This window comes from Coffea arabica, chromosome 10e, assembly GCF_036785885.1.
Source record: "Coffea arabica cultivar ET-39 chromosome 10e, Coffea Arabica ET-39 HiFi, whole genome shotgun sequence".
Lineage (NCBI taxonomy): Eukaryota > Viridiplantae > Streptophyta > Magnoliopsida > Gentianales > Rubiaceae > Coffea > Coffea arabica.
The window spans coordinates 7,221,900-7,293,988 of record NC_092328.1 but is presented as its reverse complement, the minus strand read 5'-3'; the positions used below and the strand labels follow the sequence as shown (position 1 = coordinate 7,293,988).

The following is a 72,089-nucleotide window of genomic DNA, read 5'->3' as shown; positions in this document are numbered from 1 at the left end:
TCTCTTGTTCAAGGTATACATATCCATGTCAGATTAGAAAAACATGACAATGTGCTTACGGTAGACTGAGGGATTTGCAATTTACAATTTTCATGACTAATCAAATGTGAGAGGAAAGATGGAACCTAGCTATTTATCTCGCTCAAGCACCTAGAATAAAAGCTTAAAATGGTTAATTAAACTTGAAACATTTAATCCGGAGAAATTCTAAGTGGAACCTCCCAAGAAGCAGCACCACCCACATTCAAGAATCAAAACATTAATAAATTCGAGTATTCAACTACGAAGGACGAGAATTCAGACAAAGAGATCGGGGGTGTAGACAATCATGTAAATTGGCTGCAAGCCTTCCAAAATTAAGACAAAAAAAATGATATTAGCATTAAAAAAAAAAAATCTCTAACACTCCATCCTCCCTTTGAAAGTATAAAAAGGGATGGAGTGTTAGACATTTTTAGAATTGCTAGTAACATTTCCCAAAAGGAATATAGAATAGTTCTCTGTTAGTTTATAGCCTGATGAATATCGAAATAAAACACTGAGTTTTGGTTCAGTAATCACTAAAAAGGGACTAAATCCCTTTTTGAACTACATGGGTTTGAACCCCATTTGCCTTACCTACAGTGAAAAAAATTTAAACGATATGCTAGAACATCCTTTCCTATTACCCTTATATACAGTCTCTTTAGACTCCCTTCTCGATAAATTAGGATATATTAAATTATAAAAATATTATTGTTACCCTAAAAAAAAAAAAAGAATACCAAAATAGGCTCCATAAAATCCACAAACTGATCTAGTAAATTCAATTGGGCTTTGTGTTGTCGGTCTGTAAAGGATAGGTAATTGGGCTTGGTTACAACAAAGTAGACCATCGTCGTAGAGGCTTCTGGACTTTGGCATGTAAATCTTCCGCGCATTTGTCCACAAAAGATAGTTTTCGCATATTTATATTTAGAGTTAGAAAAATCGTTCAAAACATTCGTGCATTATTTTTATCCATTATTTTTAAAATACTATTGTACATCACTTTAAAAATCAATTGAGTCAAATTTGTCGTTAACCTAGGTTTTCGATCATTTTTTAGCCTGAATCTATCATATGATCCGGATGTAATCATTTTTTTAGGTGTAAAAAGATCAAATCTTAGTATTTTAAGAGTAAAAATGATTGTGGGTCGGGTCATTTGTTTATCCACAAACATGAAAAGGAATATGAGGTGGGTAATTTGTATAACAAAATATGGGATTGAATGTTTTTACACTTAAAAAATGATTATGTGCCTGTTATGCATTGGATTCAGACTAAAAAATAGTCAAAAATTTAGATTTGAATCAAATTTTACAACTTGATTTAGATAAGGACATAAGATCAGTTTTTTAAAAGTAAATGACGAAAATATTCATTTGACAAAACGTGAAGTACGTTGTAAACAATTTTACAAAAAAGCAACTTTAAAAAATATGATATGCCTAGGAAATGAGCCATCATTGATTAAATGTTTTACATGTAAGTCGTATATCGTTTAGAAAAGGATTTTCCTTGTATATTTGTTATGAAAATTATATAGTTGTCTTTTCATCATCACAGGTTTAGCCAAAGTATTAATACATTTTATCAAGGCACATATGTTATTTTCGTGCAAATGTGCAACACATCCATCTGAAATGATGACTAGATTGTACTTTTCATAGTTGATCAGCATCGAATTGGGTAAAGCTGCAAAGTTTGACAGCTGAAAATTAACCTAACCAGACCAAGAGGAGTAGGGGAAAGTGAGAAACATGTAATATTTGGGGGTGCATTTTTATTATATTCATTTGAGGGTGCAGTTTGTTCAACGTACCTTCTTTTCTTTTTGTAAAAAATACCTATAAATCTGTACCATATATATATATATATATATATATATATATATATACATATATATATAATTCCAGCAACTCAGCTTTGGCTCTTTCATATTCGCAACAGTTGCAATTTTGGTAAAGCAGTTGCACCAGTCATCAATTCACAACCCAATAAAAGAAGTTTCGTTCATTAAAATCTGATGTAATTATTTTGCGAGTCCTGGCTGCTCTGAGACTCTGGTTTCGGATAAATGGCAGATGCAACGTCTTACCAAACCAAACACGTGAAAATTAGTTCTACTTATACGTTTGGGACTCTTTTTCTTCTCTGTTCCTCGTTTTTGTTCTTTTCCCCTTTTCTTCCTTCTTGTTTGTTTTCTGCTTTTTACTCTTTCGCACAAGAGATTCTTCTTCCTTAATTGAACTGTTTCTGGAAAGGGAAAATCGTCTAAAACGTCCATCATATTTTATAAAATGATTTTTTTTATCCCTTATTTTTAAAAGTGTAATTTTATATCCTTTACATATTCACATCGATCAAATTTAGTCCCTAACTAGGTTTCCGATCATTTTTTGGCCGGAATCCATTACGTGCAAGGCACGTGATTATTTTTGAAGGATAAATTTATCAAATTATGTTTTACATAATCTCATCTATAGTTCTCCACATTTTATAAAACAAATTTTTTCGTCCCTCACATTTTATAAAATAATTTTTTCATCCCTCACATTTCACAAAATGAATTTCTCCATCCCTCACATTTCTAAAAATGAATTTTTCATTTCAAAATGAATTAGTGAGGGATTTAAATATTCATTTTTTGAAATGTGAGGGATGGAGAAATTCATTTTGTGAAATGTGAGGGATGAAAAAAATCATTTTATAAAATGTGAGGGTATTTTATAAAATGTGGAGGACTATAAATCAGATTATGTAAAATATAATTTGACAAATTTACCCTTCAAAAATGATCACGTGCCTTGCACATAATGGATTCCGGCCAAAAAATGATCGGAAACCTAATTAGGGACTAAATTTGACCGATGTAAATATGTAAATGACATAAAATTACACTTTTAAAAGTGAGGGACGAAAAAAATTATTTTATAAAATGTGAGAGATGTTTTGGACGATTTTCCCTCCTAGAAAATAATTATACGACTACTTGTGTTTCTGCGGTCTTTGATATGCCTAATGCCACATGATGCAAGGACAGGATGTGTACTCTTAAGTCTTTAATTATTAGTTAACCTTGACCTCTAATACTTCACAATTCTAATTAACTTTGAATTGATGTCACATATCATTCCTTTTTTGCAGAAGTTTCCTTCTCTAACAAGTCACAGCCTTTTTTTTTATTATTATTATTATTTAAGTTCTTTGAAATTTGACTTTGATTAGGGGAATTTATTACTGTTGATGATAGTTTGCTTTTTCCAGCCATTATCATGATGGACAACTACTTTCTGAATCATGGTACCCACCACAGGTTGTTAGGTGATGTTTCGATTAAGACCTTAGTTTTGTGGCCTTCATTATCAGACAAGTACTATTGTGACTTGTAACTTCCTCATAAACATGATATTAATATCATGTAATAATAGCTAAATCCATGTACATCTGAAAGACAAATTACGAAATCTATATAAAAGGCCATCAAGATTCAACCTAACTATTAAAAACATTAGTCAAGTGATCATGATACCTAGGGGTGGCAATTTTCGACACGACTTGAAAACACGACACGAACCTAACATGAAATTAATGGGTTTGAGTTGAGGTTTCGGGAATTTGGGTCAGAATCGGGTTGAACCCGATGAACCCGAAAAGAAAACAGGTCAATTTCGGGTCAATTCGTGGTGACCTGATATGACCCGATATGACCCGTTTATAAATTAAAAAAATTTAATAAACATAAAAATAATTTTATCTAACTAAACTAAGTTATTCTTTTTTTCAAAGGCATTAATTATTTAATCGTAAATGAATTTATTTAATTTGTGTGAAGTTGAAATTATTATATTTGGACAAATAATATATTATATTATTTTTTACTTTTATACTGTTTTAATTTATTTTATATTTTGTTTGGGATAAAACACTTTTACGGTGTTTAATTTATTTTAGATTTGGTTTGGAATTATTTATTTAAATTTTTATTACTTGATTATGTAATTAGTTTTGTGAGAAATTAATTTTATTAGAAATTACAGTGATAAATTAATAAATTAAAATTAAATTTCGGGTCGACCCGCCAACCTGAAATTTTCGGGTTCGGATCAATATACCTGACCTGTCACGGGTTGACGGGTCAGGTTCGGGTCAATAAATTTTCTGACGGGTCGGGTCAGACCCGATTCCCCAACCTGATTTGGACCCGAATTGCCGCCCCTAGCACGATACCTGTGATTCGACTATCAAATTCTCTCACATTTTTTGTTTGGAGCGTCCCTTTGAACCAAAAAAAAAGGAAAAATCTATCTAAAGGAAAAAACAAATTTAGAAGTTGAAAAGAACAAAAGGCCATTTAGGAAAAAAAAAAAAACAAGATCCTAGCTTTAGAATCTAGTTAGCTATTTCCCAAAAAAGAATCTAGTCATTTAATTGTACAATAGGTAAATATTTCTATTTAAGAAAATGTTTCTAGTGCTTGTTTCTCTTTAAGAACATGTTTCTAGTGCTTGTTTAGTGTAATATACCTCATTAATTAAATAATTCAATTATTGGGATTGGAATTCTTGGCATTTATTTAGCACAAGGTTTACCTTTATTTATTTTTTCTTTTTTACGGAAACTTGCCACTAATTAAATGATAGTAGAGATTACAGCCAAAACTCCCCTCTTGTAAACATTGGGACTCCCAATTCCGAAAATATTCTGTGCAAAACTGCTGCTCGAAGTCTTCACTATGGACAGCTACTACGCTCTGCTCAGTTCAATCCACTCTAACGTCAGCAATTTCCGGCAGATGTTGTCCAACTTCGGCGTTTCCCTATACCTGCAGACGATCTTTATTTGGTCCATCCCCTTCATCTTCTTCCTTCTAGCTGCCACGGCACCCGTGTGGCTTCTTTTTTCTAACAAAAATGTGCAGAAGAAGAAGACAATCAAGAAGGTCCCTGCTGGAGACCCCTCGGAAACTTTGCACCGGAAATATAATGGGAACCATGTGTTTGATGGTATCATTTAATTTGTTCTTCTGTTTTGGGACTTAAGTGATACTTTTAATTCATTCTTGAAAAATTAAAACACAAAAATGGATTTTTTTTTTTTAAATTTCTGTGCTTATTCCCATGGTTTGTAGGTGAATTTGGTTGTTGATGGTACAATTTCGCAGCTTCAATTTTTTTCCCTTTTCTTTGTTATTTCCTGTTATGATCTTTATATGTTCTGTTCTTGGTAATTTTTGTACTATCTAGAACAAAGTACTGCCTTGCAGCAAAACTTGTCAGTGGGGATGTACTTTTGCAGTTTTGTTTTGCTAGCTACAAATTTTTTGTCTTAGAATCACAGTCTGTTTAAAGGACATGACCGAGATTAAGTACCGTGACGTGAGCTGTATTTTCAAAAGGATGAAGGCTTTGAACAACTTTTAGTACTACAATGCAGTAAAATGAAATGCTCGCTATTCTAGGATACTTATGATTTGATAACGTTATTTGTGCTTTTGGTGGTGGTGGTGGGGGGTGGTGGAGGGTGAGGATGATGGATCACAAACAGGAATTTGCAATTTTATGAACCAGAGCTACAATCACCTATTAAAATCCTGCTTGCAAGTGTTTGCTCAAAAACCAATTCAGGGAGCCAATTTTTTTTCTTTGCCTCATCAGCCAGCTTCAGCTTTCACTATAATCAGCTCCCTCATTAAAAATGCCTCGATGGAGGAAGTTTAAATTTAGCTTGTTGAATTTGAAGGTTATGCCTTTGATTTAGTCTTTTTATGAAATTTCAGCTGCATCTACATTTGCCTTCAGTGGTTATGGTTTGTCCATGTAATGAGAGGCAGAAACAATGTCAGGTTTATTGCCGTATGCAAAACTGCAATCTCCTGTATCAGATGCTTTTTAATGTTGTTTGCAAAGTGTTACTTGTTGTTGGTTCTTATGCACAAAAGCTTACCACTCCACCAGCCTTTTGTTGCTTTCTTTCTCTTCAATTGAAATGACAGGAAGATAGTGAAAGGATAAGCTGAGAAAGGAACAATATTTTTTCTGCAAGCAATTTAGTTTCTGTTATTTGATTCTTTGACTTGTTTTCGGTTGTATGGTAGAAAAAAATGGTGGGTTTTCATTTTTCAGATTCCAAGTACTCGATGGAATTGCAGATCCAGGAAGTTTTGCTAGCCTCTCTCTCTTCTGATACTGCAAGTACTGCATCTTCATCTAGCCAAGGAAGGATAGAAGACGTGGATTCAAGGCAAGTCAAGATTGATAATGATGTGGATAATGCATCCCAAATCTTCTGTGGAATATGTATGGAAGCTAAAGAAAGTTGGGAGATGTTCAGAAATGATACTTGTGACCATTCGTTTTGTTATGAATGCACAAGTCAGCATATTGTGGCAAAGATCCAAGACAACTTGAAAATCATTAGTTGTCCAGGAGCAGATTGCAAGGCAACATTAGATTTTAACATATGTAGGCTGATGATCCCGAAAGATGTCCTGGTTAAGTGGGATGAGTTCCTATGTCAGTCATTGATCCCCAACTCTCAGAAATTGTTCTGTCCTTTCCGTGATTGTTCAGCCATGTTGATACACGATTCTGGGGAAGTCATAAAGGAGATAAAGTGTCCTGCATGCCGGAGATCATTCTGTGCACAATGTCATGTGCCATGGCATTCAGAATTTAAATGCAAGGAGTTCCAGAAGCTGAATGCCAAGAAGGGAGGAAAGGATGATGGTCTGTTCAAGCTACTCGCTAAGAAGAAAAGCTGGCAGAAATGTCCTAGTTGCAAAATGCACGTGGAAAAAATCGAGGGTTGTATTCACATCACTTGTCGCTGCAGCTATGAATTCTGCTACAGATGTGGATCAAAATGGACTTCATCTCATGTCTGCAAAAAGTCGTAAACTGCTAGAAGAGCTTGAGGCTGGAGATGCATAAGGGCTAAGAATAGTCGTGAATTGTTAGGATGACGGATCAATTTTCGTTTTCTTTTTTTGGTTAATTTTCACTAAGTTATGTTGAAAGGGACACTGTACAGAGTTAACAGATCAATATGAATTCAGGACTACAGAGCCTGTACAGGTAGGTTTACTCTTGAGTTAATAACAGATCCGGATATTGGAGAATAGGTGTTGGAACAACAACAAAGAGAATACTATAAAATGACTGCAAAACTAATGAGAAGTCTTCAAATCAAGGCGTCATTACAACTCACTTTCCTTAAGGTTTTATTATTCCACTATAATGTGTAAGAGATTAAGGGTGAATATCTTTTAGAATAAGATGAACTTTGATTGCAAAATTCTGCACTAAATTGTTACAATCCTCAAAGAACAAAGAAGAGGTGAGCAGAAATTTTTATAGAATTTGTAAATCTTTTTGTCTATAACTAAAAGATCACAAATTGATCTGCATAAATAACGTTTCATATCCCCTAAATAGTTATTATTCGTTAGAAACATGTTTAGAGTTGCATCTTTTTAAATGACGGTTGAAACTTGAAAGGTTACGAATGAAATGTAAAAAGCTACTTTTAGAATTCTGCCCGGATTTTCAATATTTAAAAATATTCTAACAATCTCCCACCATTTTTAACATATTGAAAATTTTTTTACGAATAACTAAAAAATTCTAATAATCTATGCATAAACAATGGTATCTTTCAATTGAACCACCATCTCAGTGTTTATTGATTATAACTTGTTAATACTTCTTGGTAGATAAGTTTCGAACAAAAAATATATGCAACAAGTCACATAAATGAATACATACAAATTCACTTCTGTTCAATTTGTGTATACAAGTGATACATTAGGCTTTGTATCCCTATCTTTTTATGAATGTGTTCAAAGTTAAGTCCAAAATTTTTTGGATGCCATCAATCCAACATTCATATAAGCAAACTCTTAATGCCCCGTCATTTGTAGCATTTTACAAGACTTGTTAAGAATTCTAAATGCACCTTCCAATTTCAAACGGAAAAAATCACACTACACCTTTCAGCATCTTTTGTAGTGTTCAAACCACTATATCAATATACTTTCACTCGTTGAATTCAAGGTTTGTTATTATAACTAGTGTTGAATTAAGATTCCATTGTTAGTGATTCTTGGATTGGATTTCAATCCCATCCCTTTGGATATTTTAATCACCACTTCTTTTGTTCTCTTACATTCTAAACTCTTCCTCAACACGAAAAGTGTTAGCAAGACTTTCATGAACGATCTCTCCTTTTTAATGTTTGAGATTTCTCTTGAAATCCTTCCAAGAGGGTGGTAGTTTATCAATTATGGAACTAACAACAATTGTTTCATCCATAAACGTATTGTGTTGAGAAAAATGATTAAACATCTTTTCAAGTTCAACAAATTGATCCATAACAGGCCTCTTGTCTATCATTTTGTAGTTAAAGAAATAAGAGACAAAAATTTTTTTATTTGTTGTATCCTCTCTCGTGTACCATGCTTCTAACTTGCTTCAAAGTTCCTTGACTGTTATCACCGAATGATACACATCAAAAAGTTCGATACTCATTGCATTGAAAATGTGTCCCCTCACATATCTCATCATTCGTGTACCATTTTCGCTTATTGCAGATGTCATCCAACGTCTCTTCTTCATCATTTGTTGCAGGCCTTGAAATAGTTAGAACGTACACCACTATGAGGGTCACAAGAAGGAAATGCACTTGTTCTAACGAATGAAATTTCCTCCATCTAAACGGTTGAGTTTAACAATATTAGAAACTAAATCATTTATAGTACTTACTATTTCAAAGGAGGAATAAAACTTTAAGATTGTTGGAATAACAACAAAGAGAATACTATAAAATAGTCCTAAAACTAACAAGAAAATGTTTCAAATCGTGATTACAAATCACTTTCCTTAAAACTTTCTTTGTCCACTACCATGTGTAAAAGATCAAGGACGAATATTCTCTAAGATAAGATGAAATTTGGTTGCAAAACTCTGCATTAAGATGTTACAATCTCCGAAAAACAAAGAAGAGAATAGCAAAAATTTTTTTAGAGTTTGTAAATCTTTTTGTTTGCAACCAAAAGACCACAAATTGATCGACATGAATAAGGTTTCATGTCCCCTAAATAGTTATTAACCATTAGAAATATGTTTATAGTTGTATCTCTTTAAATGGGCTAATTCCTTCATTTATTGCTCAAAAAAAGTCGTGCAAGTATTGATATGACAAACGGAAGGCATCAAACTATGCCTGCCGGGCTTAATAAGTCCGACAGGCTACGAAATTTTTTCAAAAAATTGTTGGGTTGTTGGGCTGCCACTTGGAATTTTTTTTTTAAAAAAAATTGATGACTACTGGGTTGACACAGCCTGGTAACCATCATCAAAAGGAAAGAAAAAAACATCAGTGGTCATGACAAGATTCTACAGATATTATCGTATGTTTTATCTTTTAATATATTGTTATCATGCTTTTTGACAAAATTCTGCAAATATTATGGCCATTGGAGCTTATCATTTGGTGGTTCATTTCATGCATCTTTGATATACTATTTGTTTCTGTCTACATCCTCGACAAGTTTGAATACTTGGTGTTGCCCAAAATTCTACAAAAAAAAAAAAAAAAATATCAATGTAGTTGATATTGCTTCTTTACCAATTGGGATAATTTCAGAAACCTTTCTTGAGATTTTTTTTAGTATCACTTGACACTCTTGAAGTTTTTAAAATATCACTTACCTTCTCTAATAATTGTAAAAAAAAATTATATTAATTCTTACTTGACACTTAAATTCACATATCAAATAAATAAAGTTCAAAAATTTTTTAAAAAAGAAACGAAAGTCACATGCTTCTCTTTCCTTTTTCTCCATCATTCTCTCTTACTCATTGTTTGGATTCATATGTAATATTTTATTTGTAAATTATAATAAATTAAATTTTATTTATCTTTTATGTTTTATGATTGTGATAAAGTGGGGTATAATTTATTTGCTTATTTTGTGTTAAGTTTTATAATAATTGATACAATTTAATAGTTTGCACAAGGATTGAGAAGATATTGAAAACAATGTAAATCAATTTTAAGCATATAGAGTTAAATTGGTGAAAACCTATTTCTTTTCAAATATCTTTTTTATTTTTAAAATTTATATTTTTATGAAGTATAGCATTATGATGTGGTAATACTACAAAAGATTAATTTTTAGGTGACGATTTTCTTGAATGAACAAAGGTTTAGGAGTATTTTTATTTAGCAAGTGAATGGGTAGTTTAGAGCTTTTAAAAATTTTGTTACACAAATAACAAAAATAAGGAAAGTAAGTGATATTTTAAAACCTTAGAAGTGCCAGGTGATATTAAAAAAAATCTCAAAGGAGGTTTCTGATATTATCCCTTACCAATTATAATTCTGCTCTCCTTCAATGCTTTGCCTAACCATTCTGCCAAGGAATGTATTGATACCGAACAACTATATCTTGAGGAAAAGTTTCAATACCAGCCAGAACACCTAGTCATGACCGCTGACATTTTTTTTTTCACTTTTGGTGATGGCAATTGGGGTGACACAGCCGTTAGCTATCAAGTTTTTAAAAAAAATTTAAGTGGCTGTTGCCCAGCAAACCAGCAATTTTTTTTAAAAAAATCCATAGGCTTAAGCCCGACAGGCATAGTTTAATACCTTCTTCACGTCAAATTAATATTTGCACAATTTTTTTTGAGCAATAAATGAAGGAATTAGCCTTTCAAATGACAGATGAAACCTGAAAAGTTACGAATGAAACGCAGAAAGCTACTTCTAGAATTCTGTCCAAACTTTCAATATTTTAAAATATTCTAACAATAGGAGTATCACCTATTAGCGGACAAGCAAAGACTTTACCATGCACTTGTCCGTCTCATTCAGTTCTAGATTATTATGCCCAGGAATTTGCATTCTGTTAAACGAATTTCATGAGGTTAAATTTTAATTTTATGAAGGCATGCTTGATTCTGTCATCATATTTCAGTTAAGTCAACCTCAATTGACCAAAAAAAGTTGCCTTGTCTGTCTCCTTGAGAGTACTTTCTCTCTTTGGAGAATTTTCTCCCCCGTAGTAGGTGTTTACTCGTTTTCAAAATTACCGCCATTTCTCCAAACTACTTCCACATTCATAATCGAAATTTGCATCCAAATTTCCCCAAAATAGACGGGTCCATAAACCGAATCTATGTAAGGAGTTTCTAATTGGGAGCCTAGAGTTGATCTCTAAGCTAGATCTGACGTTAAACAGGAACTAGAATGCATTCAAAAACCCAAATTGGATTCTGTTATTTTCTTAACATGTCGATTTTAGTGTCTGTTTTCTTTAGCTTATCTCTGCTTGTTTGTGGTTTAGGTAACTGGTAATGAAGCATAGAAGGTACAGCTTCTTCCTGCTTAGTCAAGGTGAGGCAGCTGAACTCGAATCAGGGGAGGATTGTGGTTCCGTGAAGGATGGAGGAGCTGGAGGAGGTGATAAGGAAATTTACTCTGTCAAGTACAGAGCAAGATGGCGTGTGGCTGGAGGAAGAGGAATTCACGAAGGGAATCAAGGAGTGTAGTATGAGTCTGTTGGGAAAGGTCTAGGGAGACAAGATAGCGAATATGAATGGGATCAGAAGCTTTGCAGAAAATATGTGGCTTCATCCAAAAAACTTGAAGGTGACAGAGATCCGTGCTAATATGTTTCAATTTATGTTTGCGCAGAGATCAGATCTGGAATAAGCATTGAATGGTAGGCCATGGATTTATGACGGCCAAACGTTGATACTTTTGAAATGAAGGGAGGGAATTGAAGATGAACATTATGCTTTTAACAAGTGCAAAATATGGGTCCAGGTATGGAATCAGCCTCTACACTGGGTTACCAGAGAGATGGGGAAGAAGATTGGAGAAATATTCAATGAAGTGATCGGGGTAATCAGCCTCCTAGGAGGGGGTAAAGAAGGTAGACATATGCAGTTGCTAGTTGAATTTGATCTTACTAAACCTCTTCCTAGGGGTACTACGATTAAATGTAATGGTAATTGGTAAGATGAGATGGGTAGAATTTAGATATGAAAAATGCCCGAATTTTTGTTTTTGTTGTGGAATCATTGGTCATAATGAGAAGAATTGTGGATCTAAAGGTTTTGATATGAAATAGGAATAGCAATATGGAAACTGGCTAAGAACTAGCTTTTCTAGAAGCCCGAATAGGAAGGCCAATAACAGATATGAAGGGAGTGAGAAAGTGCGAATGACAGAGAATAACAATTCTAAGGAGTATCATATACAACAAAAAAATTCTGACAGTAGAGCTAAGAACTTACTTCTGACATATATAGAGGAATTCCATAAAAAGAAAGGAAAAGACTTAGAAAGAGAAATAGGAACTGGCGAGGCTAAGGGGGTTAGAAGGGGCGAGGAGAATCAGCAGGTTAAGAAGATTGGTAAGGTTTGGGAAAAGCAGATGGAACAGGGTAGAATAGGAAGGGGAATAGTGGAGCAAGATAAGAGGAGAGAAAGGGAAATTAATACAAATGGGAAGAGTTAGAGAGTTGGGAGGAGAGAGGTAAAGGAGATAGGAGTGGATCAGTCAAAAGAGAAAGTGAAGTATGATCAGGTGTGGATGGATTGTGATATTGACAAAGGAATGGACCAACTTATCTCTGTTGAAGTAAAAGAGGTCTGTCTAGAGGTCAAAGACAAAAGGGCTAGCAGTAATCCTAGAAAGAAGAGTAAAGGAAGGAACTGCAAGAGCTGGAAGAGGTTAGCGCAGGAAGTAGGGAGAAGGAAACCTCTTAGTGACATATCAAACAGAAGTAGTGAGACTGAATCAGGAAAGAGGAAGATTCCTAGTGTTGAAGTGGGGATGAACAGTGGTACTGAGAGTAGTCATGGTCGGAAAAAGAACAAGAAGACTGATCAGGAGGAGTGTTATATGGATGTGTCTGAGGTGGTGGAACCCTCCCTTAATAGGACTTTCAAGTCCCTATGAGAGCTCTGGTGTGGAACTGTTGAGGTATTGGAAGCCTCTTGACAGTTCCTCAATTCAAGGAGGCTGTGGTACTCCACTCCCCTTCTTTAATTTTTTTTTCTGAAACAAAAAATAAAAAAGTGTTTTGAATAGTGTTAAGCAAAAAATAAGGTTTGATAATCTCTTTGTTGTAGACCCTGTTGGTCTGGCTGGGGTTTGGCAGTGATATGGAAGAATGAGATTAATGTTAAGCAGGTTTTGTTCACTAGCTTTACTATCGAATTGCTGATGATGATAAGGATACAAAGTTGGAGTGGTGGTATGTGTGCATCTATGCCAGTCCAGACGCTAATATTAGGAAAGAATAATGGAATGTGGTGTCTGGGAGAAAATAGGTCTGAGGGAAGCGTTGGGTAATCATAGGGGACATGAATCATATAGTATCTAAGGGAGAGATATGGGGTGGTAGGGATAGAGTAAAAAGCAGTTTTAAAAACTCCAGAGACTTCATTGATAACAATGATCCAGTGGATATAGGATATGAGGGGAAACCTTGGACATGATGTAACAGGTGGGATCCAGGGTGGAAACCAGAGAAATGTTAGACAGAGTACTAGGACCTAGGAGCTGGTGCAATAGTTACAGGTATGCTAGATGCAGTCATTTGGAGAAAGAAGCCTCTGACCACTATATGTTACTTTTGGACACAAAACCAGATAGGAAGAGATGAAAAAAGAGATTTGTGTTTGACAAGAACTGGCTCTAGTACAAGAAGGTGGGGAATTTAGTAAAATCTGCATGGAGCACAACTTGCAAAAGGTCTAGATTCTTCAGGATGCAGAATAAAATCAGACAATGCAGAGTGGCCTTATTTAGATGGAACAAGCAAAAAAGAAGTAATTTTGGAAGAATCATTACTTAAAAAAAAAGATATTAAGGACATAAGGGACAACAGTGTAGGTAGGAATAGAGCTAAATTGGCAGCTTTGAAGAAGGAATTGGCAGAAGCCTATAAGAAGGATGAGATATATTTGAGTCAAAAGGCAAGACATGAATGATTGGAGGAAGGAGACAAGAATACCAACTACTTTCATGCATGCGTGGTTGGGAGGAGAATGAGCAATAGGATTGGTCTCATACAGAAGAGGGATGGGGACTGGTGTAAAGATGTGGAGGAAACTGGAGTTGAGATAATCCAATACTTCAAAGACATTTTTACTTTTGAAGAACCTCAGGGGATAGATGATATATTAAATGATATCCCACAGTCCATAACCAATGTGAAGAACAAGCAGCTTACCTCACCAGTGACTGAGCAGGAGGTTCACAGACCTGTATTTTCTATGCATCCAAGCAAGTCACCTGGACCAAATGGTATAACTCCTATCTTTTTCCAAAAATTTTGGTTTGTTATTAAAATGGATCTGATCAATGCTATTCAAAATTTTTTTCACTCTGGCAACCTATTAAGAGTTGTTAATGAGACTTTGATCTGCTTGATTCCCAAAGTTAATTCCCCTGTTAATATTATGCAATTCAGGCCTATAAGTCGATGTAATGTCCTATACAAAGTCATATCTAAAATCCTAGTTAATAGGTTAAAAACAGTTATTCATTGTTGCATCAATCCCAATTAATCTGCTTTTGTTCCAGGCAAACAAATTTTGGATAATGTTCTTGTTGCTCATGAATGCAATCATTTCCTTAATAACAAAAGATCTGGTAAAAAGGGATACGTGGCTATCAAATTAGATATCTTCAAAGCATATGACAGGATAGAGTGGACCTTCCTAGAAAAGCTTATATTGAAAATAGGGTTTTGTCAGCAGTGGGTGGGATGGATTATGGAATGTGTATCTAGTGTTTCCTATTCAGTGAATAGTAATAGGGAGAAGAAGGGCTTTATCAAACCAATTAGGGGACTAAGACAGGGAGATCTTTTGTCTCCCTTCCTATTTCTAATTTGTGCAGAAGGCTTCTCAGCACTGTTTAATCAGGCAGTAAGACAAGGAAAATTGACAGACCTTCAAATATCTTATGGTGGTCCTAGACTGTCTCATCTCTTTTTTTGTAGATAACTCACTAATCTTCTGTAAGGCAAAGGAGAAGGAGGCAAGGTAGCTGATGGAAATGATAAGGAAATACGGTGATGCTTCAAGACAGCTAATCAACACTGAGAAATCCTCAGTCTTCTTTAGCAAGAATATTCAAGAAGGGGAGAAATTGAAAGTGCTGGAGAAATTGGAAGGGATGAAGACAGTAACACAAAGCAAGTACCTGAGTTTACCATTGGTGATTGGAAGGTCAAAAACATAGGTATTTGATTTTGTGAAGGAAAAGGTGCTTAGTAGAATATCAGGATGGAGAGAAAAAATGTTAAGTATGGTGGGGAAAGAAATGTTGCTGAAGTCTATGGTCATGTCTCTCCCTGCATATGTTATGTTATGCTACAAACTCCCAAAGGAGGAGGTATGTAAAGGTATTGGAAGAGAAATGGCTAAGCTTTGGTTGGGAAGTAATAGAGAGAAAAAGAAGATACACTGGATAGGGTGGGAAAAGTTGTCTAAAGTAAAACAGAGTGAGGGCCTGGGCTTTAGAGATTTAGAAAGCTTTAACCAGGCTTTTCTGGCTAAGCAGCTATGGAGGATATTCACAAGGCTAAATTTATTGGTAAGTAAGATCCTTAAAGTCAGATATTTCAAGGGCACTTTAGTTTGGAAAATGAAAGGGAGGAGCATTGATTCTTGGTACTGGAGAAGCATATTGAGTGCAAGGACTTTATTGGAGAAAGGGGTGAGAAAGAGGGTGGGGGATAGGAAAACAATAGATATCTGGGAAGACAGATGGATTCCAGGAGCGGTAGGAGGGAAGGTGAGCACACAGAGGGACCCAGAACTAGGACTATGACCCAGAACTAGGACTATGTAAAGTTAGTGAATTGATAAAAGATGGCAGTTGGAATGAGAAGCTACTGCAAAAAGTATTTGCTAAGGAGGATTAGGAGAGAATTATGAAGATCCCTCTAAGTCTTCAGGACACAAAGGACAAGCTATTCGAGGCATATTCTGCCTCTGGGGAATACACAATTAAGTCTGGATATAGAGTTGCAAAGGGACGCATGGCATGGAGGAATAAGAAGGGGAGTAATGAGGAATTAGGAAGTAGGAATGAGGTTAATGCTAAAGGATGGAAAGTACTATGGAATCTAAAGATGAAACAAAAGCTGAAACATTTTATCTGGAAATGTATGAAGGATATCCTACCAGTCAATGAAGGAATCAGGGCTAGAAGCAGGAAAGACAATCCATTATGTAAATGCTATGGTGTATACTCAGAATCGATAGAACACATGTTGTTTCTATATAGTCATGCAGAGGCAATTTGGAGGGTAGCACCAATACAATAGGATGGATTGGAAAACCTGAAAGGAAATTTTTGACTTTGGTGGTCTGAGTTGGTGGAAGCAACTGCCCGGAAGAAAGGGGAAGAACACATTACATTCATAGTCAACCTGTTATGACAAATATGGAAGGTTAGGAATGAGATAAACTTCAATGGGAAGGGGAGAGAACCACTGACAGTAGTAAATAGAGCACTGACAGATTGGATAGAATTCCAGAAAACGCAAGAAAAAGAAAAGGAGGAAGAGGTGGAGTCACAACAAAAAAAGATGAGACTAGGAAGATGGCAAGCTCCTGACAAAGGATGGATTAAGCTGAATACAGATGCAACACTGAACCAACAGACAAATAAAGCAGGTTGAAGAATTGTTGCTAGAGATTGGAAGGGAAAGCTGGTTGCCACATGGGCATGTCCCTCTTTCAAGTGCACTGAACCAAAACTTGAGGAAGCTCTGGCAATCAGAACATGAATGGTTAAAGCTATACTGGAAGGATGGGAGAGAATCATCATAGAATTTGATTGCAAGGCTATAATAGACAAGATAGAAAAGGATTTGGAGGATGTGGTTGTCTCCACAGTTCTGTAGGATATAAAGCTGTTGAAATATAATTTTGAGGAATGTTGTTTCTCCTTTGTTAAAAGGGAGATCAGCTTTGTTAGTCATTGCTTAGCAAGACTTGTTCTAAACTTAAGAGTAGTTGCTGATTGGAAAGTTAATTTTCCAGTTTGGTTGCTTGAGAGTGCTCAAGCAAATGTAGAGGAGCAGTTGCTCTAGTGCATGTAAGCTGTTTGCTTGTTAACGAAATGTTGCTGTTTTGGACAAGAAAAACCTCAATTGACCAAAACTTGAATTAATTATGGTGAGATTGAGGAAATTCTAATTAATAATCGACGAGCAAATAAAGTTTGATTTATTTCCAATGCGTGGCATTGGATATCTTTTTATCCAGAGGAAATGTTGCCACAAAAAGTATTAATACAATATTTTTTTAGTAGTTCATTCAAATTTTAGTACTACTAATGAATTCCAAGGTCGTGGTTTTCTCTTCTTTGAAATAGCCAAGAGTTGTGATTGTTTAATGATAAAATATGCATGCTCAAAAAAGAAAATTAAAATTAAAATTACACGTAGTTCTAAGCATAAGAAATATAAGAGGAATTTGTAGTACCATCATCGTACCACAAGCACACAAATGGCTTTGATACATTTATTTAACATAACATATTATTATTAGTTTGTACGAAAAGACACCATGATAAATATAATAATATAAGCACAGCATTTCCTTATTTCCTTATTCCCTTATTCCTTTCATTTCTTTCCTTCTCTCATTCCCTTCATTTTCTCTTCTTTTCTTTCCACTTGAAAATTTCCGTTCTTTGCTGTTGTCTCCAATTCCAAACCTCAGCTCCTGAACTTAATCGAATTTAGAACTTCCCTTCTTTTTATCTCTTTTTAGTTGATGTTCACTATTCAGCACATCTCATTTCCTTTCCTATCCTCGTCAACCCATCCCTCAGCTCCTAAACTTTAATAGAATTAAGCTAGAACTCCTTTTCTTTTCCTTTCTTTTCAGTTCGTGTTCACTGTTCAGCACATTTCATTTTTTTTCCCATCATCTTCAACCTCACCCCACAATAAAATTGAGACCTTCTTTGTTCCTCCTTCTTTTCATTCCGACTCCAAGTGAAAAGCCAATCCATCGCGACCAAACCATAGTAGTAACAATTTGTCAGATGCCTATGCCCAAATATGATATGAATTTCTCCAATTTTCACCTTTACTACATTGGAGTTGACGGAGATCTGGATCCCGCGCTTTTAAACTAACGAGGAATCTCTATACTCTGCTAATTTTTGAATCTTAAAAATATATGATGGTTCTATTGATTGAAAATGATAGAGAAGATGCTAGTAGCGGCCCAACTAGGTAACGGCTCTATATTTTGATGCGTATTTCTCTAATTTATTTATTGCCGTGGCTGGTTTTCATCTATTGGGCACACTCCAATTTCCTTTTTATTTCTTTTTCCTTCTAAAGCTCCATTTTTCCCTTCAAAATACATCATGAATAAACGAAGATTTTACATGACCATTGTGTCGAGTATCAGCGTTCGATCAGACGGATCATACAACTCAATTGCGAAAGGTTTCAATTCAAAAGCTTCAAAATTGCCGTCAACCAAAGAGTGGGCAAACCAGATTCATCGGCCAAGTTTGTTTAATACTTTTCCTAGTTTATTTGGACTTCTCGTGGAATTTGATTTAATTAAACAATGTGTGCTTTTTATCTTACACAGGCATATACAGTGTTGTGTATGATTATCCAGACTGGGTTGGCCATAAGGCCTATGGTTCTGATGGTTGGGCCCAATACAATTATATTAAGAACTGCTTGCATATAAATGATGATAAAAACATCGGAGAATCCATTTTGCAGCAATCTTTCCACGGCCTTCCAGCGTTGTCAGACAGTTAACTGGTTCGTATAAATTTCCTTTTGGTGTATGCTTTCGGGTGTAAAATTTTGCTTTATACTAATAATTTGTTTTTTATTTTGAAACAGAGGAAGTCAATTGAAGAAGTATCCCGCGATCTATCGGAGATGTTTGACGGATACATTTGATGTTTGACGGATACATGTGTCCCATATTGGACTATTTTCATGGCTCTCAGCATTTAGATATTTCTTGACTAGCGCACTGATATTTGTCTTACTTTTACCCATGACGAGTTTTACCACCCAGTTTTAGATACGTCAAGGTCTAATCATAGAATATTCATAAACATATGACTATGTAGAGGCACACAAACCAGTTACGAATTACCTTTTTTCTTTATTGGCAAGTTGTTCATTCAATTCTTTTTTTTTTTCCTTCTCAGCATCTATTTTAGAATGATCTTTAATCTTTTCATTTCTTTTATAATATTTGTCTTTGTTTGTTAGCTTTAATTTTTATGATACTTTGCTTTCAAGTAATCTATGTTAAATGACAACATGATTGGCCACCAACAATGCATATGCTTCGAAGGATAGAATTTGTTTAGTGGCTCTCGTAAGAGACAAATAATTTGAAACAAATTGATGTATCACAAACAATTTTAGTTTTTTTAAAATAGTAAGAAGTTTGCATCAAGACATCTACAATAGTGAAAAGGACTCAAATCAGAAAACAATTTTGATTCAAGAAATCTATAAACTGCCAAATGATCAATCGGGATGGCAAGTATCAAGATTGATCATAAGAACATAGGAACAATATTTTGTGACTTCAAAACATCCAAAAACTCCAATTAATTCCCAAAATAGTCACAAGCTTCCTAAACAACGTTTAACTCACTTAAAAACTTGAAAAAGTAATAATTCTATCGTCGTTAAGAACTCATTTCTAAATTTTGATAATCCAAATTTCGAAGATTCTTCATTGCGTGTCAAAAAAATATATGGAAGTAGACAAATATAGCAAAATATTTATGCAAGAAATTTGAATCGAAGAAGCACGGGAATCATTACTTGTAGATCTACGAGAAGTATAATTACACAATGGAATTATATTTCTCAAGTCAACAGTCTCTAAAAGCTTGAAATTTTAAAGATAAAGAATAAAAGTATTATTATAAAAAAATGAAACGAAATGCTTCTAATCAGTCAAAATAATATGTGCACAATATTCAACCGAGTCCTACATAAAAGTGCTTTAGCGTGTGAACTTTAAAATCATTTTTTAATGTAAAAAAAGAATTTCTTTTGTACAACTTTGTTATCACTTTGATACATTTTAGATAACCATTTAATAATTGAAAGCATGCAAATATCAATGTATAGAACATGATTGCCTATATCTGATAAATCACAATTTTTGTTTGGACATATAGGTTAAAAGGAAAAAGGCAAAAAAAATATCAGTGGCCATTAAAGTATTGTTCGCATCGATTTTTGACCATCAAACAATTTTTCTTCATAAATTAGCTACTAAACTAACTAATCAGTACAACTATGGCCATTTTGTGGATTTTGGCTCTTAATCTATAAAATAATCAGAACACTCAGGGTATTTTTTCCACCACTAACTTGACCCTACGTCGTTGCTCCATTAAGTTCTAGCAAAACAACTCCTTTTAACTATCTTGATGGCAACAGTTGCACCCTTCCTCTTTCTAGATAAATAGTACTAAATATATTAGTTCCTATTTCTTGCAGTTCTTCAAAATCAGCTTGTGTGGTATTTTCACCAACTACAGAATTCATCCAATATAATTAGTGTTGAGTGGTGGACAAAAATACCCCTAGACGTTTTGATTATGTTGTAGATTAAGAGTCAACATCTAGGAAATAGACATTGTTTTGTTGATTAGTTAGTTTAGTAACTAATTTGTGACGAAAAATTGTTCGATAGTCAAAAGTCTATGTGAGTAATAGTTTAATGGCCGTTGAGATTTTTTGCCTAAAGGAGAAAAAATAGATTAGGCTAGCTAGTTGAAATTTTTTTTTTCAATTTTATATAAATGCATAAACCTATTTGCCTTACCTGCATTTTCTAGTAGTACAAAAAGTTAATTAATAGAAAATTCATTGGTAAGAACTTATATAATCGTATTTGAAAGCTCTAGAACAAAAGCATATACATCTATGGGTGATTTTTTTTCCTTTTGGTTTTGTACTTTAACCAAAATTTTAACTAAGGATTAAGCTAGTTAGTAGATAACAATATATGTTCCATTATTAAATTATATAGCTTCAAAACTTATTCAATACGTGATCGCCTAAGAACAAATAGAAATGGATGAACATAAGACTTCTTCTAAAACAGAAGAAATTGATATGTTGTGAAAAGCAATTATTGCCCAAAACTGCAAAGAAGTATCCATTCCACTAAGTCAAGTTTTGATATTATGATTTCTATCTTTATTATCAACTTACAACCAAAATATGTGAAGGAAGAGACGTGTTTTTAAGATTGCTTCCATTATACTCTTCTTTAAAATAAACTTCAAAGCATAGTAGTTTTGAATTTCAACTGATAAATGGGATGATCAAAACACCTAGATATACAATAGAAACTTTACAACCTAATGAATACCCTTAAGACCTAATACTACTTCTATTTGCTTTATCTTTCTAACTCCTAGATTCTTGTTTTAAAATAATTTTCTTTATTATTTCTCTTCTACATGTTAATTTTTAAACATATCTAAAATGAAATTATGTTTCTTTACTTTTAAAAACCTACTACATGAAATCGTATTGTATATTCAAATATATATGCAGTTGCATTCATGGTGTGTCTATATTCAATAGAAACTAAAATCCTTTAAACACCATTGAAAGCTTTTCATCTCTTCATCTACTTTGTTCTTTTATGTGTATCCCTAAAGTTGGATTTTAATTATCATGCTTTTGACCTTTCATTCAAAATGTTTGATGTTTTATAATTTTTTTTTAAAACCTTACAAGATTAAAATTTTTTCTTGCTAAAGCTTTTAAGGCATGATTCACAGATAACTATTAACTTCTTGAAATAAAGAAAGTAAAAAAAAAAAATTGAATAGGAGTATGTAAATGCAAATAGTGTTATGTTTGCATTACTACACCGAAATTCTAAACTTCCAAATAAAGCTAATCTTAATCAGATTACCTTAATGGCTGCAACCTTCCGGGTCTTTGGGCCAAAATTGGACTTTGCTAATTACTTGTACTCTTTTGACTTTTTATCAAGATAACTCTTAGCGCCTTTTTTCCATGGAAAAAATCTACAACTAAAAGAAGGAGAAAGTTATTCTTGCAGTAAAAAAAATAACCTAATAAAAGATGTATTATAATCTTAAATAGAAATAACGTCGAAACAATTCTGAGCAAGTATGAATCAGGCCAATTATGTTGAACCACATTTCACAAAACAAGCTATTCTTTTCACATAAACAATTATTTGATAATGCACTTTCATGTTTTGAACTATATAATATGTGTTTTGTCCGCAACGGGTCTTCTGTCACACATTCTGTGCCACTCTCTATGCCACTTTTTATTATATTGTTATTTCTCTTACATGAACATCATGTTTTAGTTCTTTTTTGTTTCGTTAAGTCCGTTTGGATTCCTTGTTTTTGCCTCTGTTTTTTAAAAACTGTTTTTCACATTCCAAATGCTACAGTAAATGTGTATTTTCAAAACAACTCAAAAAATACCATATCCAAACATTATATAGAAAAAAACTCCATATGTATATTTCAATTATGTATATTATATATATTATATTAATATCAATTGAAATATACAAATTGAAAACTATATATTTATATATTATATAAATATTTATATACATTAATATTATACATAATATAATATACATAATATGTAATATTGTATACATAAATGTATAAATATTTATACATAATACATTATGTACATTATATTATAATATATACATTATTAATGTATAATATTATTATGTACATTATTGTGTATAATAATGTATAATAATGTTATGTACTCCCTCCGTCCCAAAATTTGGGACGTTTTTCGGGAATAGCACTTTTTATGCACAGTAAAATGGTGGACTGTACTTTTCATATTCTTCCAGTTTTACCCCTTGTCTATCACACGAAAATAGCCAGCCAAAAGCAAAAAGTCACAAGAATGGTGAGAGTGTGCATGTGTTGTGGTGGGCCATATGTAATTGTTTATTATTAGTTGATGGAATCTTGTCATTATTACTAAGGGTATAAAAGGAAAGTAGTAGTGAAAGTTGTTTGACTTTTGCCATGAGACTCTTATTTTGGGACAACAAAAAAGTGAAAACATGACATTAACAATGGGACGGAGGGAGTATAATATATAATATACATAATATGTAATAATGTATAAATGTATATTATGTATATTATATTATATATACAATATTATGTATATTATACAAATTGAAAATTATATATGTTATATATTATATAAATATTTATATAATTAAATATACAATAAATATTACAAATTGAAATATTATATAAACATCATATTTATAATATTATAATATTTATAATTAATATTAATGTATATTATATATTAAATATTTACATTATATTTATTTATTTATTTATACATATTATAAATATTTTATATTATTTAAAAAATATTTTTAGATATTTATACAAATATTATATATTATATAAATTATATATAATATAATATAATATATATTATATATATTATACATTTATATAAATGTACATGTATACATAATATATATATATATTAATGTATATTTATAATATACATTTATATTACGTATTATATATAATATAATACATTTATACATAATACATTTATACATTTATATTAATATACATAATAATATATATTTATAATATATTAATTTATACATTTATATAATATTCATTTATAATTTATACATTTATAATAATATACATGTACATTTATAAATATATTTATATTATGTATTATATATAATATAATACATTTATATATTATTGTATAAATATATAAATATATTTATTTATAAATATTTATAAATGTATTATAAATGCATAAATGTATATTTATATAAAATATAAAAATTATAATTTATACATTTATATAATATTCATTTATAATTTATACATTTATAATAATATACATGTACATTTATAAATATATTTATATTATGTATTATATATAATATAATACATTTATATATTATTGTATAAATATATAAATATATTTATTTATAAATATTTATAAATGTATTATAAATGCATAAATGTATATTTATATAAAATATAAAAATTATAATTTATACATTTATATAATATTCATTTATAATTTATACATTTATAAATATATTTATATTATGTATTATATATAATATAATACATTTATATATTTTTATATAAATATATTTATTTATAAATATTTATAAATGTATTATAAATGCATAAATGTATATAAATATAAAAATTATAAATTATAAATTATAAATTATAAAAATACTCAAAAATATGTTTTAAAAATGCCTCTAAAAATAATCCAAAAAATCTATAATAAAAGTTTTTTGTATAGTTTTTGAAAAACAACTCCAAAAATAACTAATTCAAATGGACTTGTATTTCAAAAACGAAGTTCTACAGTGCTGTTTTTTAAAAACAACCCAAAAAACAACTAATCCAAACGGAGCCGATATTTTTTATGAATTTCCTGCTATATTTTTTAATTTTCTATTATATATTGCTTTTTTGAAGCTGCTGTATTTATTTTTTACTCAATTAATAGTTATTGGATTTTAAGGAAACAAAAAAGAACTAAAACATGATGTGTATGTAGGAGAAATAGCAATATAATAAAAAGTGGGATAGAGAGTGGCATGGGATGTGGGACAGAAGATCCGTTGCATGTTTCGTCCATAAATACTTTATGGAGATTCAGGGACACACTATGTTCTTCTCAAGAATAAAGGTTCGATCACTAAAATTTTCATATCCAAATGGGTATTCTACTGTACCCAACTATTCTTATCGTATACATTACACAATAAATAACTCTCACATAAGAACATATTGTCTTAAAATAACTAAATAATAGTATGAGAATGACCGCCTAGTTTATGTAGATAAAAGGCAAAAAAAATTGAAACAGCTCACAAGAGATATTTGGGCAAAAATTCGAGTAGTATTTTGAATCTTTAGGCAATTGAAATACTCAATGGGCCTCAAACTAAAATCAGGATGACAATCTTGCAGGAGATATAGATGGATGGTCAGTAGTAAATAGACAAAAAGTTAGCTATAAGTTTGATCATTTTTTCAAACTTCAGCATTTTTGTCTAATAAGTTACATAGTTGTAAAGGTGCAATCCTCGTATACAACTGCTCAATCCCATCAATAAGCTAAGAAAGATGGGAAGAATTTGATTTTTATAATTGGAACAACCTCTCTAGAGCGATGTCATTAAATATCTCTAGCATCTTACCTTAATGGGATTAAATGAAAACATGGCTGTCTATGATTCGATATTATTGTTGATCCCAAGAACATTTGGAAAATCCAAAAATTAATATTTTAGATATTAGGAGTTATTATCAAGTTTAACGTGAAATTACAAAGATGTATGATACAATAAATATTAATCTCTTTCCAGTAGTTTAGATTAGCAAAAGAAAAATTGACCTTTTAAAAGAGAAACCTATTTCTTTTTCCTTTTTTTCGTTCTCGTATAAGAGTTTTGTTTGTATGTGGAAAACTTTCATATTTTCAATAGCTTGTTACTTTGAAAGTTTGTAGTTCAAAATGTATTCATGCGAAGTGATTCATAGTTTAATTTTGGAGGAAATTCTAGAAAAAGACCCTATAATATGGTCGAAATTCAGGAAAAATCCCTATCATTAAAAAATACTCATAATACCTTATTGCGTTTCAAATTGATTTGTAAATTAACCCATTGCCCTTCAGGTTACTTGTGATTTAAAAAACACTTTAATCCTTTTTTTTTATCCCTTTGTATTTTTATTTTTTTTTTCAAATTCATTCTTATGATTGTTCTTCCCCTTTTTTCAATTGTAAAATTTGCGAGACACAAAGTCACCATCTCGGCCACCCATCGCCATCGTCTCCACCACCATTTTCATCACTAATCAGTAATCAACACCACTAATACTATCATTTCCACCACTAATCAATACCACTAACACTACATAGTACATACAAATATGATTTCAAAATTAAAATTTCTCAAATAGCATAAAGAACCCCAATTACATAAAAGCTTATAATGTATCTATCATTACCAAGTTCAAGTCCCAATTCGAGTAAAATGTTTGATAGGAACATAAAATCAGGACCTATGGATTTTGCTTGCTACACCATCACTTCAACCACTCCGCCACCTCCCTTTTTTCGGACTTTACCCTTTAATCTTTTATAGATGCCTACTATAATTCAATTATTTTGTAGTATGTTAAACTTTTAAATCATATTTAAAAGGATGCTTCAATTTTTCATATGCAAGAATATATGTTTGTCTACTATGATAGCTGAAAACTTGTAGACATGAAAGGTTATTCTAAAATATAACACAAATAGCTAGCAACATTAATGCAGACAAAAATTTAGAATAAAAAGATGGGAATTTCACCAATTTGGTCCTAAACATTTTCACTTAAACCAATTTCGTCCTTAATGAAATATTTTAACCAATTTAGTTCTTGAACTAGTTTTTTACTTCCAATGTAGGACTTTTCACTGCATTTTATTCAATTTGCGTGGACCAACGGGGGTATAATTGTCACACTGGTTTAATCTTTTGCAATTAACCGACGAAACAAATTAGAGATGATTCGGGAATTGTTTCCATTACCCTTCCTCCAAAATGATTCCACTCTAGCATTCCCACAAAGGGAGGTAATTCATTAAGCTTTCTCCATATCTCTTCAATCCCTTTTTCAGGGATAGGCTCTTTGACGAAATCGGATTTAGCCTTGTAATACAGTTTAGTTGAAGAGACTCTGCTGGTCAGGAACTCTTTAATGTTACTAGTTGGTAGACCGCTGGCATAAGCAAAATATTTGATCCATAGCATTTCGGTGCAGTCCTCTTTCTTCAACCCCAACTCAGGAAATTGTTGGTTCATCAACTTTGCCACGGAAAACAGACACAAATGTAACTTGTACAGTTCTCTTACCTGTTTGATTTGAATTGATACTGACAATTTGGGGTGTGATAACAAGGTTCAGTGGTAACTTTGGGGCAATTTATTGCCACTTGTACAGAAGTTGAGTTGCATTTTGTTCCCAGGTTCTGTTGTTGGAAAATGCAGTAACTTTGTCGGGAATTTCAACCAATTTCAACTTGTATCCAAGAATGACAGCAAAACTAGCTCCGCCTCCACCTCTAATAGCCCAAAAGAGATCCTCACCCATGCTCTATCTGTCGAGAACTCTTCCGTTTGCATCGATGACACGAACATCGATGACATTGTCCGCGGCCAGGCCAAACTGCCTTACCAATGGACCATAGCCTCCGCCACTGATGTGCCCACCAATGCCAACAGTAGGGCAGTAGGCAGCTGGAAATCCCAGAGTGCTATTCGCCTCATAAATGCTGTTGTATACTTCCCCAACGGTTGCTCCAGCTCCAACCCATGCGGTTCGACCTTTAATATCTATGGAGATTGAACGAAAGTTGGACATGTTAAGGACGAAAAATGGGACGTTAGAAGTGCAGGAGCTTCCCTCAAAGTCATGGCCACCGCTTCGAATTCTCATTTGTAAGCGGTACTTCTTAGAGCAAAATATTGCTGCTTGAATCTGATTTTCTGTCAAATTGATAAAAATGTCTTACCATTTGAATGCTGCATTGGCAGCCAATTAATCTGATGGGCAAAGAGAGGGCGGAGGTGAAAAACTGGAATGTATGGGAGCAACCCGTCCCTTTTTTGTAATCATCTCTAATTTGTTTCGTCAATTAATTGCAAAAGATTAAACTAGTGTGACAATTATACCCCCGTTGGTCCATCCAAATTGAGTAAAATGCAGTGAAAAATCCTACATTGGAAGTAAAAAACTAGTTCAAGGACTAAATTGGTTAAAATATTTCATTAAGGACGAAATTGGTTTAACTGAAAATGTTTAGGGACAGAATTGGCGAAATTCCCTAAAAAGATTATAAAACCTACATAACTTTGGATTAATCTTTCCTACACTGACAATGTATACACTGTCAGCGTTGAATGAATGATAACTATGCAAAAGTTGAATTTGAAACTCAGCTTTTGCACACATGTCATAAATCCAACAGTGGTAATGTATATACTATCAGTATATATAAGATTTATTCCTAAACTTTTAGTACATAATGGTTAAAGTTTAGACTTACTTTGTGTTTTGGTTAAAATTTAGAATTATTTTCTATTCTTTTTCCACTCTTTTTTATTTTAGGATTTAAAATATTTCCATTTAATTTTTTATATTCCAGTGTGTACCTCGATATTAGTTGATATATTTCAAAACTAAGCACTAATATTTTGTAACATTTTTAAATCTTCCACACTTTGGGAATTAATGGTATATAATAATTTTTTCAAATAGTTATAAAGTACAAAAATTAACGATTTGTCAAAAATCCATTCGGAATATCACTACAAAGGCCCATGTTAAAATGGAGAAACAAATATATTAAAGTATATTTTAATAAACATGACACTCGATTACATGTCTAAACAAACATGTACCTACCAAATAAACACGGCACTTGAGTACATGTTTAAAAAATATATTAAAAAAAGCTATAGATAACATATGATGTGGCAGTTGACAATAGAATATTTAATTATTTATATTATTGACCTGTGGAATCCATGGACCATGTTCTCATTTAGGAGAAAGCTCCAATGACGCTGATAACCAAGAGTTATTATTATCTCCAAAAATTCCCTAGATTAAAAAAAGATGTTTACTTGTCTTTTACACTGTATATATGTTCTTTAAGAAAAGATTATTGGCAGAGAGTAGGAAATATGAATAGTTATAACCTTAGACCTATTGCACAATGTGTGGATCCCTTAAAACAGCAAAGAAATTTCCTCTATTCCCTTCTTTTGTATCATTTCCTCTGGCTGAAAAGGGAAAAGAAAACCACAGAATTACCTCTGTTCCTCTTTTTACCAATTCTGCTTGTAAAACTGAAAATTCGAAAATAATTTAATGCTATAGTTTTAAATACTCAGTTAACATGATTGAGTTATGATATTCAAGCATAAAATTAGGAAAAAAAAAATTCATGATCGTCAAGACAATTGAGGCACTTGGAAATTGGAAATTGCTTACAATAAAAATGTTTGGGAAGCCATTGGTCCCAGTGCGAAACTGGTCGTGTTCCAAGATTTGGTAGTTACAGAGTTTTGCTTCAAGAAGGCATTTCCTTTTCAATTGCTTGAGAGAAATAGAGGCACAAATAGATAGCTAGAAATTAAGATTAGTTATAGTAAGTCTTATAATTGAATAGTGGTAGGAGAAGCGTTCCTTATTATATGGTTTATGTTAGTTGTGACTTTTGATGTGTAGATTAAATTGGCAAAAATTGAAGAATTGTAGTTTGAATGGGATTGTGGCTACTGTGCATTATTTGGCAGATGAGAAATTGCATGAATTGAAGACTTGTAGTATGAATTTGGAATTTTGAAGATTTTTAGGGACTAGTGCTCTCAACTCATATCCTCCAATTGTATCACAAAGGAAACTTCATGTTTCAACCTTTAATCATGCAATCTTTGGGGGGAAAATAAATCTCTTCATGTTAATACTAAAAGAGGCCAAGTAAATTACACTAAACGATGTGATTTTAATCTATAGGCTTTAAAGCCAATGAGGTAAAGAGTAAAAGAGTCAAGAATTATGTGATGATAGAAAATCGAGCTCGGAATTAAAAAACCTGAAAATAAGAGAGTTATTCTTCTTGTCTTCTTGCTTGTTTGCCGCTTGTAAAATGCTGAAAAAAATTACAAAAAATAAAGATAACTCATTTGCTTCTTTTATTGAAAACGAATGATGATATTGTGGCATCTGAATTGTCGAATTATGTATTTGTTTAAGCATAAAATTGTGAAATCATTTGTTTGTTTTGAGATAGGAATCTAAGAAGAACATTATACCCACTTTAGGACTTTGCCTTCTGCAGTGGTTTAGAGTAATTAGGTAAGTATAGGGACAAATGACGGTAGCTTACATTATTTAGATAAGTGAAGCGGTAAGAGAGTATATTAGAAATCATAAAAAAAGGAAAAATCATTATTATATTATATAGTAATAGAGATGATATTGTGGTATCTCAATTGTCAAATCATCGTGTATTTGTTTAAGCATAGAATTGTGAAATCATGTGTTAATTGTGAAATCATGTGTTAATTGTAAAATCATGTGTTTATTTTAGGATATGAATCTAAGGAGAACTTTATACTCTCTTTAGGACTTTGCCTTTTGCAGTAGTTTAGATTAATTACGTAAGTGTAGGGGCAAATGACGGTAGCTTACATTATTTAGATAAGTGAAAGGGCAAGAAAAGGAAGAAACCCGATTATATTATATATTAATAGACATGTAAGTTTTTATCAGATAATTTGATGTTTGTTGTCCATTTTCATGTAGCATTCTATTATTACTATCTGCTTGAGAGTAATGATTGTTGAACGAGACGTGAGATTTGCAAAGCATCTTGTTTAGCAATGGTTTGAAATCGTTCTTCGCTGTTTAACTCCACCATCATAAATGGTTCATTGCCTGTTTTTACCTCTATTTCTATCTTTCTTCCTGAGATATTGTCTCACGGATTGTTTCTTTTGGCAGGGCTTGAATATAGCAGAGGTGCAAAAAGATGCTTCGACGATTTCACTTGCAAGCAATTGTAGGTCTGCAGAGGTGTAAAAATTGAATATGCTTGATCAGCTAGACCTTTTTTGGATCAATCAATTTAGAAGTTATTTGGACCATCTACTTTTCTTGGTCACGATCATATGTTTATTTGAAAATTTTACCAAATATTTGGATGACACAACAATTGGATAAGCAAATATTAAACCTAATTGAATTTGATTTTGGCAAATGAAAATCGTCACTTCTGAGCTTACATATTCTCTATTCTTGACGAAGGATACACCCCATACTGCTATACATCATCCCTCTAATGAAGATCAAGAAACCATAGAATTCCAAATGACACGCATGATCCCATTTAATAAGTATGCTATAGTATTGAGTCCCTTTAAAGCTTGCAATTGTTGGTGCTAGTACTTTTTCTTTATACGGAAAGGGGCTGGGATTGGAGAGGGAGGGAGGGAGGGGGTGCGTGGGTGCGATTGTAAAGCTTTAAAAAATTTATATAGGGCCCCTAGATTTTTCTAAAACTTATTATATATGCAACCTTAATTTTTAAAATTAAAAATTTTCACTTCATCCCTTGCCCAACATGTTTATTATTATCGTTTTTAAAAAATCAACTAAGGAATTTTCTTTGATTTCTCTTTGCAAGATTGTCATATAGCAATCAAACTCTTAGTTTCCTTATATTAGCATATGATATAAAATTAATAGAAAAATTAATTTTAGTACATAATTAATATTTCATATAACCTTTAAATATCAATTAAAAAATTTACTTTAATTTCTCTTTGCAAAAATGTCTTCTAACAATCCAACTATTAGTTTCCTTACAGTTATATATGGGATCAAGATCACCTCAATGTCGGGAGCAGATCCTTTGTCCAATATTTTGTGTCCAATTTCTTGTCCAATGTGAAACTACGTAGCTTCACTTATTATATCTGCTGATGTGGCAACTAAAAATAGGTGACTGTTTGGCTGCCTTATCCTTCTTTTTCTTTCTTCTTTTTTGGGTTTCCTTTGTTTACATAACTTTGTTATAATTCTCATTTTTTTAAAACAAAGTATTAAAGATTTCAAATACAAAAGAATATTTAAAAAAGATGGAAATTGTAACAAAGTTGTGAAAACAAAAGAAACCCAAAAAAGAAGAAAGAAAAAGAAGTATAAGGCAGCTAAACAGCCACCTATTTTTAGTTGCCACATCAGCAGATATAACAAGTGAAACTACGTAGTTTCACATTGGACAGGAAATTGGACACAAAATATTGGACAGAGGATCTGCTCTCACCTCAATGTTAGTATACACGATTAGTTAGTGTAACTCTTAAACAGTAACTAAAGAAAAGGAGAAACCAAATTTACACTTCTTCAGACTAAATGCACACCCTATACATTTATTAGACGATCATGTCCTTAGCTTTTGTTAAGACAAAACTTTTTCTAGTATTTAGATTATCGTTAGTAATATATTTCCAAAGAAAAAATTCCATACCCTAATCTTTATGTTAATTCTACATTGAAATTCCTTCCCTTATTTATTTCATCCCAAAATTTATGTTTCTTGAACTTGCTCTAATTTTTTTTCTCTTTCCTTTTATAGCCTACCACCTTTACATTATTAAACTTTTTTTTTAAACTTACACATAATCAAATGGCAGATATTAGCATAAGAAGTCATTATCATTGAATATTCTACTTTGAAAACTGTTTAGATTTTAATTTTGTGAAATTGAAATGCATATCTAGGTATTGCTACATGCTTAATTTATTAATAAAATTTGTATTTACATGCTTAATAGTAATTGAAAATCTAGATTGTTAAATTAATTTTAAATTGAAAGTTTTATTCTTAAGCAATTATAAAATATTTGAAACATTTTTATTTATGATGTGTTTATTTTTTCCCTTTGTGATCTATTAATGTTTGTTTCTTGAAACTATATGAATCATCAAAAAACTTAAATAAATAAGGGCATTGTTGTCCAATAAATGCAACGGGTGTGAACTTAATATAGAAAGGGTTGGATTTAGGCCCTCTCCTAATGAAATAGTAATTTCTTTATTAAATGTGATTATTATAACTCTAAGAAGCAACCAAATAGACACTATATAAAAAAAAAGATAAATAAAAGAAACCAAAGACAAGCATAAGAAAAGTCAACCACGATACAATTTTATCAATACTACTAGGGGTGGCACCCATGCGAGGCACTGGAGTTGTAACCTGTGTGGGGGATTAATATTTTAAAAAGCATAGCAAAGGCGTAAAGACAGCAAAATATTATAAGTGAAGACAGCATAGTCTTATAAGAAGCATAGCAAAGGCGTAATCATCTATAAGTAGAGAGTCATAACTTTGGTAGCACGGCCTTTGTTACAGCTTTAGCATTTGGTCAGATGCTTGGTGGCTCCTTTTATAAGTAGGTGGTATGGCCCATCTTGCATCGTAGCCAATGCTAAAGCTGTTTTATTGGAGCTAGTAGTATTTACATAAATAGTACTTTTAATAAATTTTTACAGATGTGTGCTTCTTCAGGTGCTGCATTTTTTTGCTACCTTCTTAGCAATTTTTGGGAAGTCCTCAATGTCAGTGACAGTAGTGCCTTCTTGTGGAATTGTATTTGTTGATTCTGAAGACTTGGCTTTCATAGCAAGGTCAAGTTTTGTTGGCTGGTCATTGATAGGCCTGTCAATGGTCCTGGTTCAGACCCGGACCCAATCTGGATCCGTCAAATAATTCCAGGTATGGGTAGGGATTTAATTCCGTTACCCAAACCCAAACCCAGAACTGGATCTGTTTTGTCAAATAAAAAAAATGGATCGAATATGGAATATAGTATTCTAACCCGTATCCAACCTGAACCTGAATATAAATTGATTAATAATTTAAAATATATATATATTTATCAATATAATAATACTCCAAATTTACTTCAATCTAACTATTATCCAAACAGACCAAACCCTAATACCCCAATTTTAGACAATTGCCATATATCTCTCTCACTTTTTCTTCTTTTTTGCTGTCCCCAATTTTAGCAGTCCCCTTTCCAAGCTTCAAAGAGGAGCAAGACAAAATCTAAGATTCCAGTTAGGCATGGCCACGGTTCCACTTGGAACCGGGAACCGGACCGGAACCGAACCGTTTGGAACCGGACCAGAACCGGAACCAGAACCGTGGAACCAGAACCGTAGTAGAACCATGGATAAAGGTTCCGGTTCTGGTTCTCTAAAAAATAGAACCAGAACCAGAACCGCCGGTTCCAGAACCGTTAAAAAATTTAAAAATAATTAATATAAAAATAATAAAAGTAGAGACATCATGATGACCTTGGTCATCATGATGCCACCACAATTTTTGCTCTCAATTTTTGCTCTTAGGGCTCCTCCTGACTTGCACAAAGGTCCTCAGGCTCTCAACGGAAGAAAGAAACAAAGCAAAGGATAGAAAAAAAACAAGAAAGGTGGCTGCCTGCTAAATTTGACAAATTGGCAAGTTTACAACGTTACAATTCAACGTTGTAATTTTGTCCAAACTTTCAATACAACGTTACAAATTTGAAACGTTACAATACAACGTTCCAAATTTTTAATTTCATTTTGTCCTATAAATAAGACTTGAAATTTTATTTTCTACTACACCAAAATCAATCTTCTCTTTTCCATCTCTAAACTACTCTCAATTTCTTCATCTATTTCCTAATTTTTTCACTTTTATTCTATTTTGCTCCTGTTCACTTATTTATATATTTTACTAATTACTTAATTCTTTTTATTCATCTAATATCTATCATTATAATTTGTAAGTATTAAATTATTACTTACAATTTTTTTTTGCTTATTTGCTATCAAATGGCAAGTTTTGATGGCAGTAGCTCATCTTCAAAATCAAGTAAGCAAAATATTCCTTCAAATGAAGTCTTCAACTTTGATGATTGTCCAACTCAAGAAAGTCAGCATATGACAACCATCCTTGAAGATCAAACAATTGAAGCCGAGGAAAGAAGTGGAAGCAAAACTCCTAAATCTGAAATCTTCACAAAGCACTTCACCAAAGAAATTGACGTCAATGGCAAAAGTCAAGCAAAGTGCAATTATTGTCCAAAAAGTTATCAATACAAAATGGGAGATGGCTATGGAAAGTATCACAAGCATTTGAGAAAGTTTCATCCTCAAGAATTGGGCATCGACAACAAACAAACACAAATTACCGGGTTTGCTACTTCTAACCTTTCTCTATTTCGATTTAGTGAAGAAAGACATAGGAATGAATTAGCAAAAATGATAGCTATTGAACATTTATCTTTTAGTTTTGGAGAAAAGTTGGGTTTTAAGAAATATTGTCAAAATTCTTTAAATCCTCAATTTAAAAATGTTCCTAGAACCACTCTTAGACGAACACTTAAAAATATTTATAATCAAGGAAAAAAAGAGTTAATTCAATTATTCTCAAATTTAGATAGTCGTGTATCTATATGTTCCGATATTTGGAGTGACCATTGGCAAGTACATTCTTATATGGCCATAACTTGTCATTGGATTGATAATGAGTGGAATTTACAAAAAAGAGTGCTAGCTTTTCGTATTTTTGATGAATCTCACAATGCTCTAAACATTTTTAAAATGATTAGTATTATTTTGGGAGAATATGGTCTATGTAAAAAAGTTTTTTCAATTGGTTTTGATAATGCATCCGCAAATACCGCTTCTATTGGAGAGTTGCGAGATCTTTGCCAACCTGGATTAGGTGGTAAATTTTTTCATATTAGATGTGCATGCCATATTTTAAATTTAGCCGTACAAGATGGTTTACGAGCACTTGAAAATCATATAAAACCTATTAGAAAAGCAATTTCTTATTTATGGGCACACCCTAAATTAATGAAAAAGTGGAGCACTTTTTGTAAAGTCAATGGAAAAAATCCAAAAAGATTTTCAAGAGATGTTCCTACTCGTTGGAATTCAACATTTGAATTACTCAAAGAATCACACAATTATAGTGAATTATTAATTGCATTCTTTGCAACTAACATGACCGAAATATTGTTGCATGAAAATAATTGGATTGTTTGTAATAAAATTTTAGAAATTTTATCAGTTTTTAATGATGCTACTTATACTTTGTCTGGTGTATATTATCCTACTACCCATTTATTCCTTACCGAGGCGTGTAATATTGTTGGTTGTCTAAATGAAGCTAAAAATGATGATTTTCTGAAGCAACCTATTAGGGAAATGTTTAGGAAATGGACTAACTATTATGAACATATTCCACATATATATTTAGTTGCTTCTGTTTTTGATCCTCGTGTTAGATTAGATGGTTTGCATGAGTATTTGTCATCATATTATGAACAAATATATAGTAGCGAAAATTATGCCCACGATGTTAGTAAAAAAGTGTTTGAAGTTAAAGAGCTTATTTGTTCTTTATATAATGAATTTTTTATTACTTATGGTGATCGATTTCCTACTAGTATTTTGGAACCCTCTAGTAACACTGATAATAGTCTTAAAAGGGCTGTCAAGATTGGTGATAGAATACTTCTTGAAAGGTCAAAACGACAAAAGGGTTCACCTAATACTAATACGGAACTCGAATCATATCTAACTACCAAGTTTGAGCATGATGATAGCAGCTTAACTAAACAGTTTAAAGTCCTTGACTGGTGGAAGCGAAAATCAGAGAATTATCCTATCCTCTCCCTTATTGCTAAGCAAATTTTAGCAACTCCAGCATCAACAGTAGCAGTGGAACAAGCTTTTAGTGCCGGTGGAAGCATTTTGGATGAGACAAGATCGAGATTAAGCCCAGAATCACTAGAAATTCAAGCATGCGTGGATGATTGGACTAGAGCAGAATATAGACAACAAGAAATGGAAAAAAATGAAGAAGAAGAATTCAATTATACAACTGATTCTAGTGCCGTCGCAAGCAATGAAGATGATTAAATAATTAATGTTTGTTTTGATATTTCATCTCAATTTCAATGAAAAAATCAAATATTTTCTTTTCCATTTAAAATGATTACCATTTGATAGTGTAATGTAATTTGACAATGTAATGTACTTTTCATAAAATTTGTATTATCTATTTATTATTTCGTACTTTGTAGAATAATAATAAAATTAAAATATAATATTTATTTTGTATTTTTTTTTACATTTTATTTAAAATTTTAAATATATTGTTATATTTGTATTAAAATTGGTAAGGATAAGAAATTAAATAAAATTGCATATAACCATACGGAACCGGAACCGGAACCGGAACCAGAACCATAAGGAATCGAAATCAGAACTATGCGGTTCTGGTTCTACCTTTTTGAAGAACCAGAACCGCCGGTTCTGGAACCAGAACCAGAACCATCTTATATGGTGCGGTTCTGGTTCTACCTCTTTGAAGAACCAGAACCGGCGGTTCTGGAACCAGAACCGTTGGTTCTGGAACCGTGGCCATGCCTAATTCCAGTGCACTTTCTCTTTTTCTCTTCGGCCTTAGGCAGTTAGTCAAAAGAAAGGAAAGAAACAAGCGGCGTGTTTGTTTGCAGTGCCCAAACAATTTTAAAAAAAAAAATCTTAAAGGATTTGTTTGCAGTGGAAAAAACCAAGTTAGGTTTTTTTTTTTTAGCTTTTTTCTATATTTGGGTCTATTAATTGTTAAGGAAAGAGAAGGGAGAGAGAGATTCTCTTCTCTAAAATGTAAATACACTACTACATAGATGGATAGATAGAGCAAAAGAAGAAGAAGCAGGTTTTACCGCAGTCCACAGTAGAGTGGAGTAGTGTGGTATAATCATCATCTATTCTTTATTCTTCATTGTTGTGGCTGCTTCCTTCATCCTTTCTACTTCCTTCCTTTCCTCTATCACCAAAACAACAAGTAAGCAACCAGGAGGCACTTTTATCACCTCAATTTCCCAGCTCTATTTTTCTAAATCCGATTTTCTTTCCGGGATTGCTTTTAGGGTGGTTTAGCTTTGCACCATCTCTTTTTTTTTTTTCGGGTAGACCTGACCCGGATCCGAAACCCGTTGGATTCGGTTCTGAAACATAGTGTAGAAGACTCATCAGATAAACGGGTTGGATTTGTTTCCGGTAGAGTATGACGAGTCGGGGTTTGGAATAATGAATTCCGATCGGACCCGACCCGTTGATAGGCCTAGTCAGTGAGCACTTCTTCTTTCTTTTCAGTAGTATTGCTGTGATCAATTTTCCATATTGATGATGTCTCTGTGTAATTGATGGTGTATTTCATGATAGCATCTTTCTCTTATTGGGTGAAGTTTTTCATGCCAACAAGGACAGTAGTATATTTGTCAGGAGCTATTGAATAGTAGATATTTTGCGACTTCTTCACTAGGCAGATGATCCTATTCTTTTAGATAGCTTCTTGTACCTTTTCATGATTGACATTGTGCTTTGCACAAGTTTAGGATAGATTAGAAAAAGCTGAAATCATGGTATATGTATTAAATATGTGATATTTGATTTGTTTTTCTATTATAATAGATTAGAACTATACCTACGCTTCCTGTCATTGAATTTCTGCTAGATTGAATGGTAACCGTTGTTCACCATCTGGACCGTTGAGCACATTCAGATTTAATGGAAAATAAATAATATTACAGTTTGAAATTACAACTGTCATAGCTAATAACCTGCATTCTCTTTACAAACGACAATGTATATTTTGATTCTCAGATCCTAAGGCTGTATACCCTGTACACCAGCAACACAATGATGGTATTCTAAGTTAGTCACTCATTTTAAAGTTTCCTATTTATTAAGTGGCTCAACTTATCTAGTCCTTGAAGGTAACCTGATGCATCTTCAACAGCATCTTGCAGAAATTTGTAGTAGCTATTGCGTATTGGATCTCTATCTATAAAATAAATAAGTTGCCATTATTGCAATATGCCTACTTATGTGACTGCTATCTTAAAAGACAAATGAACTCATAAGTAAACCTGATTTCTTTGTTGTTGCTACTTCTCTTGAAGTTCTTTGGCAGCAAAGTTTAGATGTGGAGCCTATATGTAAAAGTAATATTTTTCTATTACATACACTCTATGCATGAATCCATATTATCTATTACTTATATTCGAGCTTTGACAGAAATCTCAACTTCTTTCATAGGTGGAAAATACAGTGACATGTTCTTTAGATTTCTGCATAGCATTTTTTCCTTCACATATTTGTACTTGTTCACTATGTGGTGTGTTTGTATCAATCCCTATAGATTATAGTACTCAATATTTAATAACCTTTCAGATGTAACAGTAATTGAAATACACTATAAGGGTTTCTTAGTGTCTTTTTGCACACCAATGAATTTTTGCATAAACTGCATTCCTATTTAATAACAACAACCCACCATTCTTCATTGATGTAGGTTCAATGGAAGGGATAGGTTTGCTTTGTTTTTGTGCTTTGCGTTTATTACAAGCATCTCATTGTTTCTGTCAAACTCTTTCTTTCTCTTTGACGGATAAGGCACTGTACTTTTATCTTTTTTTTTTTATTTTGAGCTTCTCTCTTATACTTAAGTTTATCAGTAGTTTTTGATTGATCCATGCTAAATGCTATTACAAATAGACAAGTACTCAATTTCCTACTATGACTACTGCAATTTAACTGACATATAAACCTGTAGATAAGTTGAATATGACAATATAATGTTACTTAGCAAGTCTAAATTGTAGAAATCGTATGCAATTTGGCATAGCCATTAACACACCAAAGAAAAGGGAGGACAAATTTAAGAGCATTAGAAATGACTAAAGTTGAGGATATTAAACATCGGGATTTCAGAATAAAAAACAATTGTAATTCTGTTAACGTATAAATACCAATAATGCATTCATTAATTGGAATAATTGTTTTAAAAAGTACCTTGATCAGAAAGCTGGTGCTGGACAAATCCCTTGCCTCACAATTGTACCTCAGCTGTTGGCAAACATGGAAATTCAAGAATACAATTACAATTATAATTAGCACTTGTAAACTACAAAATATTGTCATTGATTTATTCAAAAATTCAATATACACACAAATTTATGGTAGAAAGCCTTTCTGCCGAGTGAATCTCCTTTCGTAACCAGTGTGAGAGTAGTATGGTGTAACGACTACCTCATTGAAGCTGATCCGAAACAAGCTTGAAAAGCTTGGTGTGCCTGGATGCGCTTGAAGTCAAGTAGGTCTTGCTGGCACAGAGTACTAAGCGCGCTAAAGACACGTAGGCTTAAACATTCGGCCACAGCTTACAAGCGCTTGGGCCTCTTCCTGAGAGACCCTTACTGTTTAGCATGAGTAGAGATCTAGCAACGCATTCTAGGCACAATTGGTATTGATACTATGGTCGGTATATCTTTGAAACTCAGACAAAGAGAATAAACGGACTCCTCGAGGGCTACTTAAGTCACTTTAGTGCAAAGCAAGTGAGTCGGTCTGTTTAGTTCGCTTAACTTGAGTCTCGATTAAGAACGACAATACGAACCAGAAGTTGCTCGATAGGAAGGGCTTAAGGGTGGGCAAAAAAACCCAAAAAATCAAAAATCAGAGAGAACCGATCCGACCCGCACCGAAAAATTGGATATCCGATCCGATTTTTATCAGCGGAGCAGATAAGGGTCGGGTACCAGTAATATTCGGATATGGATACGGATAAAAAAAAACCCGCGGGGTACCCGACCCGAAGGTATATTATATAAATATTAAAAATATAGGAAAAATTTTAAAATATTTTTAAGTTATTGACCCTAAGTAAATGAATCCACTTGGCATCCATTCAATTGGAACTTCACACTTCAGCGGTTCAGCTGACACTCAGTCGTGCAAAGAAAAAATCCCAACTCGACAACTTCTTTCTCCTTCTCGTCAAGTTGAACAGTAAGAAAGCTGCAAAAGTTGAGAATAACTCAAGCCTCAAGCAGAGACCTTCGATTCAACAGAGGCCTTCGATTTCTCAAGCCTCAAGTAGAAGCTGTAGAACGCCGACCTTCATCTGTAGATTTTTTTTTTTTTTGAGAACGCCGACCTTCAAACTTCAACTGTGATGTTGTCTTGGTTGATGCACTCCTTAATTTGATGTACTGGTGATATTGTAGCTTAGTAAGCTATCTTAGTAAGCTGTCCTTTTTTGTAATTCTTAGTTAGCTGTCTTTTTTTTTAATTGGTAATTGAGTTGTGTGGCCTGATTGAGAAGCATCATCCCTGCGAGCTTTTTGGGTTTTGGTGTTCTCTGTTGATCACTTTTCTGTGCTACTTTACTAATTAGTAGTACTAGTTTTCTTGTTTTGTTAGGTCTTAGTATTTTTCTTTCTTTGCTTTTTTTTTGGAGTAAAAGTTTGCGAATGTGATGTTGTCAAGAATAAGAATAGTTGAATACGACTAAATATATACTACCACTTTTTGTCAAAAGGTCTATACAAGTTGTCATCTCTCTTTATTCTTTAAGCATTTTTTTTTTGTCTGGTGAGTGATATAATGATGCCAGAATTTAGGGGAGGGTACCCTATGACCCGTCCCTATTTTTCGATCATCTGAGGATCGGGTACCCGAGAACAAGTGGAGCTGATTAGGGTCAAAAAAATAGTGATCCGACATATTAGGGTCGGGTCAGCCATTTGCCGTTCGGGACGGGTACCCGACCCGTGCCCACCCCTAATAGTATCTACCTGAAAAACACAGTGTAAGAAAACTTACCTCTTTAGGGACCACCTTTGTAATATAAAGATTAAGTAAGTCATGCAACCATACTATGTATTAACATCATCTATTATTGCAGGTTGCTAAAAAAACTGATCAACAAATACTTAAGAAAAGCCAAAGGCTTTCAATTTCTATTCAGATATGCTTTCCAACAAGTCCCTCATTTTCTATCCATTACCATTGTAGTAAAGAAGTAATAATTGCTCACTCTAATGCTCTAACTCTTCACATCAGTTGGATTCATTTTGTGAAAAAATCAAAAGAGAAAAAGCCAGCAGTTACATTTCCACTATAAAGAATTGAGTTAATACTATTCTCAATGACGGCTTGCAGCAATTACAAATCAATGGCAACGGCTACTTAGAACAATAAGGCTGAAACAACAGCTCATTAGCTACACATCGATAGTGTAAGCATCAACCTTTGTCTTCCTTCAGTTGAGCCATCAATGTTTCAATGACTCGGAAAAGGAACTTTTGGGCTTTCAAATGGTCTCTTGGACTTTTTCTTATTTTTTTTATTTTCCATGAACCTTGAAGTTATTAATGACCATGCCCCTGGAAAATAAAAAAAAATGTTATTATTGACCTTCGAAGATTAGTGTTTTAATTTTCAATCACAATTCTTAGAAGTACCAATGGGGTCAGTGTTTTCAAGAACACCAAGAAATTCCAAATAATGAAACTTGTATAGCTGCAAACATCCTCAAATTTTGTTATTCATGTTTATTTAAGGAACCATGTTTTCCAATATGTATTTTAGCCCTTATGCAACTTCAGCACTGAAATGCTAGCCATTCTACATATGCGTTAGCAGGCAATCCCTCTTACTTTTTACTCATAAATGCCATGTTTTGTAAGTAACAATGCCAAGTAGAGCCTACAAATCATAGACATGAAGAACAATGAAGTTTTCTATGTACTTATTACTAAAATCCACAAATCAAATGTCATGGGGTAACCAAATTGTTGCCTATCCAGTTTTAGATTATCAAGCTGAATCAAATTGTTTTGCAACTATCAAGGTTAAAGAAAATGAAACCCATCTCCTTTCTTCCTTTCTCAGCAGTTCACTTCCTTTCTTTTAAATTCTCTTTTATCCCATTCTTTCTGAATATTTCTATAAAATTACATTGAATTTCCATGCATATACCTCTAGCTTCCAAAAAGTTATTCTTGGAGAAACATGACACAGACATATATGGAGAAAACCACAAACTGGCCAGTAGTCAAGTAGTCAAAAGAGTTTTGCCACATCTACTTCTTAATCCAAATAATAAAGTACACGTATTTTCATCAAAACCTCTGATATCTTTCTATGCACTTAAACTGGGAAAGACGGCCTAATATCATCAATAGCTACCAGTTTACACATCAGGTAACATCGCTCAAGCAAGTAAGCCGTTGGTTTAAGAGTACAAAATTTTAAAGCTAAAAACTTTAAATTGCAAAATGACAATCACAATCAAGTGTTGCAAGGGTTTGGTCAGGAATTCTGCAAGTCAGACAAATTAGAATAGAAAGCTCATGATAGCACCTTTGTAATTCACTCAAATGGAAGCTACATCATATTCGTTTCCTGGGCTGCGTTTCTGTGAGATGTTTCGTCCTCAAAAGGTCATCATGAGCTTCTCAAATGAAAACGAAAATGTAAAATGTGTTCTCATTTATGACAAGAAAGTGCATCATACAGAAGAATTAAGAAGAAAAGAGCAATACCAGCATTACTTACAGTGTCAGACAGGTGATCCTTAATAATGTACATTGACTGCAACTCTGCCTCTAGAGTATCTTTTGACAACTGGAACTTCATATCTAATTTTGCCAAGCTCAATCGTGCATCACCTTCAGGTAGAATAGATAAGATCTAACTAATCTTATTGCGTCAGCGCTTTGGCCTTTCTGTATATCATCTTAAGGATAACCAATTACATAATGGAACAACCATGAACAAATTCTTCACTAGATAACTCACCAACCCGGCAGTCGAAAATGGTCGAATGTCCAAATTGATGACTCCTGTAATTACTAAAATAAGCATAATGTTGGTTTCTATGATCATAGCCATGCTTGTAGTAGCTGTAGAAGGAAACTGCAGGCAGCTAAGAGATAGCGTAATAGGTGGCTGGACCAACATAACTGCCATAACTGTGTGGATTGTAGACGGTGTAGTAGTGAATTACGAGAATAGGATTTTATGGTAATTGTCAAAGTTCAGCTCGTCTACCAGTTTTTCTCGCTGTCTTGAGTGCTGCATCCGGTGACATTCAAATGTCAACTATAGTAGCTTGTTGAGATAATTTTTTTTTTAGAAGAGTAAAGTTGAAACAACAGCTTATTGGCTGTGGAAGCATCAACCCACTAATGGTTGAGTACGCAATGTACACACCAATGCACATACAATGCTTGTACTGTACAGTTAATGACTTGTACACTCGTGTTGAATTGCCTAACGTGCCCCTCAAAAAGTCTGATGAAAATTATCTAACAATCAAACAACAACTCCTTTATATATACATAGATATATAGGAATTTGACTTGAACTAAAATAATAGGTGTATTAATCAAAACTAAACATAAAAAAATTCAACTTTTGATTTTTTGATCAAGCATGGATCTTCCCTAATTCCAATAAACTTATGTTAAGCCCTAACTCCAATAAACTTATGTTAAGCATCAACTCTTCACCAAACTCCACTTTTGAATACAAGTTATTTCTTTCACTTTAAAATTTTTTATTATATTTTAACCTTAGTTAGTGATTATTCAAACAAATATTATTATTCAAGTTTATAATCTAAATTTTATCTATTATATATGTTTGACTGTTTGTCCCCTAAACCAAAATCCTAGTTCCACACCTGTGCAGGAATGCTCCTAATTCTAAAATCACTCCATCGTACAAGCTGCCTTAAAAAATGACTAAATGTTCTGCCTCCAAAAACTACTGAATGTTGGTCAAAACTTGGGTAGATACAATTTTCAAAAATTCTGAGTAATTGGATTTTTGAAAACTGAATCTACCCAAGTTTGAACCTTGAACGTTTGCAGGTTTGTGGCGCTGAAAAAAAATCGAGGCAAAAGATAGAAGGTAGAACAGTTGAATCTCTAAAAACCTATTATCCTTCTTGTCGAGCTTTACATTTTCGTTCTTTATTATAAGTATAACGGCCACCAGCCACCGCTTCCTTCCCACTCAAGAAAGAGGAATATAGTAGAACCTCAATACCAAAGGATTAAATCCAACAATAATGCCCCTTTAAACTTTGAAGGAGGACCTTCAAAGAAATAAAAAAAAGAATAATTAAAAATTTTAATGACCAAAAAACATTCCCAACAAAAACTTCTTCGGCTCTCAGAATAAGCCGCTGATTCCCGCAAGAAGAACGCGCCCGTTAACAGTTAGCTGGAGATAAATAAAGAGCTCAACCAACATGGTTCTGCAACTGCTACTAAAGCAGAATAAATAGCTGGCAAAACTCAACTTGCGACGAAATTCATCTCTAATCCAAGCAACAAGAGCAAAAAGAGAAACTCAACAAAAATCACCAATTATCAGACCAGATAATTAAGAATCTTAAAAATGGCCTACAGCCATTTAAACGGTACTACGAATTGGGTGTGTGTGTGTATATATATTAATATTCTAATCATCGTTGTTAATCACGGCACCTACCGAATCATTACTTATGACTCAAAATTAAAATACGAAGGAATAGGTAGGACAGCAAGTCCCTAGCAATTTAATCTTCTTAGTAAATTTGCTGATCACTTTACATGTCAAGAACTTGGCATCACGGTCCATCGGCCTCGACAGCTCCACCTACTATTCTTGAAACCTTGAATGTCACAAGGTTCAGGTCCGACTTGTGCTTCCTCCACATTGCAGTATGGTACATGTAACAAAAGAAACCTCCTCCTAAATGGCTAAATCAACTAAATAATCACACATACACCATTCCACAGTTATTAAGCTCTGCATTCTTACAACTTTCCCATTGGGCCCCAACTGGTAGGCAACCAATGGATGAGCGGTTTCTTCAGGTAGATTGCAGATTAGGATATCTCCATCATAAACAACGGCCTTTTGATGGAATGCAAATGGAGGACCACACTTGATATCGTCCATGGCATAAGGCCTATCTGATTCAAGGCGCCTGCAAAATTCATGTTCTTCCCAAGGATTGAAACCAACAAACAACTCACAAGTCTCCCATTTGGTATTAGAATAATAGACATGGAGCGGTTTACAATTATTAATACTCAATGAAACTTGTAAAGTACATTATTTCAATCAATTTTGTATTTGACGAGAGATTAAATCTATTACACTACACTTTTTTCTTAATAAATGAATTACATACTTTTGTAACAATTCAAGTAAATGGATAGGCATTGTGAAGCACTTGTTACATGAAATTCCTTTTATAAACTACGATTAAAATTTCATCATAGAAATATGAGTTTAGCAAAATAACACATATAGTTTAAAGTCACATTTGTTATGTTTGTATTAGAATAATAAAAATGGAGCGGTTTACAATTATTAATACTCAATGAAACTTCTAAGTACATTATTTCAATCAAGTTTGTAATTGACGAGAGATTAAACCTATTACACAAGACTTTTTTCTTAATAAATGCATTACATACTTTTGTAACAATTCAAGAATAAATGGATAGGCATTGTGAAGCACTTGTTACATGAAATTCTTTTTATAAACTACGATTAAGATGGATAGGCATTGCGAAATTCTTTGGTAACCATTCAAGAATAAATGGATAGGCATTGTGAAGCACTTGTTACACGAAATTCTTTTTATAAACTACGATTAAAATTTCATCATAGAAATATGAGTTTAGCAAAATAACACATATAGTTCAAAATCACATTTGTTATGTTGGTATTAGAATAATAAAAATGGAGTGGTTTACAATTAGTAATACTCAATGAAACTTCTAAAGTACATTATTTTGATCAATTTTGTAATTGAGGAGAGATTAAGCTATTACACAAGACTTTTTTTTCTTAATAAAAGAATTACTTACTTTTATAACAATTCAAAAAAAATGGATAGGCACTATAAAGTGCTTGTTACACGAAATTCTTTTTTATAAATTATGATCAAAAGTTCACCATAGAAATATGGGTCTATATTTTGGTGCCATTTTGTGAATCTTCATACCCTTCTTGTGTGTTCTTATTACCATTATTTGTGTCAGATTTCTAAGATTGTATTATTTTCCTCACAATTTAAGGAAAATTGAGTTCCAACCATGCTCTAGACTCTATGAAGGTAAATTATGTGGGTTTGTGCTTAATATCAAAGATTGCATTTTTCTATTGGTTGAGGTTTAAGCTAACAACGAATGATTTTCATCTTGTTTCCTAGTTGGTTGAGGTTAACTTCTCTGCTTTTCCTAGTTGGTTCAAGCCCTTGTTTTCATATGCAACCAGTAAATTTCTCCATCTAATCTAATCATCCCTTTTTGTGCAGCTCAGCTACTCTGAATCTATTGAGGGCGTTTGCAACTGGAGGATATGCTGCTATGCAGAGGGTTACACAGTGGAACCTGGATTTCACAGAGCACAGCGAACAAAGTGATAGATACCATGAACTAGCTCGCCGTGTAGATGAGGCTCTTGGATTTATGGCTGCTGCTGGACTTACAATTGACCATCCAATCATGACGACCACCGAGTTCTGGACATCGCATGAGTGCTTGCTCCTACCATATGAACAGTCTGTTACTAGATTAGATTCCACATCTAGCTTGTACTACGATTGTTCAACCCATTTCCTTTAGGTTGGTGAGCGAACCCGGCGGTTGGATGGTGCTCATGTTGAGTTCCTGAGAGAAGTTGCTAATCCACTTGGGATTAAAGTAAGTGACAAGATGGACTCAAATGAGCTAGTCAAGCTCATTGAGATTTTGAATCCTTAGAACAAGCTAGGAAGGATCACCATCATCACCAGAATGGAGGTAGAGAACATGAGAGTGGAGCTTCCTCATTTTATCAAAGCTGTCCGAAGGGCAGAGCAAATTGTAACTTGGGTTAGTGATCCCGTGCATGGAAACACCATCAAAGCTCCTTGTGGTCTAAAGACTCGGCCTTTTGATGCTATCAGGGTGGAAGTAAGAGCATTCTTTGATGTGCATGAGCAAGAAGGCAGCCACCCTGGAGGAGCCCATCTGGAGATGACTGGCCAAAATGTGACAGAATGCATTGGTGGATCGCGTACTGTGACCCTTTGATGATCTAAGCTTGCACTACCACACACACTGTGATCCTAGGCTTAATGCTTCTCAATCACTTGAACTTGCATTTATCATCGCTGAGTGACTGAGAAAGAGGCGGCTTGGATCCCAAAAGTCAGTAGCATTTTAGGTATTGTAGAATGATTTTGAGGGTGTCAATTATGTCTGTACCGTTCTGCATCATATGTTTCTCTGTATCAATTTATTCAACATGTTTCTTTCTCTACCGAATCATTACTCATGACTCAAAATTAAAGTATGAAGGAATAGGTAGGACAGCAAGTCCCTAGCAATTTAATCTTCTTAGTAAATTTGCCGATCACTTTACATGTCAAGAACTTGGCATCATGGTGACCATCGGCCTCGACAGCTCCACCTACTATTCTTGAAACCTTGAATGTCACAAGGGTCAGGTCCGACTTGTCCTCCCGCCACATTGCAATATGGTACATGTAACAAAAGAAACCTCCTCCTAAATGGCTAAATCAACTAAATAATCACACATGCACCATTCCACAGTTATTAAGCTCTGCATTCTTACAACCTTCCCATTGGCCCCCAACTGGTAGGCAACCAATGGATGAGCGGTTTCTTCAGGTAGATTGTAGATCAGGATATCTCCATCATAAACAACGGCCTTTTGATGGAATGCAAATGGAGGACCACACTTGATATCGTCCATGGCATAAGGCCTATCTGATTCAAGGCGCCTGCAAAATTCATTTTCTTCCCAAGGATTGAAACCAACAAACAACTCACAAGTCTCCCATTTGCCACTCCTGGTGTCGTAAGCAAAGGAGGCATATCGAGTTGAAATGCACAGCTTTTTATCAATAACTACGTGGGAGAATGGATGGCACATTTTCCTCTCCCAATATCCCCCTTCTAGGTTAAGGTTTTCATCCATATCGAAGCCTCCAAAATGTGATAAGTTTAAAGGTTAGATTAGGAAAATTTTGACTAAATCTCACAACTAACTTTGACTAGGTTGAAAGAGTGCCTTAGGTCGATTGAACATTTACTTTTCCTTTCTTCAATTGTGACTTCCGAACCTTTTTCTCTCATTTTCAAAGACCTAGAGTTATCTAAAAAAGTGTTTTGTTTTATTTTTATTTTTACTTTTACTTTTATTTTTCTAAAACCTACACCTAAAAATGTCATTTTTGTTGTCCTATTTTAGGCCCTTTTTCCTTTAGATTATTTTGAAACTAAAAATCCATTTTTTTGTAACATCTTTTTATTTCAAAAAATGAGGTGCAATAACCATAATTTCAGCAAGAAAAAGACAAGAAAGCTTTGTTGTTGCCTCATCAGTTTGAAGGGTCCAGCCAATTAAGCTTCCAAGAGCACAAAAGCATTCCTCACCAAAAAAAGAAAAAATGAATAAGCAAATCTAGGAAAGAAATCCAAACAGAGTAAGAGAAGATTCCCAATTCAGAGAAAAATCAATTGTCCACTTAGAGACTGCCATTGGTTTATTTTGTACATACCAAGTGTGTCGAAACCATAGACATGTAAAATCTTCTTCTAAAATTGGTCTGATAAGCACCTATTTAGCACCAAGAAGCCCAAGTGAAACAACAAAATTTTTGAAAACCTCCCTAGGCGGTCTCCCCATCAGAAACTTGCCTGCAAGAGCATTCTTGAAAGGCTCAGCCAGCACCTGCATTTCATGTCTAGAGAGTATGAAGGCGGGCTCCCCTTTCATTGTTAAAGCCAACATGAAGAGGTGAAAACCACAGAATCATTGGAGGATGATGACTTTATTAAAATTGATGCAAAAGGCTTAATACCATGAAAATCACGAGGATGAGGTTGCCCCCTAAGAGACAGGAGGACAGCCATGGACGAACAAAGAATACCCTAGAAGAGAGAGAATGATCGCCAGATGGGAGAAGAGAGAGAATCTATAGAAAGGATTGATTTTGACATGATGAATTCAAAATATTGTGTTTGTCCTAAATCCATTGTGTGGTGACAATTGGATTTATATGCGTTGACGGATATTTGATGTTGTGTTTGTTGGATATCTGATGTTGATGGATGATTGATCTTGTGTTTGCTTACAGCAACAGTATGTTTTTATGGTTCTTGCTGGACTCCTCTTTACTTGTTTAATATGTGTGACTATTTTAGGTATTGTTTTAGATTGTTGGCAAGAGGAAATAGTACTTTTATTGGGGAAATTCTACCCAAAAATTCAGCATTTCGATTATTTTTTATTGATGACAAAAGGAGGAGACTAATAATGATGATTCCTTGTTAATAACTTTATTTTAATGCTTTATCTAAGAGGGAATATGTTTAAATTACATTTTGCTATTACATATGCCACTAAGTCAGGGAAACTTGTTTAAATTATGCTTGATCTCAAAAATTATCATTTTGTTTATCATCATAAAAAATGGGGAGGCTGAAGACTTTGATGATTAACAAGACAAATGATGATTTGGACTAATGTTTTTTAATTAGAATCATGTTAGAACAGTTACTCAAACTTTTGGGAAAACAAAAGATGAAAAACAAGTCGCTCGCTGTTGGACACAAGCCTCAGACAAACACCAACATGATCGGACGTTTGAAGTGCTTCTATAGAAATAATATATACGATCAAATACAATTTCATATGATTGATTAGTCACAGCATCGGCCATCCGAACAAATGATTTAATGATCAGATGGAGTTTCGAACACAAAAGCATTCAATTGTAGCATCATAGAGGATTAGCTTGAGAGTTGTAAAACCCTTTCCTTTTATTTTATTGCCTTCTCTGAAGTTTCCCAATTGTGTGGTTTTAATTGCTTTCTCTTCGCTTGAGTACGTCATTACTTAGATTAATTTGGTTAGTAAAAATTGGGTGAAAATTTGCCATCACTTAGATTTTTAATCAACCTAATTCACCCTTCCTCCCGCGTAAGTTACTTTGGGACCTTACAAGTGAGTTTTGTTTGGGAGTAAACTTTATTTATGAATGACCTCTACTGAAACCAATTTGTGTCTCTCATCAAGTATGAAGTTGAAACCCAATCACGCAATTATTGAATGAAAATCTAGATTTAGAGAGATAGATGTTAACTTTACCCACTCAATCTAACTTCAATCTCTCATCCTCTATCATTGGCTTCAACCTTTGAAACTCTCTCCTTAACGTTCTCTCATTCCCATGGTAAATCAAGCAATCAAATATCACTCTTTGTAAATAGAAGAGAGTAATGTCATGAATCCATAATTCAAATATCATTCTCTCTATGTAAATGGAAATGGAAGTTAGTAACTTTCAAAGTAATTACACCATCTTTTTTACTTTTTTTTTTAAAAAAAAAATAGTAATATTCTTGACTGAAGTTAAGGAATGCTTCTTGACCATAGGATCTATGACCAGGTTTGTAAACCAAATCTATACAAGAATTTCCCTATTTGAATAAAAAAATGGATTATTATCACTTTACTCTCTTAACGTTTGATATCACTATCAATTTCCTCCTTAACATTATTTTTCAGCCATTTTATCCTCAAGACTAACGGTTAAACGTAACAGAGTTTGTTAATCTAAGTGATAAGACATGTTTAACCTTTAAAATTATTATCCATTTACGATTATCAATTTGCCCCCTAAAGTTATTTTTTAGGCAATTTATCCCAATATTAAATCAATATAGCAAGTTAAAAAACTTTAGAATACAGTACCATCTTTTTTATATAATAAAAATAATAAGAAATTTAGAGCAACTCCTCTCCTTTTTAATGTCAAGAAAAAAAAGTCAAAACATTAATTTCTTTCTTCTTGGCAATCTTATTAATATTGAAAAAATAGAAAAATAGGGAAGGGAGAGAGAGAGAGAGTTCAATTCTTTTTTTTTTTTAATACAAATAAGAAAGAATTCAATATTTTTATCATTTTAAAATTACTTTACTTATCGGTTTACTACCCCATTATAATCCTAATCTCGAGGACATTAAAGTAATACAATTATATTAGATTCTTCCTTATTTTCTTTCTTTGCAAAATCTAATTTTCTGTCTCCCTCTATCCTATCTCCTTTTCTTTTCATATTATTAAAAAGTGTGAAAAAAGAAATTTGAGAAAACTCTTTTATTTTTATGTTTTTGGAATCTTAGAGTGAAAAAAAGGGAAGAATAATTATTCCAAAATTTTTATTTTTAATTATATATAAAAAAGGTAAATATATTTAAAAAATTTTGAACATGCTTTTTAGATATATTAATGATAAGGTAAAACATCTAGAAAATAATGTTAAAGAGTAAAGCGATTATATCACTATAATTTAAAGGAATAAAGTGATAATAATAATATAATAATACTATAAAATAAAAGGGTATTTTTTGTCAAAAATTTATTAACATGCTAAATTAAATTACTTATGGAATGAAACGACTAAAAAATAACATTAGAAGATAAATTGATAATAGTGATATACTTTAAAGGAGTATAGTAATAATAACCCTAAAAAATTTCATGATTTCTTTCTTTCTTTCCTTTTCTTTAAAGCTTCCTTTGATTTTATTTTAATGCCTTGACTTTAATTCTAATGTTATTCCTACTCCGTAAAAGTAGACAATTACAAGTTTAAATTGTTTATGGAACAATTCATTAGTTTAAATTTATCTCTACCATCCATAAAATAAAGCGAAAACTATGCTTTCGGCATCAACAAATTTCTAAACTTACGCACAAATACCGTTCACAAACACCTTTCTTCTGCTTAAGCCTGTAGTATTTCACTTCCCCTTCTTTCTTCCCATTACAACCTGTGTTTTCAAACTCGGGACCGGACCGGCCGGTCCGACCGATTGAACTGGGAACCGGCCAAGTGTCCGGTCCGAATTGGTCATCAGAACCGGGAGATTCAAGACCCGGTCAACTCCGATCAAAAACCGGGTTTGACCGGTACAAAACCGGAAAAACCGGTCCAATAGGAGCTTTTGTAAAAAAAGTTCGAACTTTTTTAATATTATGTTTTGGCCCCCTAAATTGTGAAAATTTATTAATATACCTCAAATATTTCATACTTTATAAATATTGTCCTAAAATTTGATGTTATTTTTCAATTAAATCCATAATTTTAATTCTAAACTTGTTAATGTTTATTAAATAATATAAATTGTTACTTGATTGTTCTAATTTCTTTGTATTTTCTTGTTAAATATATTTGAAACATCAAATATATATAAATATACCTTTATTAATATCAATATGTTATTGGATATTTTATATACAATAATTTAATTTTTAAATAATTTTTATTTATGACATCATCCGGTTCGACCCCTATCGACCCCCGGTCGAACCCATTGACCCCTGACCTCGGCCGAGTCGATATCCGGTCCGGTTCTGAAAACATAGATTACAACCAAGATTCGTTGCTCCAGTCTTTTACTCAAGCACACTTAGTGCGTCACAAAAACTAATGCCCTGTTAAGGTTCAAGTACTCGAGGGGTTAGGAGCCACTATTGCAGAAGATGCAAAACGTGCTGCTCTGAATAAAATTGCTAACCGCAAACCACATTGACCACTAAGTTTAGCAGACCAAATAACATCATGAAACCTCTCCTGGATCGTTGAGTCGCCAGCTAGAATATCATATACCCCAAATTCAAAGTGCCATGCCCCAAGCTTAGTCTGATTTCTAATGAAAGGGCATCCTCCCCACCAAGTTTCAAAAGATTGTGCAGTAGAGAAAAATAAGCCATCTCAGCGTTCTGTTGCAGTTGGCAACCAAGAGATTACACGAAGATCCATACATAACAAAAAAGTTGGCCGGACCAGCACACTAAACAGTCACCTGTCTACATTACTGTTAGTACTACACTTGGTTGGCGCCCAGCTTTTTAGGTTCAAAAGAAATACGATAACAAGACACAGTCAACAGCACAACTTTTGCCATCCACCCAAACAATACATATCAATCAGCATATCATAATAAAATGAACAACCTCTCATCTTGCGGAGCAACTCTTCACATCCAATTCAGCATGAGACAGTCCTCTTCAATAAGCGAACACATATTCCATTTAACAGTCAGCCGCTTTCTCTTGCCACCACAAACGAAGTGAACGACAATCCAATTCACGAGTACGAAATCAATCATACAGGCAGATGAAACTTGAGAAGTCCCTAAAATGTCTTATCTACTGATTAAATGAGATCGGCTACATTCATTGGCATTTCATCAATTTGGGTACTGTAGTACTGCTCAATATCTCTTAAAATCTTGATGTCATCACTCTTAACGAAATTTATTGCAACACCCTGCATGCAAGAGAGAGAGAGAGAGGAAAGGGGGGGGGGGGCTTGGTTAACATACAGTTAACATACAACACAACGAATGCAATGAAGCACACATATGATATAATGGATGCTATCAACATGACAGTTTCTAGCAACTTGCATCTAATAAGCCTCACTGAATCTGTTTTTACTTTTTAACTTTTGATGCTCCCTAATTCAGTTAGCAAGAACGTTTATAGTCTTTATGAGCACAGAGCAGCATTGCCTCAGCAGAAATCTACTAGACACATGGACAAAATCACACTGGTCTTGCAAGTTCGTATAGGTATTAAGAGGAACAAAGCTGAGGTAGGAAGTTCATGCACTGAACATGCGCAATGCTGATATTCACAAAAAATAAATTAAAATGGGGTACTCTGTGCATGTTGCTATCTCCTTCCACAAAAAGCATTTAAATTGAATAATATATGTGACACTGAAGCCAAAACAACATGAGTACGTTAAGGCTATTCGGTGAAGAGGACATTTGAGGCTCAAAATAACCATTCTACAACTCATTGCAAACATACAACTTATTTTCATAGTGTGCAGACAAAAAACAAAGTGAAAACTTGATGCTTACTCTATAACACAGATACACTCTATTCAACTGTCCAGATATTATTTTCTCCCTTTGACTTGCAAATTAGGTGTAGTGTGTGTACTGTAGAGACGCACGTTTAATATACTCATCTATACACAATTTTAAGATTACAGAATTCACTATAGAAACTAATTGTGTAAGAACCACGACAATAAAACTTCACACAATTATTTCCAATAGTACCCACATAACTTTGACAGCCCATTCCCAGCACAAACCTTGTAAAACCACTTTGCATGCCATTCCAGAGTACATAATCAGACAACAGAATAGATCAACTAGAAGATATTCTGAGCAGAAATCGAAAGAAAAGCAACAGATCTTCCCCTTCTGGACATAGTAAAATAAGAAACTGTACACCATTCTTGCGCTCACTTATCTTACAGCACTTATAACACGCTAATATCTAAAAATCTATAACAGGGATATTGGATATGGAAAATTAGCATTGCAATGTAAGCAGTTCCTTGAAAGGACAGGAAATACCTTTCTCCCAAAACGACCAGACCGACCGATCCGATGGATGTAAAGTTCTCGATTGTTGGGAAGGTCATAATTAATCACTAGGGACACCTTAAACAAATTAAATAAACACAAGAAAATTAGACTGCTCATAACCAGACTCCAGCCATGTACCAAGACAAACAAAAAGAGAATCGCATTAACTATGAAGAAGTAAATGCGGCCAATAGAGCGCAGTGACAATACAATGCAAATACAGAAAACCTATAAATCTCATACAAGCAAATATACAATCTCCTACCATAAAGCTCTATACCGAAAAACATATCAATCTCCAAACAGGCTCCTCTAAGAAGGTGGTTTATTTACGACAAGCCTCGTAACACCTGAAAAAAAAATCTCTAGGAGGAGAAACTACAAATTTATAAAAAGAAACTTCCAACAAAGGTGCACAACTACTAGAAGAAAGCTCGAATTATTGTCACGGAATATTGAAGCCTCAGAATGTTTATTGGCTTAAGCCCGTCAATGCAAAATCCCAGGTTTGCTAAACAAGCATAAGTCCCTAATAGCTACTCAGAATTTGAAAGATTAAAAGCTTGCCTAGCTTCAAGTAGTCAATTATGTGAGACTGGCCCCAGAGTGAATAATGTTAAATTCTTTCTTAAAAAAAAGCTATACTTTGAAACATATGCATTTCAAGAATTATGCAATTCCACATAAACCTAAAACTCATGGAAGAGGGACAATTTCCAGATATATTTCTGGGTTTCCAGATATGTTTAACAAACCTTCTTTGAGTGATCTCTTAATTGAACAAGATGTACTTCCAAGCTAAGTCCAAGTGTAATTCCAGGCAACCTATTATCTAGTTACAATTTATGCAATTACTAAAAAGTTAGGTTCCATCAACTCAACATGGAAAAGCTGCAACAAACATGCAAATGACATGCACACAGTGATTTCGTATCCAAGATCTGAATTTATGCATAATGCACAGTAATCACTTAGAAACATACTAAGAATCGTCTGAAAAATAATCTAGCCAAGCAATTCCCAGAACCCCTTCCCCATCATATTTAATTGGCTCCAGTTTCTTGAACTAAAGATTGCCACTGATGATTTATGGCAAATAATCCTTCATTTTTTGCATATGAAGGCTGGGAATGGTGGGACTAGTTGCTAGACCAGGTGACTGAGATGCTTACAACACTTGCAAGTGCTGATGGGGCCACAATAGAGGCTGCCACGTGAGGAAGACAGCTAACAGAGATAGCCAGGAAAAGGCTAAGATGGATAGAAAGGATGGATAAGATAGGTTGGCTATGGATGGGGCCTGTAGCTTGTAATACAATGGTCTACTGAGCTGCTGACACCAAAATGGTTGTGCAAACCAAGAGGAATCCAAAAGAAATGGAACTCCACTTCAACATAAAAATGTGGAGGGGAGGGGGGAAGCATCCAGCACTTATAAAGGACCATATATATAATCCTAGAATATTCAACTCAATAATGCACTTTATTTACTAAAAAGAATTAATAATTCCATAATGCTTGGCTAAAATTTAACATGATAATCCAGATGATTTGCTCCACCAGACTTCATGATCTGTAATGCTTGGCCAATTGGTTATGGATAAAAAGTCAAATGCAGACAAGTGACTCAATCAAGAGTTTTAGGGGCTCTCAATAATGCACTTTATTTACTAAAAAGAATTAATAATTCCATAATGCTTGGCTAAAATTTAACATGATAATCCAGATGATTTGCTCCACCAGACTTCATGATCTGTAATGCTTGGCCAATTGGTTATGGATAAAAAGTCAAATGCAGACAAGTGACTCAATCAAGAGTTTTAGGGGCAATGCATGCCAAGCCCATGTTCAATGGAGTCTGCACTCTAAAGAAAGAAGCTACCCAGCCCACATACATTACATGTACAATGTCAAAAAAGCAGCAGCTACTCAACCTCCATAAACACATCATACATGCATAAACCTTTGTTGACTGTATATCCATGTCTACCAATTGTAAATAACATTAAAATGAATAACATTCAAAGAAAAAAAATACTGTCCAATGCTATAAAACTAGATAAGTTTCCGTTCAACTAGATGGAAAGCTCACAATAAATGATTTGAATATATGACCGAGATTCTGAATTTCACTTTAACCTAGAGAGGTATCTGGAGCAACTTATGTCCTGATCTGAAAATGTCAAGATAATTTTGTATCTAATGATGCACATCAAACAATTGTGCCTAATTTTGCAACAAATCAAATCAAATAACTCCAGCTAAAAATACCTGCAAAGCACAACAAAAATCAATTTGACAACACCATCGCAAATGCAAACAAAAAGACTCCCACAGGAGGAAAACTGCAAAAAGAGAAAGAAAAGGCAAACAGTAAAGGAGGGTGAGCAGATAAGCATGGACTCCACCCTCATTTGTTTTTTGCTCTGTTAGCCGAATTTACACCTGGACAAGTTTGGCCTTTCATAGTCGCACAAAATAAGCTTAATATAGCTGTTTATTATAAGATGATAAAAACTGGTGACAGTTTAGGAGATGGACAAGGTGACAGATTATGGCTTTCCAAAGAAACATGCTTTCGAATATTAACCAACTTTTTCCACAATCACTATTTCCATAAGCGGGTGGGAAAACTGAGCAAAAGACTACACGTGAATTTCCACTTACAAGGTTAAGCATTTGAGAAAAATCATGCAGACAAATAAAAAAAAAGGGACAAAGAACTAGCTCCAAAATGTAAAATCCAAAAGAAAGAATAAGATGAAAGGAGGGCTTTTTGGGGCCCGCAGGGGAGGGGGGAGCTGGGGCTGGCAGGGGAATTGCTGGTTGTGGAATCTAAATTTTACCTGTTGAACGTCAAGGCCCCTTGCCCAAACATCAGTTGTGATAAGAACACGAGTATTACCCTCTCGGAAATGTTTCATAATTTCGTCTCGCTCCTTCTGAGGCATATCTCCATGCATAGACGAGACCGTGAAATTATTCTCTATCATTTTTGCACTTAGCCAATCAACCTGTCATGTCATAAATCATGTTAAATTAAACAATTTTGGCGAACCTCTAAGTAATGCTTCTCGTCCACAAACACTGATTTCATGCCTACAGACAAGTATCATTCTGCTAATGTAGATGTTAACATCCAAAACTTCACAACCATTCTATCCACTGAAATAGGGTTTCACTATTACAGATTTAGAACCAGATAGTCCATTTTGGTTGTCTTTTCAACTACTCAAGAAGAAAAAGCCTTTTCACCAAAACACCAGTGAGGACATTTTATAGACTTCAGTTATCAATGTTTCGTAACTCCCCCAAAACCCACCAAAAAAAAAAAAGTAAAAAAACCAAAGAAAGAAATAATTCTTTCCCTCCAAACAGCAGCCTGCAAGACCTCAACATCCTAAATTTTTGCAGCTGTGATAATAATTTGTCTAAGGTGGATCTGACTATATATTTATTTGGCAACACATTCTTAGTTTAGCTCTTCAAATTTTGAGTTCATAAGAACACATTTTCAACTACTTGAGAAAAACTTATCTCTTTGCCAAAGGCCCTGGAGGTTATGCTAAGACCTATTGGCAAATGAGGAAAAATAATGGCTTCAGGAGAACACTTAATGCTCTAAATCTGACTTGGGCTTTACTACTCCAGGAAAAGAAAACCACACATTCGAGTGTTGATAAATATATATTTCTCATAAAGAAAAACAAAAAGAAAACAACAAGGGTAGATATGATTGAAATATCAAACTTCATTCTCAGCAAAAGTAACTAAAGTTTCTACACTATCTCCATAACTTTCAGAGTGCCTCTTGTACAAAGGCAACACAGTAACATAGTCGATCTTAGGAAAGAGATGCAAATAATAATGTTACCTTCCTCTTTGTATTGCAGAAAATAACAGCCTGGGTGATGGTTAGGGTATCATAAAGATCACATAGGGTATCAAATTTCCAGTCTTCTTTTTCCACAGCAACAAAGAATTGTTTGATCCCCTACAGCATTGTAACCGCCAAAAAAAAATTAATTACCTACTTATTAATGATAAAATAATTATTCACAATAAGTAGAACTTCGAAACTATGACTTGCCTCCAGAGTCAATTCATCACGTTTCACAAGGATCCGAACAGGGTCTGTCATAAATTTACTCGTTATCTCCAAAATCTCATTCGGAAGGGTAGCAGAAATCAATACGACCTGCAATTGATGAAATAGTGCTTAGTCTGCTGAATGATTAGCATAAATACCGGATCCACATTCACATCCCCAATAGAAGCACCATTTAGAAGAAGCTTATAAAATTGATCCTGCAAGTAATTTTATTTGTTTTCCCCGCATATCAGACACTAATACAATCTATCTCTTTCCCGCAAATGAGTATCCTTAAACAGAAAAAAAAGATAATGCGCAGAAACCAAAAAATCTCCTAATTCCAATAAAAGATAAATAAAAATTTGCTGCAGTAAAACTGCAGCATTAATGGCACTCTCGACGATGTAAAATGCATTTGACTAGATTAGTTTGACAAAAACATGCAATGATTCCAAACCCTGAAAAAGCAAACTACTCTCCTCAAAAACTACTACTTTCCTTATAGCCTCTCAGTCAATAAGCTCTAGAAGGTTACTAATTATCTTAGGATCTGTCTGGCACCACCCTTAGTAAAAAGTTAGTGACTAGCAATACAGATAAATCGAGCATAGCTAACCAATGCCAATTCTTGGACAGCAAGCAACATATTCTCTTTTCCCATAACATATGAGAATGTTGACAACTAAGGGAAGGGGGTTACCCTACAAGAAGTGTGCTTACCTGAAGTTCTGGAGGAAGATATCTGTAAACATCATAAATTTGATCCTTAAACCCACGGCTCAACATCTCATCTGATTCATCCTAAAAATGTTTCAGAAATAAGAAAGACAAAAAATGCAGTCAGACTCTGGTCAACAGCCTCACAATTAACAGGTCAGAAGTATAAAAAGGAGAAGTATATTAACTTACAAGAATCAACAACTTAATAGCCCTTGTTCGGAGTGTTCTTCTTTTTATCATATCACAAACTCTGCCAGGCGTCCCAGACACCACATGAACCCCATGTTCTAGCTTCCTAATATCCTCTCCCACACTCTTGCCTCCAATACATGCGTGCACCTGTACATTTATGAATTCACCAATTGCTTGTATCACTTGCTCTGTCTGTGCTGCCAATTCCCTTGTGGGTGATAATATCAAGGCTTGCACCCTAAATGATGGAAAACAAAATAATTATTCCAAATCCCTATGTAAGATATTATTCCCACAATTAAACTTCTCTTGGAAAAAGATTATTTTGAGCAGCAGAAAACAAGAAAAAGCACAAACAAACAAAACACAAGCGCTATACCCCAATGTGACCAAATAAAATTTTTGCCCATATATAACTTTTAACCTTCTTTTTTCTTTTAATTCAACATTTTACTTTCAACCACAAACATCTCAACTTAAACTTTCAGCTTGAACAACAAACAGCTGCAACAAGAAAAAGAAACAAACAAAACAAGAAGCACCCCAACCAATAAAATAAAAAATGGCACCATCAAAACACTGCCTAGTGGCCAAGGAGGGCTCTTAGAGTCCTCCCCGCTGTGCCTGTTTCATCAAGCGTAAAGCCATATTTATCTATTGCTACTTTATAAGGTCCATAAAGACAAAAACTGTGCCTGTTTATCAATTAGGGCTCCGAGCGAGCCTGTTTCATAATTTTGTCACGCCCTATAGGTTAAATATGTTTGTCCGCTCTGCAAATTAAAAAAAAAAATTAATACTATACCAGTGTTCTAAAGTTTGAAATCATAAAATACTGCTATACAAATTTTCTCCAATATCTTAAACAAACCAAATTTAAATAAGCAAGGGCAACCAAATTAAACAGAGTAACCTAAAAGATTAAACAAAAGAAAATCCAAAACTCAACTCCTTAGCCCTAGCTATTGTAATTACGAATTAGATTACGTACTCAGAAGATTTGGTGTCAACGACTTGGCAGACGGTTAGGCCAATCATTGAGGTTTTCCCAGTTCCGGATTGAGCCTGAGCGATGACATCACGGCCAGATATAATTGGAACCACAGCTCTTTGTTGAATAGCGGAGGGTTTCTCGAAGCCGTATTGATAAATCCCTCTCAACAAGTCATCTTTTATGCCCATTGCGTCAAAGGTCATGATGGGCTCCACACCCCTGGTCGTCTCGAACACCAGCGACTCATCGCCGGCGTCAAGCGCCGGACCTCGACGGGTCCTGTTTGCCGGCACCACCGAACCCGATGCAGCCATGGAATTGATTCTTCTCTGGTTTGTATAATTTTCCTGTTCTTTCTTTCACCTATTGGCCTCTTTCTAGGGCTTTTGAAATAGAGAAATAAGAGGAGGAAAATGACGATAAAAGGCGGAGTATTCAAGTGTAAAATTGATTCGCGCTTGAAAGTCGGTTGGAAACCCTACGAACATGTAAAGTGAACATGAACCGTTAGAACATCTGCTTCCTGATGTAAAATGCGGCAAACATGCTCGACCATTAACCCTAAATTTGCAATGCAAAATCAAGAAGATATGTGAAGTAAGCGCATATAGTAGAAAAATGAAAGAAAAACATGAACCATATAATAAAAATCCAATCTTTATAACAAATTACACCCAATTAAGAAAAGCCCATCTCAATTTATAATCCGTTTGTATTCGTCGTGTTTACTAACCCTCAACATTTTAATCAAGAATTAGCCCAGAACAGACAATTAAAACTAAAACCACTCGCAACAGGGAATTTTTAAACAAAAAAATCCAATCAGGCAACTTAAAAAAGCCCCAATCTTTCATTCAAAATGGCTAATGGAAAAAATTATATAGATCCAAGGGCATACCTCAGAGGACGAAGAACATAGGAAGCTGAAAAAAAGTCAGAGTAACAAGGAATAGTACGGGGTATTTGTATAACGGGGAAAGGGGTGGGCTATTGGGGGGTGATAGGAAGGGGTTGAAGGGGGAGGGCAGCTTACGTATGTGGGTATGTGAGTGGTAATAATTGAAAAACGTGGCTTTGAATAATGGGAAGAGTGTTGCAGGTGAAATTATATCCGGTTTTCCCCGTCGTTTTATACTAAGTTATTTGTCTGATTTTTTTAACCAAAAAATTGGTCAATTTGATCAAACTCATCCTTTGAATTTCAACTGCTTGGTTTGGGGTCTTTATGGCATTGGATATAGGTGTCTAATAAATTTTAGCTATGAGTACTACTAGCTTGGAGTATTGTTGAAACTAGGGGTGCAAACGAGCCGAGCCGAGTCTAACATTGAACTTATCGAGTCAGGCTCGACTACTGTACACTCGAGCTCGAGCTCGACTCGAATAAGTAAGAAGCTGGCTCGAGTTCGACTCGATAAGGCTCGATTTACTCAACTCGACAAGAGCTCGAAATGGCTCGAATTCAGCTCGAAAATTTCTGTCACTAAACATAACCAGCTTTATTTAACCCGACTCCAATAGCACGTTTTAAGCTATTCAATGCCTTGCAAACTTGAATTTAACAATTCCAGACATGAATTAAAAGTAGCAACAAACAAGTTCTTCATTGTCCAATAATACATGCACGAAATTACAGCTTTGAAAAGATTGATATATTTGCCAAATACTAAAATATTTTTCTACTACAGAGTAAAAGACAGGCAGTAATAATTTTACCTATAAAAACATTGCACATGAGTAACAAGCTTCAAAAAGCACATTTACCTTGTTCATAAATTACAAACCTTCATCATTACATTAAAATTACTAAACATTGCACAAGAATCTTCACTCGGCTTTGACTAAATATCATCAAACTCATTCCATTTAGTGCACAAATCTGTCATATCTTTAACAATTATACTTTCTCCTATCACCAATAGCCGAAAAGGCCGTGCAAATATTTCAAGTTCTTCTTGATTATCTGTTATATACGCGCATTACATACTTGAACATAACCTAGGACTGTATTTATGTGTAACATGTACCACATGACCACATTATTGTAAAGAAATATCCTACTACAATTAGACGGATTAAATAAAAAATTGATTAAGTTCACTAAGCACATGATTTTTAAACGCAATCCAGCTTGCATTTTCTAACAGGACAAGCTAAAAATTACCCCAGAATGAGAAAATAAAAAGTGAACAATCAAAAACTACAAACCAAAAGCATTTCAATCAAACAGAAGGTATATTCCATGAAATGTATGTAAGAAGTTAAGAAAAGAAACCCAACATTCTTACCAATCTTCAAAAAACAGTCCCTAATAATAATAACAGATCCAAATTCAAAAAAAAAATAAGGAGAAAAAATACATTGACAGAAACCCTTCTTCCAACCAATAGTCAGTACAATCTTAATTCACCGATCATGATATAGAAAACAATTCAATACATGCGACAGTCTAAAATCCATGAGATGAGAGAAGAAAGCGAATACCCGCGAAGAGAGAAATTTTAAATAAATTGATTGAAATTGGGGACGGAAATGGGAAAGAAGAGGCGATCTAATTCTAACGAAAGCTCCGTCGCCATTAACAGGAAAGAGGAAATTAATAAGGGAAGAAGAGAAAGGGCAACCTGTTCGCTTTGCCTGTCGCGAGGCCCTCCACCAATGGAGCTGATGAAATGGGCGTCGGAGAGTGCCTGTTCGCTTTGCCTACCGTAGCTTCTAACTGGGAGTCGGAGAGAAAGGGCGGCAGTGGTGGTGGCAGAAGTGGCCAACAAACTGGGAGTCGGAGAGAAAGGGCTCTTCAATTGAAGGCCGGCAGTAGTGGTGGCAGAAGTGGCTTGAAGACAGTGGTAGCGGCGGCTAGGGTTTGCTTCTGATTTGGGGAAAGAAGAATGCGGACAGCGGAACAGCCGAGTGGGAAGAAGGAGATGTGTTTGTGACTTTGGGTTCACCGTCCTCCACCGTCTTGGTCCTTCGAGAAATTGTTATCTAGTTTCTTGTTTAGTAATTAATTATATAAGTAAGGGTATTTTATGTAACTTCGTACGGCTCGCGAGCGGCTATTTAGTAGGGTATATAAGTAGGGGTATTTATGTAATTTCATGCAGAGCCGGTTAGTTTGCGTACATTGAAGATGATTGGGATGCGTTGGTTTCCTTTGTCGGTCATAAGAAGCCGTTGGACTTCTGGGATCTTAAAGTTGGCTGGAATCTCCAACGAACCAACAGGTATCGCTGACAAATTTTTATGGTTGGTTTATTATATTTAATTAGTATTAGTTTGTCTGTTAGTTGATTAAATTTGATTTAAAAGATTACTACTATTAATAGTCTAGTATCTTTAATTAGTACTAGGCTTAGTCCTAGGCTTGGTGTCCCGCGGATTCCGCGGGATGTCCATTATTGACTGTTTTAGAATAATGTAACATTTATTTAATAACATAGATTTTGAGTATTTTGTATAATAATTGGATAGAAGAGTGAGATATTGGATTGATTTATTTATAAATAGATATAGTAAAATTGATGTGATTTGTATAGTGTTTTTTAAAATTAATATGATCAAAAGATTTGATGGATAATATTGGTTTCAAAAAAATTTTGTTTTTTTATTTTAATTTAGTGATAAGTAAATATTATTTAAATTAATGGAACATATATTATTTTTTGACAAGATGGCAAATTAGGTGGAGAATTACATTGAGAGTGTTTTAATTTATTGTACTTTGGGCGTTGGTAGTTTATGTATTTTAGAATGATGATAATTTGGATAGCTAGGATGAGAAAGTGTGCATTGTTGCAGTGGAAAAGTCCATGGAAAGGATATAAAAGAATGGAAAGTTTGTTGAAAAATAAATGGATAATAGATTTTTTTTTTGGCAAATTTTGATATAGTTTGGGTGTTGTGTGATGAGATAAATTAATAATTTGGAATAATTTGATGTTATAGCTTGGTAAAAAATGTGTTTATTAATTAAGTAGATTTTTTTCGATAAGTAAAGATGATATTGATTTAGTTATGAATGAATGTGATTGAGATAGATGGAAGTTGTATTTTTTTTAATTAATAGAATCTAAATAAGTAAAGGATCATATTACTTTTGAGAGTTGAGAGATTTTATATATTAATAGTTTATTGATAAATGGATATTATTGAAAGTAAGGTGATGTGTATAAATTTTTTATAAGAAATAGAAATGATTGCACGTGAAAATATAGAGTTTAATCATTGTAATTTGCAATAGAATTTTTAAATATTTATTGTTTGATGTTTATGTGACTTATTTTATGTTACTTAATGTCGTAGTGAGTTTTGTATTAATATATAGATATAGGTACACGAGATATTTTGTAATATGTATGTATGCATGTGTGTGTGTGTGTGTGTGTGTTTAGTATTTTATTTTAGGTCATATAATGGTTTAATTTTTTAAGTGTTTATTTTTTTGTGGTTTTGTTTGTTTGTTATATTTTTATTATTTATTTATTTATATGTGTGTGTATATATATATATATATGTATGTATATGTATATTTAATATTTTACTTGAGTTTGTATGATTGTTTAGTATTGTTTCGTCATGTCTATCTTTTCTAGTTTTGTTTGTCTTATATTTGTAGTGTTCCTATTTGTCTTGTGATTCTTGTGTGAATATGATATATTTTTTTGAGTTACATCATGTATATTTTTGTCTGTATATATAAGGGTTTGTTTGTCTTTTTTTGTTTTAGTCTTCAATGGTATATTTTCCAATTTTTTAATTTTTGAAATATTATCGAACTAACATTTTTGCAATAGAGGGAAATTATCCTATATTTTTAAGAACAATTAGTCATATTAATGCAAGCTAATACAAAGCGGCACAATTGATTTGTATTTATTAGATACACACAAAATTTTCATCGATATATATATATATATGTATTTCAAAAAATCAATATTTCTGTCGATATATATTTTGCAGAAAATGAACATATATAAAAAGACACACAATTAATCATCACTTTGTATTGGCCGCATTTATGTTATGTTTCTCAATCTTAAAATGCAAAAACTTTAAGTTAATAATTCAGTAGTTAACAAATATTATCGAAGTAACATTTTTGAAAAAGAGGGAAATTATCCTATATTGTTAAAAACAATTTGTCGCATTAATGGAAGCTAATACAAACTGGCACAATTGATTTATATTTATTAGATACACACAAAATTTCTATCAATAGATATATATATGTATTTTCTAGAAAATCATTATTTTTGTCGACATATATCTTTTGGAGAAAATGAATATATATATATAAAAAGGCACACAAATAGGATGCAAGAATATATATAGATTTGTATAGCCCAAAAAATATTATATATTTGTATTTGTATGCATACAAAATTTTTATCGATTTGCATATTTTTTAGAAAATTGATATTTTTGTTAATATACACATTTTGGAGAAAGTTTAGTACTTGCATTAATTTTTTGGGAATTAATAAGATTCTCAAATTTAAAGATAACACAATTTCGAAGAGTCCGTTAGTTTATTGATGTCGAAATTTAATAATGATTGATTGAATAGCATATATGAATAAATATATATAACATATATAAACTAAAGATTTTTAACAATGTGATATTAGAAATTAAGAAATCATATATTTTTATTTATTAATCAAATAATCATTTTTGAATTCAATGAGTATTAGATCGATTGATTTGTAAATAAATGTTGCTGGAAAGAATAGTACTTGCATTAATTTTTTGGGAATTAATAAGATTCTAAAATTTAAAGATAACACAATTTCGAAGAGTCCGTTAGCTCATTGATATCGAAAATTAATAATGCTTGATTGAATAGCATATATGAATAAATATTTATTTAATCATAAAGAAATTTATTTATTGATTAATCAATATCTTACTCAAAATCAACGAATAGATAATGTAACAAATACAATTTATATTGTTCTGTATATATTATATGCACACAGAATTTTTATTGATTCACATATTTTTTAGAAAATCAATATCTTTGTTAATATATATATATATTTTGGAGAAAGTTAATAAATATAAAAGAGCAGAAGAAATTATATTTTGAAGAAGGAAACATTAATACAAAGTTAAAGAAGGAAGTTATATGTTGAAGGAAGTTAATAAATAAAATCGATAAATTAATATATTTTTGTCAATAAAGTCTGATAACAATTGCAGCAACGGAAGATAGACAGGAAACAAAAGGACAAAATTGACCACAAAATTACAAAGAAACCAAGACAAGGGCACGATCGAAAGAAGGGAACAAAAGAAGAAATGAGAAAAAGCGCACCAGCAGCCGAAGAGGCTGCACGGAACCTGAGAAAGGACAAAAAAGGACGAAATGAGCTGCGGAATCACAGCGAAACCGGCACAATCAACTATAGCTCAAGCCTCCGCGTTTTATGTAGTTTAGATTAATTTATTACATTTGATTAGAATTTTGAATTAGTTTAATTAGTAATAATTTATTAATTAATAGTGTTATTAGTATTAATTGTATTGCCTCTGCCTATTCAGTACAAGTACTATTTAGTAAACGTTATTGCATCTTCTTGTTTAGGATTTTCAAGTATTTACGTCTTATTCTTACACATGCTCCTTATGATCCTACCGTTGTCAATCAATTTTTTCATTTTAGAGTGTTTTCCACACCTTCATGTGTTCCTGCTTTTGGGGGTCATTTTTATGTGATGCCTACTCCCTTACTCGGATTCAACTATACGACGGGTATTGATTCATCCTTTGTTAGGCCACACATGTCATTTAGGATGAATAATGAGTTAACTGAAAACTTGATCGTATCTACGACTTCTTAGGGTTTTCGATGGGTTTTTCGCTAGTTTTCCAAATAGACACAAATACCGTTCCTCATCAAGACCCTTCCACAACATCTACAAATCTTTTTGTTCGAGATGTGGTCAGACTTCTGTGATGGACCTCTCCGATAATGATGAGGATGAACAAATGCCTGAGACACTATTTAGGAGGTCTGAACGCCTACAGCTGCAACAAGATCTGCCATATCGGAGAGTGCATTGGAGATCTGGTTGCTCTACTACCCCGCACAATATGGGCAAAAGGCGCATTGCTGGGTAATGATGATTTGTAGCATCCATGGGTGATTTGTAGCTTTAAACAATGACAATACTTTTTACTTTGTTATTAATACAAACGTCGCCAACTTGTGACAAAACTTGTAAGAGACAAGCTCATAGGATCTGGAGAAATCAGACACGCTTGAGAATGGATGAACCTTAACCTGTTAATCACGTGGCTGACAGGTGTCGAACCTGTGTAATAATAATTACTAAAAAAATCCTAATTACTACCACAATTAATTATAGAACAAATCCAAGTACTGGAGCAGGGACCCTAGGTGTGCAATGAGTTACTAGATTCACCCTATTCCCGAAGAGTTTGCTTGGTCTGATATACATGAATTGTCTAAAAAATATTAATTTTGCGTACAATGACAAGTAGGGTCGATTCCACAGGGATCGGGTAGGAAGTTATTTTTTTCCAAGTCAATAGAGTAAAATTGGGGGATAATTAATGGAGTGAAAATGAAAATAAAATAAACAAAATTCAAAAGTTAACTTACCAAGTACAATTTACTAAAAATAGCAATTAATAAAATTCTATCCAAATGATCAACTGTTCAGGTACGGTCCCATTAAATGATCATCGATGCAAAGATATTTCATTCATTCATCATTAGGTTGGTTATAGCTATCAACAAGCTCTGACAGCCAGTTCTTCCTTACCTTTTCGACAGCCAAGGTACGACCGTTGACTGCTTCTCTAACCAGAAAACAACCCTAGGTGCGACCGTAGAAATTTAATTATCCAATTGCATTAAAACTAGAAGAACCCAACCCTAACCAATAAACACGCTAAGAGGGTTTATTTGAATTAGATCTTGCATTCCTCCAACACAAATCTAATTATGGTAGTTGCCACTAGTTATCAACTAAACGAACAATTACGGATTCAATTTAGTTAATGTGACAGTAGGCTATTAAATTAAATCAAATACCCGACCGTTGATTTCCTTTTGCCCATCGGTCAGACGAGGAAGACTTTTCCATTGCTTTTTGGGTTTTGTATGATAAAGACTCTTTTCGTTCTACGTTTGCTCTGGACAATTTTCGTTAGTTTTTGTTCTTGCACTTGCGGCTCCAAAACGAAGACGAAGTCAGGGCTTTCTCTGTTGTTTCTTCAATTAATTCACCTTTCCCAATTCCTTGGCAATAAATCCTTAGGCAATTGTGTGGATGATATCAATTAAATCACGCGAAATTGATATGATAAGGAGTGATTAGTTTTCTCCTCTACCCACCTTCGCATCGACCTTTGGGTAGAGGAGAAAACTAATCACTCCTTATCATATCAATCTCGTGTGATTTAATTGATATCATCCACACAATTATCCAAGGATTTATTGCCAAGAAATTGAGAAAGGTGAATTAATTGAAGAAACAACAGAGAAAGCCCCGACTTCGTCTTCGTTTTGGAGCCGCAAGTGCAAGAACAAAAACTAACGAAAATTGTCCAGAGCAAACGTAGAGCGAAAAGAGTCCTTATCATACAAAACCCAAAAAGCAATGGAAAAGTCTTCCTCGTCTGACCGATGGGCAAAAGGAAACTGAAGCTTAGCTAATTGATTAGACGTGAATCTGACTTTTTCCCTAATTGCGGCTAAAGAGAAAGGACAAACGTCTGACTCAGTAATTGTAACTAAAGCTCATGTATCCATTAGACGTGAATCTGGCCCTTTTTTTCTTTTTGAAGCCGCCGCCAGTAGGAATCCAACAAGGAACAAGCTTTGTCTAAGGGTTCTAATCTCCCGCATCTGGTCTGCGTGGTCCTGGGTCCTTAATTGGTTCTCCTGTTATGACCAAGCCCTGGGTCCGGCTTTTGAGTATCCTTTTAGAGTTTCTGGCGTAGGCACGTCATGAGACAGAGAGTCTTCTGAAAATTTTTCTTGCGAGAGCACTTTTTACACCAACCACCTATACTTTACACAAATATCAAATATGAGCAAAATATCAATTCTAAGCACCATGAGTAGTCGAAATTAGAACAAAATAATAGTGCAAAACGTGCCCAAAAATCCCTCTATCAGTGACTAACGAACCTTGGTATAAGGTAGATGACGCCACAATTTAGCGTATGTTTCAATCGAACGATATGTAAGTTATCTCTTGATATGTAAGTTTCAATCGAACGATTTGATGTTTGTTTTCCATTTTCATGTAGCATTCTATTATTATTATTATTATCTGCTTTAGAGCAATGGTTGTTGAAAGGGAAGTGAGATTTGCAAAGCACCATGTTTAGCCATTTACAAAGCATCTTGTTTCCTTATATTAGCATATGATATAAAATTAATGCAAAATTAATTTTAGTATACAATTAATATTTCATATAACCTTTAAATATCACTTAAAAAATCTACTTTAATTTCTCTTTGCAAAAATGTCCTCTAACAATCCAACTATTAGTTTCCTTATAGTAGTATATGGAACAATATCACCTCAATGTTAGTATGCACGATTAGTTAATATAACTCTTAAATAGTAACTAAAGAGAGGGTGGAACTAAATTTACGCTCCCTTCATACTAAATGCACACCTTATACATTTATTAGACACTCATGTCCTTAATTTTCATTAAACCAAAACTTTTTGTAGTAGTTAGATTATCATTAGTAATGTATTTCCAAAGAAAAAAATCTGTACCCTTATCTTTATGTCAATTCTATATTGAAATTCCTTTTCTTATTTATTTCATTCCAGAATTTATGTTTCTTGAACTTGCTCCAATTTTTTTCTCTCCTTTTATAGCCTACTGCCTTTACTTTATTGAACTTTTTTTTAAAACTTACACATAATCAAATGGCAGATATTAGTATAAGAAGTCAATATGATTGAATATTCCACCTTAAAAACTATTTAGATTTTAATTTTATGAAATTGAAATGCAGAGCTAGGTATTGCTACATGCTTAATTTTTAATAGAATTTGTATTTACATGCTTAATCATAATTGAAAACTTGGATTGTTAAATTAATTTAAAATTGAAAATTTTATTCTTAAGCACTTATAAAATATTTGAAACATTCTCTTTTACAATGTTTATTTTTTCCCTTTGTGCTCTATTAATGTTTGTTTCTTGAAACTATAAGAATCATCAAATAACTTGAATAAATAAGGGCAATGTTGTCCAATAAATGCATGGGGTGTGAATTTAGTATAGAAGAGTGTTAATTTAGCTCTTCCCCTAATGAAATAATGAAATAGTAATTTCTTTATAAGATATGATTATTAGAACTATAAATAGTAACCAAATAGACACTATACCAAAAAAAAAAGACAAATAAAAGAAACCAAAGACAAGCATAAGAAAATTCAACCACGATACAATTTTATCAGTACTAAATTGACTTGAACTAAAATAATCGGAGTATTAATCAAAACTAAACATCAAAAAATTCAACTTTTGATATTTTGATCAAGCACGGATCTTCCCTAATTCCAATAAACTTATGTTAAGCCCTAACTCCAATAAACTTATGTTAAGCAACTCTTCACCAAACTCCACTTTTGAATGCAATTTTTTTTTTTCACTTTAGAATTTCTTCCATTATATTTTAACCTTAGTAATTGATTATTCAATGAATGTTATTATTCAAGTTTATAATCTAAAATTTATCTATTATATATGTTTGACCGCTCGCCCCCTAAATCAAAATCCGGGTTCCAAACCTGTGCGGGGATGCTCCTAATTCTGAAACCACTTCACAGTACGAGCTGCCTTCAAAAACGACTGAATGCTTACAGGTTTGTGGCGTGGAAAAAAAAATGGGGGCAAAAGAGAGAAGGTAGAACAGTTGAATCTCTAAAAATCTATTATCCTTCTTGTCGAGCTTTACATTTTCGTTCTGCGTTATAAGTATAACG

The 72,089-nt window shown here is 33.5% G+C and overlaps 5 protein-coding genes and 1 pseudogene across 5 annotated transcripts; 3 read left to right on the top strand and 3 right to left on the bottom strand.

The window, feature by feature from the left end:
• Positions 1–4,671: 4,671 nt before the first annotated feature.
• LOC113711144 (uncharacterized) lies at positions 4,672–7,144 on the top strand. Its single transcript, XM_027234320.2, has 2 exons — positions 4,672–5,030; positions 6,150–7,144. Exons 1-2 carry the CDS (start codon positions 4,760–4,762, stop codon positions 6,920–6,922), a joined length of 1,044 nt encoding a protein of 347 aa, XP_027090121.1. The 5' UTR covers positions 4,672–4,759; the 3' UTR covers positions 6,923–7,144.
• Positions 7,145–14,091: 6,947 nt separating this feature from the next.
• LOC113711181 (uncharacterized) lies at positions 14,092–15,883 on the top strand. The gene is made up of 3 exons (XM_027234361.2): positions 14,092–14,350; positions 14,630–14,976; positions 15,293–15,883. Exons 1-3 carry the CDS (start codon positions 14,092–14,094, stop codon positions 15,881–15,883), a joined length of 1,197 nt encoding a protein of 398 aa, XP_027090162.2.
• A 10,787-nt stretch (positions 15,884–26,670) lies between these two features.
• Positions 26,671–27,280, bottom strand: LOC140015072 (monolignol oxidoreductase AtBBE-like 15). Its single transcript, XM_072066945.1, has 2 exons — positions 27,182–27,280; positions 26,671–26,994 (listed from the first exon to the last, which is right to left on the bottom strand). The coding sequence occupies exons 1-2, from the start codon at positions 27,278–27,280 to the stop codon at positions 26,671–26,673; spliced, it is 423 nt and encodes a 140-aa protein (XP_071923046.1).
• A 3-nt stretch (positions 27,281–27,283) lies between these two features.
• Positions 27,284–27,625, bottom strand: LOC140015071 (berberine bridge enzyme-like 21). Its single transcript, XM_072066944.1, has one exon. The coding sequence runs from the start codon at positions 27,623–27,625 to the stop codon at positions 27,284–27,286; it is 342 nt and encodes a 113-aa protein (XP_071923045.1).
• A 19,298-nt stretch (positions 27,626–46,923) lies between these two features.
• On the top strand, positions 46,924–47,921 carry LOC113711180 (phospho-2-dehydro-3-deoxyheptonate aldolase 1, chloroplastic-like; annotated as a pseudogene).
• Positions 47,922–53,405: 5,484 nt separating this feature from the next.
• Positions 53,406–64,100, bottom strand: LOC113711931 (eukaryotic initiation factor 4A-3). The gene is made up of 9 exons (XM_027235173.2): positions 63,726–64,100; positions 61,099–61,579; positions 60,105–60,345; positions 59,916–59,996; positions 59,193–59,300; positions 58,977–59,096; positions 57,949–58,116; positions 55,091–55,177; positions 53,406–53,982 (listed from the first exon to the last, which is right to left on the bottom strand). The coding sequence occupies exons 2-9, from the start codon at positions 61,413–61,415 to the stop codon at positions 53,869–53,871; spliced, it is 1,236 nt and encodes a 411-aa protein (XP_027090974.1). The 5' UTR covers positions 61,416–61,579; positions 63,726–64,100; the 3' UTR covers positions 53,406–53,868.
• Between the last annotated feature and the right edge of the window lie 7,989 nt (positions 64,101–72,089).

Excerpts from the sequence above, each read along its gene's own strand:
- LOC113711144 (XM_027234320.2), top strand. The coding sequence starts at position 4,760 with ATGGACAGCTACTACGCTCTGCTCAGTTCAATCCACTCTAACGTCAGC. Across the intron at positions 5,031-6,149 it reads TGGGAACCATGTGTTTGATG|ATTCCAAGTACTCGATGGAA; the intron begins GTATCATTTAAT and ends TTCATTTTTCAG.
- LOC113711181 (XM_027234361.2), top strand. The coding sequence starts at position 14,092 with ATGAGCAATAGGATTGGTCTCATACAGAAGAGGGATGGGGACTGGTGT. Across the intron at positions 14,351-14,629 it reads CAAGTCACCTGGACCAAATG|GCAAACAAATTTTGGATAAT; the intron begins GTATAACTCCTA and ends CTTTTGTTCCAG. Across the intron at positions 14,977-15,292 it reads CAGCACTGTTTAATCAGGCA|GTATTTGATTTTGTGAAGGA; the intron begins GTAAGACAAGGA and ends TCAAAAACATAG.
- LOC140015072 (XM_072066945.1), bottom strand. The coding sequence starts at position 27,280 with ATGGGTGAGGATCTCTTTTGGGCTATTAGAGGTGGAGGCGGAGCTAGT. Across the intron at positions 26,995-27,181 it reads TGGTTGAAATTCCCGACAAA|TTGATGAACCAACAATTTCC; the intron begins GTTACTGCATTT and ends TCCGTGGCAAAG.
- LOC140015071 (XM_072066944.1), bottom strand. The coding sequence starts at position 27,625 with ATGAGAATTCGAAGCGGTGGCCATGACTTTGAGGGAAGCTCCTGCACT.
- LOC113711931 (XM_027235173.2), bottom strand. The coding sequence starts at position 61,415 with ATGGCTGCATCGGGTTCGGTGGTGCCGGCAAACAGGACCCGTCGAGGT. Across the intron at positions 58,117-58,976 it reads TCTGCAATACAAAGAGGAAG|GTTGATTGGCTAAGTGCAAA; the intron begins GTAACATTATTA and ends ATGACATGACAG. Across the intron at positions 55,178-57,948 it reads GGGGCCTTGACGTTCAACAG|GTGTCCCTAGTGATTAATTA; the intron begins GTAAAATTTAGA and ends AATTTGTTTAAG.